The sequence below is a fragment of the Rhinatrema bivittatum genome, chromosome 2, assembly GCF_901001135.1.
Source record: "Rhinatrema bivittatum chromosome 2, aRhiBiv1.1, whole genome shotgun sequence".
NCBI lineage: Eukaryota > Metazoa > Chordata > Amphibia > Gymnophiona > Rhinatrematidae > Rhinatrema > Rhinatrema bivittatum.
The window spans coordinates 36,115,916-36,188,004 of record NC_042616.1 but is presented as its reverse complement, the minus strand read 5'-3'; the positions used below and the strand labels follow the sequence as shown (position 1 = coordinate 36,188,004).

At 42.9% G+C, this 72,089-nt stretch overlaps 2 protein-coding genes and 1 long non-coding RNA gene across 3 annotated transcripts in view; all 3 read left to right on the top strand.

The window, feature by feature from the left end:
• The window catches only part of LOC115083821 (zinc finger protein OZF-like), a 16,348-nt gene extending 12,163 nt beyond the window's left edge, over positions 1-4,185 (top strand). Inside the window, exon 3 of the mRNA XM_029587843.1 lies at positions 1,822-4,185. Within this exon, the coding sequence (XP_029443703.1) occupies positions 1,822-3,116 (1,295 nt within the window). The 3' untranslated portion in view covers positions 3,117-4,185. The remainder of the gene's footprint in view (positions 1-1,821) is intronic.
• Positions 4,186-16,658: 12,473 nt separating this feature from the next.
• Positions 16,659-34,695, top strand: LOC115083818 (zinc finger protein 260-like). The gene is made up of 3 exons (XM_029587841.1): positions 16,659-16,908; positions 17,281-17,407; positions 32,332-34,695. Exons 1-3 carry the CDS (start codon positions 16,885-16,887, stop codon positions 34,425-34,427), a joined length of 2,247 nt encoding a protein of 748 aa, XP_029443701.1. The 5' UTR covers positions 16,659-16,884; the 3' UTR covers positions 34,428-34,695.
• Positions 34,696-62,541: 27,846 nt separating this feature from the next.
• Positions 62,542-70,076, top strand: LOC115083817. Its single transcript, XR_003854410.1, has 3 exons — positions 62,542-63,278; positions 63,720-63,846; positions 67,495-70,076. It is a non-coding gene; the product is annotated as an uncharacterized LOC115083817 (long non-coding RNA).
• Positions 70,077-72,089: the final 2,013 nt, after the last annotated feature.

The following is a 72,089-nucleotide window of genomic DNA, read 5'->3' as shown; positions in this document are numbered from 1 at the left end:
CCAGGCACTTTTTTTCCTTACATTTTAGCATTTTGTATATTTGTTTTTTTTGGGGGGGGGGGGGAGATTTCCTTTTTTCCTTTCTTTGCTCTCCCTTTCTTCCAGCCTCTTTTCTTCTTCTTTCCTCCCTCCACCCTCTTCTGTTTGTTCTGTTCTTCCTCCTTCCCCCCCCCCCCCAGCCTCTTCATTAATATGTGAGCTGGTGGCAGAAGGCCGGCCGCTGGCCAGCTAAGGTGCATCCTCTTGGGCCCGGGCTACTGCCAGGCACCATTTCTAGGAAAACTGGCACCCGGGATATATCCATCCCTATGCTGGAGAATTTGTTCAGTATTAGACAGAACGATCTCAAAACGTTATATGCTGGGGTGCTGGGCAGTAGCAAATTAGAAGGAAAAGTCACTTCCATAACAATCTGGGGCATTAATTGTATGCAGATTATGAGAGAAGACTGTCTCTTATCTCCATACTCTAGGAATTGGTGCAGTATTCATACAGCTTGGTACCCTCTATGTTGTTATGAGAAAAAATGATCAAAAGCACAACAGCATACACGTAGACATGCAATTCTTTTTAGTTACCTCTTTATTTTGATGTGCAAGTGTGAACTTATTTTAAGCAGTAGTTAGCTTGCAGAAGAATAGTACGCCTCAATAGAGAGTAATGAAGCAGATAAATCACTGATATAAGACCTATAAGTTCTGGGAAAATATGCTGTTTTTCTTAGCCTGCTTGCAACAAAAAACAAGTCCTTAGATCAGATATACTGGAGAGCAGTTACTCAGAAGACTGACTTCAAAATGACATGGTGTGTGTGCAGGTTTTTAAATAGTTTCTTGACAATAGCAAGCAATTAATTTATGAAGTAATGCACATTCCTAATCTTCTCTGGGAAAGATACAGTAACTTTGAAAGTTTCCTCTGTGGGCAACAGGGAGGCCCAACACCTTGGCTTCGATGTAAGCCTTGTCAAGCAGTAACATGGGGAAAGGGGTATATTCATCTTGTGGGTTAGAGGTATAATTACCAGTACATCTGAGAATGTGCCCATAACCCGTGGAACATGTCTCTTGGATGGGATTTCCAGCCTCCGCAGGACACAACTGACAAATGGATTGTACTGAACTGTTGCCTCCCACCATAATCACAGTGAGGCAGAGTCCAGTTAAAACATGGAGGATAGGTGGGGCAGTTAGGTGAGTGGTCCCCACCATATGAGGATGTTCTCCAGGGAGGGCCACCATTTTATTGCCAACTTGATACAAATGAATAGTTATATTTAGTTTATGGTCAAAGCATTCATGTAAAACGTTCCGATGTGGAGACAGGAATGTCCATGCTGGTTCTGTGCTACCAGTGCAAAGAGAGAGTACCCAAACACCATGTTGGGATACTGGATCAGTACTGGTTCAGAGGGAAGAGTGTCCCTAACACCATGCTGGGACAATAGATCAGTAAAGAATGAAAGGGGGAAGTGTTCTTTAACATTGTGCTGAAGCACTGAATCATTACTTGAAGTGGTGCAGAGAAGAGGGGATGTTAGCTGTTATAACTTTTCTGTTCCCTTTAAGCAGGGATCCCTCAAAACCCGCAGACCTGCCTGGTATTTAGGGTAAGCAAGCTATGCATATAGATTGATCTTAGATCATGTGTAATGCAAGTAGCTCTGATGAATGTTCATTGGGGATGCCCTAAACAGCAGACCTATCGGCGGCCCTTGAGAACAGCTGCTCTAAGATCTGTCCATGCTGGGAAAACCCTGACCATTGTCACTGTGAGTCTCCCTCACATCAAGTAATATCTGTTCTTTATTTTCTTATCCAGAAATCACTGAGTCCAAGAGAAGGAATGAGGAGAGACATCCTGAGGAGCACAGTAAACATCTGGAATTGAGTAAAACTGTGTCAGAGAAAGATGGCGGGAACACCTGTCCATGTTGTGACTGGGAGAAAAACTGCTGGACCCAATATAAACCAGAGGAAGGACTAAGAAACCCAACAAGAGACTCCACTCAGAATGTGACCCCCTGTGAGCAAAGTGCCAGTGATATCCCTCACATGATGGGACAGCAGAGAAACCAGAGACCAGGAGAACAGTGTGTGTGTAATGAATGTGGAAACTGCTACATGGATCAGAGAACTCTAAAGTCACAAGATGGAGTTCATGGAGGAGAAAGACCACATACACGTACAGACTGTGACAAGAACCTCAGTCAGAAGGAGTCTCTTCCAGTACACCACACAATCCATACTAATCATGATAGACCATTTCTCTATGGTGACAATGGGAAATACTTCTTTCACAAACCAGACCAGGTAATCTCTAAGAGAAATCACCCAGGAAAGGGAGATTTTTCATGCAGTTTAATTCTGAAAGGACATCTTACACAACGTCCAAGAATGCACATTAGAGAGGGATCCTTTTCATGCACTGAATTTGGGAAAAGCTCCAAGGAGAAGGAATCTCTTTCAAAACACCTGAGAATTCACACTGGAGAGGGACCTTATTCATGCACTAAATGTGGAACAAACTTTATTAGGAATGAAGATCTTCAGATACACCAGAGAATTCATATAGGAGAAAGTTCCTTCCCAAACAGGAAATGTGGGAAAAGCTTCAATGAGAGAGGAAATCTTACAGAACACCCAAGAACTCATACTGAAGAGAGACCCTTTCCATGTGCTGAATGTGGGAAAAGCTTTCGTCAGAAGAGAACTCTTGTAGAGCACCTGAGAATTCACTCTGGAGAGAGACCATTTCCATGTACTGAATGTGGGAAAAGCTTCAGTCAGAAGGGAGCTCTTATACGGCACCTACAAATTCATTCTGGGAAAAGACCCTTTCCATGCAGTGAATGTGGGAAAAGCTTTAGTCTAAAGGGAAATCTTGTAGCGCACCTGAATATCCACTCTGGAAATAGACCCTTTCCATGCAGTGAATGTGGGAAAAGCTTTAGTTTAAAGGGAAATCTGGTAGCGCACCTGAAAATCCATTCTGGTGAAAGACCCTTTCCATGTGCTGAATGTGGGAAAAGCTTTATTAGGAAGAGAAATCTTGTAAAGCACGTGAGAATCCACTCTGGAGAGAGACCTTATTCTAAAGAGAGACCATTTCTATGAAATGAATGTGTGAAAAGCTTTATTCGGAAGGAAAGCCTTGTAAAGCACTAGGGAATCCAAACTGGAATGTGTCCCTTTCTATGCAAGGAATATGGAAAAAGCTTTAGTTTGAAGAAAGATATTCTAGATCACCTAAGAGAGCGTTGGTGGTCTGAGGGATGGAGAATATTTGAACAGTGTAAAATTTTCTCACTAAGTGTGGGTAGTGTTACTTGATGACCTCATTGTAAAACATCTAGACCAAGTCTCAGCAAGGTGACCACTACTATTTAAATATGTAAAGAAGAAAAAGATAAATCTATACTGGCTGCACATCACCCAGAATAAAACAGTGCCTATTTGGTCATGTGATACTCTATACAGGATGCATCTATACAGTATGTGTTCTAGCTCTTCTCAGAGTGTACACTCCCTCCATGCTTTTTTTTTTACCTTCTTAAAAATTGCACTCTGAGCCTTGCTTCTCTGTGCCATCTCGTTGATCGAGTGGAGAATATTATTGCAGCAGTCTAAGCACACGAAAACTCCGTGGGAGGAGAGGGAGCAGTCAAAGCAAACCGAGGCCAAGATGGCAGATCCCACAATGAAACAGCTGTTCTCCTTTCTCTTCATTGGTGGTAGCCATGGTAGTTACACAAGTTTTGGAAGAGAAATTTAACAAACATTTCACTCAAATAGAAGATATTAATATTTTAAACAGCAATTTGGTGAAGCACAGAATCATATATCTGATTTTAAAAATTGTGTTCAAACTCTTGAATCCACTCTCACCACAAATCAAGCTTCCAACCAAGTTTTGCTGGATAAGATCGAAGACTTGGAAAATTGATCGAGAAGAAACAATTTCAGACTAGTGGGGGTTCCAGAGTTGATTTTAGACCAGGAGCTGATACCGTTTTTAGAAACATGGCTACCTCGAAAATTGGGCCTAATACTTTTGCATGGCCTGCTGAGAATTGAACGCAGACATCTGTTGGGGCAAATGCGGCAAGCCAACTAGGTGCCTAGAGTGGTGATTTTCAAGATATTGAAATTTGTTCATAAGATAGAATTATATTGTGCATATTGGGAAAAAAAATGAATTACTATATGAGGGGAAAAACTTTTAATGTTCCAAGATTACTCTGCGTCAGTAGCAAAAACAATGCAAGGCCTCTGTGCCAGTTTGTGTACAATTAGCTAATTTGAAGATTCGAGGGACTCTACTTTTCCTAGTGAAATTGAAGGTCATATCAAGGAAAATCTTTTTTCGATAAGATGGATGATGCTCACCTTTTTCTGCAAACACTTGGTGACTCATGATTTTTTCTGATTCTGCATTCTCTCACTAAGAGCTCATAATGAAGCGAGTCTTCGCATGCTTAATGACGTTGAAGTTCTGGAAGCATTTCCTTCTTTCCGCTCTCCTTTTTCTTAGTTCTTTGACTTAGCAGTTAACTGATAATTATTATAATGTTCTTTTTTTTTTGTTTGTAACTTTTTATTTTTAAATGGTCAGAACATACACCAGGCATTAAAATAAAGAAAAGAAGGGTATCGGCACAACACATGATGGAATAAAGAATAAAAATAACAGGTCGAGAGCTCCTACTGAGAACTGTAAAACTTCCAGTGTGGGTCCCAAATCATATCGTATAGTTTAACATTATCGTGTAACATAAAGGTTAACTTTTCAAGCAAGACCACAGAGTGCAGCTGTGACTTCCAGTGGTTCAGAGTCGAAACAGATTTCCATTTCCATGCAATGATAAAATGGGCAACTTGTAACATTTGCTGTATGAGTAGCCTTTGAATACCTACTCACTCTATGATCCCTACACAAGCCCAAGACACAAAGTGCCAGGGAGAGAGAGAGCAATTAGCAATTTGCCCGATAAGACAGCCAACCTTCTGCCAGAAAGCAGAAATCAAGGGGCATCCCCACCATACATGAAAATAAGACCCAGGTAGGCCGTAGCCTTGCCAACACAGAGGCGAGGATGTAGAAGAAGATTTGGAAAAAAAGGGCATTGGTATGTATGCATAATCAGGTGGATCAAAAGCTTAGCCCGCTTAGCACAGACAGATGATTTATGTGCTCTGCGCCATATTCCCATCCACTCCTTTGAGGCAATCGGAATCTGTAAATCTGCTTCCCAATGCCTCTCAACCTTCAAGATGGGGCGGAGGTCCAGTCCAGTCTGACAAATTGCCCGGTATAAAATCGAGCAAGTGTTCCTTCTGGCAGGACCCTCTGCAAAAGCCAACTCCAGAGGTGTAGGAGGAGACCAATGCCCGTTCCCCCGCTCTCTCCCCGCTAACTCTTGCTTTAACTGGTCATAGCAGGACTGGGTGGAGTCAGGAATGTCAAATTCGTCTTGGAGGGCAGAGAAAGATAGCAAGCGTTCCCCATCATAAAGATTACCTAAGCAACATAAATCAGCCTCCCATCACTGCTTCACTGCCCTACTGAAGGAATGAATTGTGAGAGCAGGGTTTTTCCAGAGGGGACAGAAAGCATAGGGCCCACGCCTATTAATATATAACCCTTTACATGTAGCCCTCCATGTCTTAACAGTACAAGCTTTAAGGGGGCAGTTGTGACAAGTTCTCCTACTCCCTGCAGACAGGGGAGCCCGAGAGAGTAGAGCTACAAGGTCTGTGCCCTCCGCCAAATGTCTCTCAAGGGCAAACCACGGTATGATGAAAACCCTGTATATCCATGTGAATATGCCTGACAGATGGGCAGCCCAGAAATAGGCCCGTAGATCTGGGAGAGCCATCCTTCCCAGCTCCTTGGGTCTGCACAAGGTGTAGAAACTGACCCGTGCAACCTTCCCCCTTCATAAAAACTCCAGCAATGCAAAATTAAGAGAGGTGAAAAAACATTCAGGGGAAAACAAGGAATATGCTGGAATAGATAGGATAATCGGGGCAGTATATTCATTTTAATCGTATTGATCCTCCCACTCCAGGAGAGATAGTGACCCTTTCAGCCCTGCAAGTCCTGCTTTATCTAGGTAACCACCAGAACATAATTCAGTCTATAGAGGTCACCCGGATTGCCAGGAACATGAATACCTAAATATTTAATGGATGTTGCCGCACACCAGAAAGGAGCAAAACAAGTCGGAAGAACTCTAGACCCATATGGGCCAATCAGAAAACCCACAGATTTATGGTAGTTGACCTTGTATCCCGCCACCTTCCCAAAAGCCGCCAGCTCAGCCAACACTACTGGACCCTCTTTGTCTGGATTGGATAAAAATAAAAGAATGTCATCGGCATATAGGGAAATCAGGTGTCCCTGCTCGCCCGTCTGAATCCCCAATAAATCAGGATGTGCCCTCAAACATGTCACAAGGGGTTCAAATGCCAAGTCAAACAGCAGTGGTGAGACTGGGCCCTGTTGGGTGCCTTTCCCAATAGGAAAACAGCTAGAGAATGTAACATGAAATCTTAGTGAAGGCCTTGCAGATTCGGCTCGCTAATTGCATGGATTCCCTGGTAGGGGCTGAACAATCCAGTTTTATTACGGGTTGCATGTTGGTGAATAATACCCTCCAGCTTTTTGATGTTTTAGCATTGGCTAAGAAGGATAAGATTCCTGGACTGGTTGTAAGTCTCAACGTGGAGAAAGCCTTTGACCGGCTTCATTGTCCTTTTCTTTTTATGGTGCTGGAGAAACTCAGTCTTCCTGCCCAGTTCCAGGGGTGAATTCGGGCTTTATCCTGAAGGATAGAATCTATATATCCTTCAGGATTTCTTATGTGGATTCTATCCTGAAGGATAGAATCCACATAAGAAATTGCCATGCTGGGTCAGATCAAGGGTCCATCAAGCCCAGCATCCTGTTTCCAACAGAGGCCAAACCAGGCCACAAAAACCTGGCAATTACTCAAACACTAAGAAGATCCCATGCTACTGATTGTAATTGCCAGGTTCTTGTGGCCTGGTTTGGCCTCTGTTGGAAACTGGATGCTGGGCTTGATGGACCCTTGGTCTGACCCAGCATGGCAATTTCTTATGTTCTTATGAGGATTCTAGCGAGCTGAATCTGCAAGGCCTTCATTAAGACTCATTAAGATTCATTGAGAGGCCTTCATTAAGGCCTTCTCAAGCTTTCCCTGAGAGCTAAAATCTGGTGAAGCGACAGACGATATACCTACCTATGTACATATGTTCCTGATTTATGGTTCCCAGTTACATTTAATTGAGTTTATGAAAGTTCTCTTTAATAGTTTTCCTGTATACTTGTGTTAATGTATTCTGCCTTGAGGCAACTGTTTTAATGTATTTCCGCCCTGGAGGCGACTGTTCAGTTCCTTGTAAACCGGTGCGATATGTATTCTTTACAGGAACATCGGTATATAAAAATTTAAAAATAAAATAAATAAATAAATAAGATTTTCATGTCTACGTTCAATAATGAAATTGAGCAGTAGGCTTCTGACTCGTATTTATTGCACCCTGGTTTATGTAGCAATACTATAGAGGCATCAAATAAATTGCCCATATGCTTCGGGTGAGCCTGCAAGTAGAGGGTGTACAAAGAGAGCCCACTATAAATTAGAAAAGAAGATGAGATTAATGGGGAAAAGTTTCATAAGTAAATTTTGTATTAAAAAAGGCAGGCAATGAATACATAGTAGTGGTTTAAATTATGAATATAATTACTTACCTTTCCAACTCCAACCTCAAAGCAAGCTACCAATTCAGGCATAGGAGGTAGGTCCCCGCCCATAAGGTCTTAGTATCTGAGGGAGTCATTTACTAAAAGTTTTATACCATTTTGTGTTTAAGAAAAATGTGGGATTTAAATCCTGGTTTCTCTCATTCTCAGTCCTCCATGCCTGATGCTAATTTAAGATCCTAAATCGGACACTCAAAAATAGGTATTTAAATTATACCGTCTTAAAAACAACTGAGTGAATTCTGTTAAAATCAGGGGTCACCTCTGAGGTAAATGGCTGAAACTTCACATTACCTGATTGCGTTTCCATCTGCTGCAATGCACTCTGCAGAGGACAGTAACAACAGCGATAAGACAGAACACATAGGAGAACATCTGCAGATATGGTCATAGAAACATGGTCTAATGAGCAGAGAAAAATAATCGGTAAGACTATGTGACCCATGTCTAGGAGTGATGATAATTTGTGACTAAGCTGGGAGACCTACAAAACTGTCCTCAGGAGAAGGATTATCATTGATATTGTACAAACCTGTAAAACTAGTTGGCAGGTGCCTCAAAAACCCTTACATAAGTTTAGTCCTGGGAGAATTCTGCGCTACTGCGGAATGCAGAATTTACACAGAATTCCCCCAGGAGTAATAAGTTGGAGCTTTTACTCAAGCAGACCTGCTGTAGATCAGTACCGCCCAAATTTTCAGTGGCCTGCGCACATAAAATCCGGGGGTTACGGGCGTGGCCGGGCCTTGCGCACACCCAGCGCATTTTAGAAATTTCCCGGCCACGCAGGTATCCCCCGAAGTGCCGGGCCATCGAAAAGGTGGGGGGGAGGGGGGCACACCGAGTCAGCGGCCATTAGGCCATGTCCCAGGGAAGCATGCGCCGGCAGCTGGACGGCGCGTGGAAATTACTTCTGCTCCAAAGAAACAGTAAGTATAAAAACAAACATTTGTGGAATAGGTAGGGTTAGTTTAGGGGTCGTGGAGGAGAGGGGAAAAGGGAGTAAGGGCAGGTAGGGGTATAGGAAAGCTCCCAGTCCGCTCCTTAATTGGGAGGGAACTGGGGAAGGCCCTGTTGCGTCGCCGCACATTTCTTTCGAAAATTCCCCCCCCCCCCCACGTTGCGCGTGTTAGAGGATACCCACCCACACATGCGCACTCGGATATTAAAATCTGGCACGCCCATGCTCGTGGGAACTGGATTTTATAACATGCGCCCATTGACTCGCATATGTTAGAAATTGCCGCATCCATGTTCGCGCGCTGGGAACCGAACGTACATGGACACGCGCGCTTCTTTTAAAATCAACTCCTAAATTGGGAGTTGCTGTTAAAATATTTTTTATGCAATTTTTATAGTTTTTCTAAAAATAGTCCTCCATCCTCAAAGAATATTATATTAGAAGGTAGACTCTTTAGATGTAATCATTAAACAGCCTAACACGGCCTCAAGGGCATGCGAAGAGTATCTTTAACCTAAAAATAACAATAATATTCTTAGAAACATTCAATCAAAAAGAAGATGAAAGTATATTTATCTTGAAGTAGTAAGGCTACTCTTTAAAGAGGTCATTACGTCTCGACCATGTTCGCGCGCTGGGAACCGAACGTACATGGACACGCGCGCTTCTTTTAAAATCAACTCCTAAATTGGGAGTTGCTGTTAAAATATTTTTTATGCAATTTTTATAGTTTTTCTAAAAATAGTCCTCCATCCTCAAAGAATATTATATTAGAAGGTAGACTCTTTAGATGTAATCATTAAACAGCCTAACACGGCCTCAGGGGCATGCGAAGAGTATCTTTAACCTAAAAATAACAATAATATTCTTAGAAACATTCAATCAAAAAGAAGATGAAAGTATATTTATCTTGAAGAAGTAAGGCTACTCTTTAAAGAGGTCATTACGTCTCAACCATCTCATCATGGAAACGAAGGAGGAACTGAAGGAACTAATATTCTTTGAGGATGGAGGACTATTTTTAGAAAAACTATAAAAATTGCATTAAAAATATTTTTGAAGCATTAAAAAATGATGAAGGTGAATGATTAGAAGACCGGTTGGTGTCTTGATTTGAAGTCACACAACGTCAGGTTTGCTGACACCAAAGTTTAGATTTCAATTACCCCAATATTGACTGGGTAAATGTAACATCAGGACTTGCTAGAGACATAAAGTTCCTGGATGTAATAAATGACTGCTTCATGGAGCAATTGGTTCAGGAACCAACAAGAGAGGGAGCTATTTTAGATTTAATTCTTAGTGGAACGCAGGATTTGGTGAGAGAGGTAATGGTGGTGGGGCCACTTGGCAACAGTGATCATAACATGATCATATTTAAACTAATAACTGGAAGGGGGACAATAAGTAAATCTGCAGCTCTAAAACTAAACTTTCAAAAGGGAAACTTTAATAAAATGAGGAAAATAGAAAAAACTTAAAGGTGCAGCTGCAAAGGTTAAAAGTGTTCAACAGGCATGGACATTGTTTAAAAATACAATCCTAGAGGCGCAGTCCATATGTATTCCACACATTAAGAAAGGTGGAAGGAAGGCAAAACAATTACCGTCATGGTTAAAAGGTGAGGTGAAAGAGGCTATTTTAGCCAAAAAAACATCCTTCAAAAATTGGAAGAAGGAACCATCTGAAGAAAATAGGATAAAACATAAGCATTGTCAAGTTAAGTGTAAAACATCAAGTTGGCCATAGAGGCAAAAACTCATAATAAAAACTTTTAAAAATATATCCGAAGCAAGAAACCTGTGAGGGAGTTGGTTGGACCATTAGATGACTGAGGGGTTAAAGGGGCTCTTAGGGAAGATAAGGCCATTGCAGAAAGACTAAATTCATTCTTTGCTTTGGTGTTTACTAATGAGGATGTTGGGGGAGATACCAGTTCCAGAGATGGTTTTCAGGCTTGATGAGTCAGACGAACTGAATGAAATCACTGTGAACGTGGAAGATGTAGTAGGCCGGATTGACAAACTAAAGAGTAGCAAATCACCTGGACAGGATGGTATGCATCCTAGGGTACTGAAGGAACTAAAAAATGAAATTTCTGATCTATTAGTTAAAATGTGTAACCTAGCATTAAAATCATCCATTGTACCTGAAGACTGGAGGGTGGCCAATGTAACCCCAATATTTAAAAAAGGCTCCAGGGGCGATCCGGGTAACTATAGACCAGTGAGCCTGACTTCAGTGCCAGGAAAAATAGTGGAAACTATTCTCAAGATCAAAATCGTAGAGCGTATAGAAAGACATGGTTTAATGGAACACAGTCAACATGGATTTACCCAAGGGAAGTCTTGCCTAACAAATCTGCTTCATTTTTTTGAAGGGGTTAATAAACATGTGGATAAAGGTTATTTGGATTTTCAGAAGGCGTTTGACAAAGTCCCTCATGAGAGGCTTCTACGAAAACTAAAAAGTCATGGGATAGGAGGCGATGCCCTTTCGTGGATTACAAACTGGTTAAAAGACAGGAAACAGAGAGTAGGATTAAATGGTCAATTTTCTCAGTGGAAAAGGGTGAACAGTGGAGTGCCTCAGGGATCTGTACTTGGACCGGTGCTTTTCAATATATATATAAATGATCTGGAAAGGAATACGACGAGTGAGGTTATCAAATTTGCAGATGATATAAAATTATTCAGAGTAGTTAAATCACAAGCGAATTGTGATACATTACAGGAAGACCTTGCAAGACTGAGAGATTGGGCATCCAAAAGGCAGATGAAATTAAATATGTACAAGTGCAAGGTGTTGCATATAGGGAAAAATAACTCTTGCTGTAGTTACACGATGTTAGGTTCCATATTAGGAGCTACCACCCAGGAAAAAGATCTAGGCATCCTAGTGGATAATACTTTAAAATCGTCGACTCAGTGTGCTGCAGCAGTCAAAAAAACAAACAGAATGTTAGGAATTATTAGGGAGGGAATGGTTAATAAAACGGAAAATGTCATAATGCCTCTATATCACTCCATGGTGAAACCGCACCTTGAATACTATGTACAATTCTGGTCGCCGCATCTCAAAAAAGATATAGTTGCAATGGAGAAGGTACAGAGAAGGGCAACCAAAATGGTAAAGAGGATAGAACAGCTCCCCTATGAGGAAAGGCTGAAGAGGTTAGGGCTGTTCAGCTTGGAGAAGAGACAGCTGAGGGGGATATGATAGAGGTCTTTAAGATCATGAGAGGTCTTGAACGAGTAGATGTGACTTTGTTATTTACACTTTCGAATAATAGAAGGTCTAGGGGGCATTCCATGAAGTTAGCAAGTAGCACATTTAAGACTAATCGGAGAAAATTCTTTTTCACTCAACGCACAATAAAGCTTGGAATTTGTTGCCAGAGGATGTGGTTAGTGCAGTTAATGTAGCTGGGTTCAAAAAAGGTTTGGATAAGTTCTTGGAGGAGAAGTCCATTAATGGCTATTAATCAAGTTTACTTAGGGAATAGCCACTGCTATCAATTGCATCAGTAGCATGGGATCTTCTTATTGTTTGGGTAATTGCCAAGTTCTTGTGGCCTGGTTTGGCTGGTTTGGCCACTGTTGGAAACAGGATGCTGGGCTTGATGGCCCCTTGGTCTGACCCAGTATGGCAATTTCTTATGTTCTTATGGTCCTTGCCCATAGTATTGGTGCCAAAGCCAGATGGCAGCATAAAGTTCTGCATTGACTTAAAAAAAAAAGTCACTGAGGTCTCACAACTTGACGTATATCCGATGCCTTGAGTGGATGAGCTGACTGAGCATCTGGGATCATCTCAGTTCATCTGTAACCTGGACCTTACAAAAGTGTATTGGTAGGTGCCTCTTAAGTCAGTGACGAAGAAGAAGACTGCATTCTTGATGCCTAGGGGACTTTTCCAGTTCACCATCCTCCCTTTTGGACTCCATGGTGCCCCTGCAATGTTTCAGCGCTTGGTCAACCGCTTACTGTGCTCACATCAAGGATATGCAGCCACCTATTTGGATGACATCTTGGTATAGCGCCCAAATTGGAAGACACACCTAAGCTAACTCCAAGCCTTGCTAACCAGTCTGAGAAAAGCAGAACTGATAACCAACCCTAAGAAGTGCTTTCTAAGGGGGCAAAAGTCCAATATCTTGGCTACACCCTGGGGAAGGGGAAGGTTCATCCGCAAACCCGGAAGATCAAGGTGATCACACCTGGGTGCCAGTCCACAAACAGAAGTGAAATTGAGCGCATTTCTAGGCATCACAGGGTACTATAGAAGATTTATCCCCAATTATTCAAAGAAGGCGGAGCCTCTCACAAGGCTGTTAGTGAAAAAAGCACTGGAGAAAGTCCAGTGGTCAGCTGAAGCAGAGGAGGCCTTCTGGCTCTGAAAGAGGCATTATGCTCCGAACGGGTTCCTGATAAGTCCGAACTTTACTAAACCCTTCATGGTGCAGATCGATGGCTTAGAAATAGACCTGGGAACAGTCTTAGTCCAAGAGAAGGATGGCTAAGAACATCCTGTGGCATACATTAGCCAACAACTGATGCCGTGTGAAAGGCGTTCTTCAACAGCCGAGAAGGAAGCCTTAGCAGTCAAGTGGGCCTTAGAGGCCTTACACTACTACCTGCTGGGAAGGCAGTTCACGCTCATAATGGACCACCAATCACTCCTTTGGATAAACAGAAATAAGGAATCCAATGCGAGGGTGATGAGATGGTTCCTGGCCCCACAGTCCTTCAATTACAAAATACAACATAGGGCAGGAAAGGAAAAAAACCAATGCAGATTTCCTGTCCCGAGAGGTGTCCCTGGTACAGGTAGATGCTCTCCTGAATAAGTGAGAGTTGAGGGAGAGAGTATGTGAGGGAGTCTATAGGAAACTCCCTCAGACGACCTTTAGGGACAGGGCACAGCTTACTCACCCGGTCTTCCTTAAGATCCAGACCCACAAGAATCCTGGGTGAAGGGAGGAGCTCCTCACCAGTATATAAGAACTCAGGGCCTAGAAGGGTTAGAGAAGTCCCAGGGAGCAGGGAAGAAGCGAGCCTACGCTAAAACCTCCTGTGTTTGTGTATACTACCTGAACTTATGGTGAGCTGTATTTTTGATTTGTCTTGCAGTGTAAATAAATTGCACATAAAAGAAACAGCCAGCATCTGCCTCCTTTTTCATCCTGAATGTTTCCCAAGCTGCTATCGCTCAAGTTATCACAGTATCACTTACAGGCCGATACAGTAAAAATCGCAGGAGATCGGGCGAGCGCCCGCTCTCCCAGCACGCGCACAGGCCACTTTCCTGTGCGCATGATTCAGAAAAAAAAATTATTCAAATTAGGGCCCGCGGTAAAAAGAGGCGCGTCCCTAGCGCCTCTTTTTGGACAGAAGCGGGGCTGCCAGCGGGTTTGACAGTCGATGCTCAATTTTGCCGGCGTCGGTTCTCAAACCCGCTGACAGCCATGGGTTCGGAAACCCGAAGCCGGCAAAATTGAGCGTCCGGTTTTCAAGCCGCGGGCTGATTTTAAATTTTATTTTTGATTATTTTTAACTTTTGGGACATCCAACTTAATATCGCATTGATATTAAGTCGGAGGGTGTACAAAAAAGCAGTTTTTACTGCTTTTCTGTACACTTTCCCGGTGCTGAGAGAAATTAACACCTACCTTTGGGTAGGTGCTAATTTCTGAAAGTAAAATGTGTGGCTTGGCTGCACATTTTACTTAGTGAATCGCGCGGGAATATCTAATAGGGCCATCAACATTCATTTGCTGTTGCGGGCACTATTAGTTACGGGGGGGGGGGATTGGCCGCGCGTTTTTCGACGCACTATTACTCCTTACTGAATAAGGGGTAAAGCTAACGCATCAAAAATGCGCATCCAAACGCGGGTTAATAGTGCACTCCGCCGGAGCGCACTGTACTGTATCGGCCTGAATGTAACTTCACTGCACGTCCTCTAGTCTTTGTACTTTTTGAAAGTGTAAACAACCGATTCACGTTTACCCATTCCAGTCCACTCATTATTTTATAGACCTTTATCATATCTCCCATCAGTTGTTTCTTCTCTAAGCTAAATAGCTGTAACCTCTTTAGCCTTTCTTCTTAGGCGAATCATTCTATCCCCTTTATTATTTTGGTTGCTCTTCTCTGTACCTTTTTTAATTCTGCTAGGTCTTTTTTGAGATGCAGACCAGAACTGCACACATTATTCAAAGTGCAGTCATACCATGGAGTGATTCAGAGGCATTATGATATTCTCTGTTTTATTCTCCATTCCTTTTCTAATAATTCATAGCATTCTATTTGTTTTCTTGGTCACTGCTGCAGACTGAGCAGAGGATTTCAACATAGTATCCACAATGATGACATTATAGATCTTTTTCCTGAGTGGTGACTGCTAGTCTGGAACCTTACATTGTGTAGATATAATTTGGGTTCCTCTTCCCTATGTGAATTACTTTGCACTTGTCCATGTTAAATGCTATCTGCCATTTGGATGCCCAGTTTCCCTATTTCGCAAGGTCCTCTGGCAATTTCTCAGTCCTCTTGTGATTTAATAACTTTGAATAATTTTGTAATTTGTTCCTGGAAGATAAGTTCGTAAACTATTATTAACCAAGTAAGACTTAGAGAATCATCTCTACTTATCACTGTGTGATAGCAGCATGGGATCAATTTGCTGTTTGGGATCTTGCCAGGTACTTATGACCTGGATTGGCCACTGTTGGAAACAAGATATACTGGGCTTGATGGACCCTTGGCAAGATTCAGTACGGCATAAATAAATAAATGTTTATGTTCTTATATCAGGGCATCTGTAGCAGCTACTAATGTACACAGTGGGCCCTAGACTTACGAACTCAATTGGTTCCAGAGGGCTGGTTGTAAATCAAGACTATTTTTTCCATAGGAAATAATGGAAATACCCATAATGCGTTCCAAACCTCCCAAAAGCACCCCTTACCTAAACATTTCTATAATAAAAAATGGTTGTATGTCTGTAATTACCAGAAACACCAATAATTTCCTAGTGTACTCACCAAAAAGTTATAAAATGTGCTTAGCCTACCAGAAACAACAATTTCCATCAGTTCCTTTACGATATCTGCATATGGACTTTCTACCTGGGTACCATCAAGCTAGGTTGAGAGAGCATTGCACAAATCTCATCTTTGGGTGAGTTTTTCCTAACCCCTACACTAATACCTAAACCTCACCTTGATTTACTAGGTGGGCCTCCTATAGAGATATAAATACCTATCTAGCGTGAGAGAATTATGGTTAGTCTCTCTATGACATTTCCTATTTAATTTTAGAAAGAAAAATGAATGAATTCTTGTTTCATTTGATGTCACTGCCATATAAAAAACAAAACAAAATGTGACCATTTTTAAAGCCCCCTCTTGGGCTTTCTCTACCCCCTGTGGGCCATCCCTGGACTGTTGACACACCTCATGATTCCACGGGCTCTTCCTTTACATATTTTAAATGGATAGCCAGGTATAAAACTGCAGTATTAAACTATTTCCCAAGTACCAACTTAAGAAATATCCTCATCCAATCTCTTAAGCTTCTACAAACCCTATTTACCAATTTACAAGTTATCAGAACTTGCTCCACCAGATATATTTTTTTTTAATCTAGTCCCTTCTCCTTTCTTTTCCAGCTCGGTCAGCAATCAGTGCTGGGATCCTGGCCTCATGAGCTTTTTGATTTCTAACTATCAAGACCGATTCCCTCTATTTTAATAAACTCTCCCACTGTTCTAAGTCTGGTCATTGCAGCAAGGATCCTGCAGAGCCAGTGCTGAGTGAAGCTCCGCCCTCTGTTTGATGTCATCACTCTGTTACCACAATATACAGCTTCTCCTCTTGTGACGTCATCAGTCAATGCCCAGCAGAAAGCGGAAGTACCTTGTACTGAAGACAGAGACTCACAAAGAGTCTTTTCTTAAATTTGCAGATTCACAGCTGCAAGCCGGAAACCTTCAACCCCAAATCTCAGCTTCTGCTGTTCTGCAACAACCTCCGAGCTGCACTGCAAGAGGCAAATACTCCGCTGTTCCCCAGCCCGAGAAAGAGCCTCCAATTCATTCCTAAACCTGAAAGCAGCAAAAAAAAGAGGAAAATGCCTGCAGGAGCTTCTGCTCAGGTAGGAGATTGCCCCTGCTCGCTCTCTACAAAACCTGCTGCAGCTTTCTAACCTGGGACACTGCAGTCAGCCCTCACTTTGATAGGACCCCTAGCAGAACTGGGATGCAGGCAAGGCACTTTGGAATCCTCCTGAGTGAAAGGAGAAAGATCAAGAATCGCACAAAGTGAGACTTTGTGTCCTAGATTCTGTGTGTAACTGGTTTTCAGTTTATATAATCCTGCTTTGGGGACTGTGTGTTATGTGTGAATTATATACACACAGCAAACTCTCCTCCTGCCCTGCTGAACCCCAGCACTGTGAGGTCTAAAATATGATGCTACTCTGGGACTGTGCATTATGTGACTGGGAATTATATGCTTTGTGCTTCAGGTCCCAGTAACCTTTGAGGACATCACCATCTATTTTTCCCAGGAGGAATGGGAGTATTTAGAAAAATGGCAAAAGGAGCTTTACATGGATGTGATGAAGGAAAATTATCAGATGCTGAGCTCACTAGGTAAGACTTTTTTTTCCCAGAAAAGTATATTGAGGAGTAGGAAGAACAGAATATTATTTGGTTGTAATCTGAGTGAAAGCCTTTGTTATTGCAGTTTGCTACAAACAAGGTTTTTTCTGTGATATTTTCCAGTGCAAAAGCTTGAGAGAGAGAGGAATGAATGACAACATGACCAGAAAGAGAGAAAACAAGAGGGTGGGATTGAAAGAGAGAAGACATCAAACTGGGAATGATAAAGTTACAGAGAAAAGAAGAAAGGGCTAAAAGATAGTGAGGAATATGAAAAGATCATGCAGGTATAGGAGATGTGTAGAAGGGTGAGTATCTGAGGTTGAAAGAGGAGGGAGAGAAAAGGGTAAGAAGGATAGAACTATGGTAGAGGAGATGACAGAATGCATAGGAGGAAAATGGGAGAAATTCAGGAAAGTAGGGTAGAAAGTGAAGGGACAAGGAGAGAGCAGGAAGGAGAGAAATGAGCGATTATGAGAGGGCAGAAGGAAGAAAGCAGGAGGATGTACTAGAGGACACAGAATTGAGCATAAGAAATTTCCATACTGGGTCAGATCGAGGGTCCATCAAGCCCAGCATCCTGTTTCCAACAGTGGCCAATCCAAAATACAAGTACCTGGCAAGTACCCAAAAACTAAGTATATCATATGCTACTGATGCTGGCTATTTTCTAAGTCAGCTTGATTAATAGCAGGTATTTTAGGTTTAATAATGTTTTTAGGTTTAATAATGTATTTTAATATTTAGCTGCATGTTTTATTTTTGTTGTGAACCGTTATGATGGGTCCCTAGTGGCGGTATATAAAACTTAATAAATCTAAATCTAATCTAATGGACTTCTCCTCCAAGAACTTATCCAAACCTTTTTTAAACCCAGCTACACTAACTGCACTAACCACATCCCCTGTGCATTGAGTGAAAAATAATTTTCTTTGATTAGTTTTAAATGTGCTACATGCTAACTTTATGGAGTGCCCCCTAGTCCTGTTTTCCGAAAGGGTAAATAATCGATTCACATTTATCCGTTCTAGACCTCTCATCATTTTAAACACCTCTATCATTTCCCACCTCAGCCGTCTCTTCTCCAAGCTGAACAGTCCTAACCTCTTTAATTTCTCCTCATAGGGGAGCTGTTCCATCCCTTTTATTATTTTGGTCGCCCTTCTCTGTACCTTCTCCATCGTGACTATATCTTTTTTTGAGATGCGGCGACCAGAATTGTACACAGTATTCAAAGGTGCAGTCTCACCATGGAGCGATATAGAGGCATTATGACATATTCTGTTTTTATTTACCATTCCCTTCCTAATAAGAACATAAGAAATTGCCATGCTGGGTCAGACCATCAAGCCCAGAATCCTGTTTCCAGAGTTTTATTGTGCGTTGAGTGAAAAAGAATTTTCTCCAATTAGTCTTAAATGTGCTACTTGCTAACTTGCTAACATTCTGTTTCCTTTTTTGACTGCCGCAGAACACTGAACCAATGATTTTAATGTGTTATCCACTATGACTTCTAGATCTCTTTCCTGTGTGGTAGCTCCTAATATGGAACCTAATATTATGTAACCATAGCATCACCTTGCACTTATCTACATTAAATTTCATCTGCCATTTGGATGCCCAATTTTCCAGTCTCACAAGGTCCTCCTGCAATTTATCACAGTCTGCTTGTGATTTAACTACTCTGAATAATTTTGTATCATCTGCAAATTTCATAACCTCACTCGTCGTATTTCTTTCCAGATCATTTATAAATATACAAGCCGTTAAGCCCGTTAAAACGGGCTACATCCCTCTGTCTCTCACCTCCCCCTCTTTCTCTCTCCCCTCACTCTTCACCACCCCCTCCCTCACCCACTCCTCCCCACCCTCCCTCTCCTATCACTCAGTCCCTCCCTCCCACTCAGTCTCACTCACTCCCTCCCCCCTCTCTCCCTCCCTCTCACTCACTCAGTCCCACTCACTCTCACTCAGTCCCCACTCCCTCCGTCCTCTCCCTCAGTCCCACTCCCCTCCCTCAGTCCCTCCCCCTCACTCAATCCCTCCCTCCCACTCAGTCACTCCCTCCCCCCTCCCTCTCACTCACTCAGTCCCACTCACTCTCCCTCAGTCCCACTCCCTCTCCCTCAGTCCCACTCCCTCCCTCTCACTCAGTCCCTCCCCCTCACTCAATCCCTCCCCCTCACTCAATCCCTCCCTCTCACTCAGTCACTCCCTCCCACTCTCTCTCTCCGTCCCTCCCTCCCACTCAGTCCGTCCCTCCCTCTCTCTCTCTTCTCCCGCCGTCGCCGCTACCGCCGTCGCTCGCTACCGCCGTCGCCGCCCGCTGCCGGTACCGCCGCTGCTGCCACTGGACGCCGCCATTTTTTTTCTTTCTGAAGCTGCCTCAGAGCGACGTGCTCGCCCGCACATGCGCGGTAGAGCTGGTCTCTACTGCGCATTTGCGGGCCGTCGGTCACAGGCCATTTATAAGGTAGATTGAAAAGCACAGGTCCCAGTACAGATCCCTGAGGCACTCCACTGCCCACCCCCCTGCTCTGAGAAAATTCTCCATTTAATCCTATTCTGTCTTTTAACCAGTTTGTAATCCATGATAGAAGCCTCTCATGAGGAACTTTGTCAAATGCCTTCTGAAAATCCAAATACACTACATCTACCAGTTCATCTTTATCTTCAAATGTATTAACCCCTTCAAAAAAGTGAAGCAGATTTGTGAGGCAAGACTTGCCTTGGGTAAAGCCATGCTGACTTTCTTCCATTAAACCATGTCTTTCCATATGTTCTGTGATTTTGATATTTAGAACACTTTCCACTATTTTTCCTGGCACTGAAGTCAGGCTAACTGGTCTGTAGTTTCCGGGATCGCCCCTGGAGCCCTTTTTAAATATTGGGGTTAAATTAGCTATCCTCCAGTCGTCAAGTACAATGGATGATTTTAATGATATGTTACAAATTTTAACTAATAGATCTGAAATTTCATTTTAGAATTCCTTCAGAACCCTGGGGTGTATACCATCTGGTCCATGTGATTTACTACTCTTCAGTTTATCAATCAGGCCTACCACATCTTCTAGGTTCACCCTGATTTGCTCAGTCCATCTGAATCATTACCCATGAAAACCTTCTCCAGAATGGGTATCTCCCCAACATCCTCTTCAGTAAACACCGAAGCAAAGAAATCATTTAATCTTTCCGCGATGGCCTTATCTTCTCTAGGTGCCCCTTTAACACATCGATCATCTAACGGTCCAACTCACTCCCTCGCAGGCTTTCTGCTTCGGATATATTTTAAAATGTTTTTACTGTGAATTTTTGCCTCTACGGCCAACTTCTTTTCAAATTCTCTCTTAGCCTGTCTTATCAGTCTCTTACATTTAACTTGCCAACTCTGATGCTTTATCCTATTTTCTTATGATGGATCCTTCTTCCAATTTTTGAATGAAGATCTTTTGACTAAAAGGATCTCTTTCACATCACCTTTTAACCATGCCAATAATCGATTTGCCTTCCTTCCACCTTTCTTTTTTTTTTCCATCTTTATTTATAAGCTTTTATATTCAGTTAACAAGCATAAACGTGAGAAGAAATGATAAACAGAGATGGAAACCTCTTACATATTAATCTAGTAAATACTAATCAAAATGAATATCTCTAACATTAATTCTCTGTATTATCCTGACAGACCACATTATTGGGGGATATCCAATTGCAAATGTCTATCAATACAAAGTAAATAAACCACAAATAGCTAGTGTTCTATTTCTTTTCTATAGTTGGAACACATTTCTCAGAGCTTGTTCTAGCAACAGAAGAATCTGGATTGACTTTGCTATTCAAGAAGGGATTTAACTGTAAGGGGTCAAAGAAAACATATTTAACCCCACACTTGCACGGGAAATACAACCAAAAAGAAGCACCCAGTCCTAGAACAGCTGGACGCATCATTAGGAAACGCTTTCTTTTGGCTTGTGTTGATTTAGCAACATCTGGAAATATACGGATTTTTTTCCCTAGAAATAGTTCGTCTCTTTTCCTGAAAAACATTTTAAGAACGAACTTTCTATCAGAGTCCAGAGCTAGTGATACAATCAAAGTTGAAGTTTTCACTACTTCTTCCATTGAAGTCTCCAGAAATGAAGATAAATGTGAGGTATCTGTTATAGGAGATACTGCCGGCCTTATATTCAATTGTACGAAAGACTTAATCGATAGATAATAGGCTTTGGAGATAGGTGGTATCATTTCTTCTTTTATTAAAAGTATTTCAAGGAAATATTTGCGAAGCATCTCTGTTGGTGATACAAACTTTTTCTTAGGAAAGTTCAAAATCCTAAGATTACAGCAACATATGCTGTTTTCCTAATTTTCCAATTTGTTCTGTAAATATGAATGACCCGTTACAATTGTATCCACAGGTTTTTGCATTTTTATTTCCTTAATCTCGTGGGCCTCGTTTTGAACTTTTATTTCCAGAACTTGAGATTTTATGACATTAACTTGACCAGTCAACTCTTGTTGTTGGGGAAACAAAACGTGCAAGCTGACTTGTAAGATTAGTAATTGCTTCCCATATATTTTCTAGAGTTATTTGTGAAGGTTTTACAAGATTAACATTTATTACCTCCATTTCAGGTTGTAGAGACGATATTGAGTCCAATTTCAAATACAGCACTTTCTCCGTTTGCTGTCCGGCTAACGGCTCCACCCGACGCTGAAGCAGCCGACTGCCTGCGTTCTTCTCTGCGCGACGGGAGCGGGTTGATCATGTCAACCCTCTCCACGGCGGGGCCAGGTTGAGGAGGGGCCCGAGTTGGCTCTGGCGATAGCGATGACTCCAGGTCCGGACCAGGCTGCGTTGAAGCACCACACACCTCACTGTCCAAGGACTTCGCTTCAGAGCTAATTTCGGGGTTCCGAACAATGTGCTGGTCCATGGGGCCAGTTACAGGCAACATTTCGCTTGCTTCAGGGTAGGTTCTTGCCTTACCCTTCCTTTTTCCTTGCTGGTTTAAGGAAACTTCTTTAGCAAGCAATCCTTTATAGGAATTAGAGATCTGGAGCTCCCGACACTAGCGTGTGGCCATCTTGGAAATCCCCTCCCTTCCACCTTTCTTAATGTGTGGAATACATCTGGACTGTGCTTCTAGGATGGTATTTTTAACAATGTCCATGCCTCTTGCACACTTTTTACCTTTGTAGCTACTCCTTTTAGTTTTTTTCTAACTATTTTTCTCATTTTATCAAAGTTTCCCTTTTGAAAGTTTAGCACAAGAGCCGTGGATTTGCTTACTGTTCCCCTTCCAGTCACTAATTCAAATTTGATCATATTATGATCACAGCTGCTGAAACTAATGACTGCTTACATTCCCCTGGTCTTGCTCACGTTAAAAGGTCCATATGCGCAAGTATCTGGGCCAAGCACGAGCAACTCTTATTTTGAAATTGCTCAATTATATGCGTATATGCTTTTGTGTGAGCAACCCAACGCACAGAATAAAGGGGTGGAGTTAGGGGGTGTCAGGGGCATTCTGGGGCGGGGCCAACATTTAAGTGCGACATCACTTAAGTGTACCTATGCTTATATAATTCTGCTCTTCATGAGGTCTAAGTCTGTAGAAATCTCTTTTGAGGCCTAAAACGACTGGGTGAGGAATCTGCATAAACGGGTGGGGGGGATAGTGCAAGCTGAAGAACTAGAGGGATCTGGATGACCCTAGAGATAAACTGGACAAACTAGTAGACTAATTGGTCAAACTTGGAAGGACTTTCTTGCAAGAATGTTTTAAAATCTGCTTAGCTGCATGCCTTGACGATGGCAAATTTCTAAGGAAGATACGCGAATTACGTTTGCTTGTATAACCGCTTAAGATTAAGGGTACATGTACTTTACTTTAAATAGTATGCGTGCAATTGTGCGGCCGATTTAAAATGCTTGGGTATGTGCGCCCGCACGCTCGTTTTTAAAGTTACTGTCTCTGTGAAGAAATGTTATTCTCGTGCTGTAGTGGCTGTACGACCCAAAGGGCAGACTGTTTTCCACTTCCTTGCCTTGCGTGCATATTTTGAGAATTTTTGAGGATTAGTGCACTGGACCATCCGTGTGTACCTGGGCACGTGTAAGTTCCATTGATTATGGATTTTTTGCATGAAGGCCTTTCTAAGGTCTTGGCTCTTTAATACCCTAAAGCAGGGCTTCCCAAACCTGTCCTGTGGACCCTGGAGCCAATCTTTTAGGATATCCACAATGAATATGCATGAGATACATTTGCATACCATGGAGACTCCATGTATGCAAATGTATCTCATGCATATTCATTGTGGATATCCTGAAAACCTGACTGACTGTGAGGTCCCCAGGACAGGTTTGGGAAGTCCTGCCCTAAAAGTACAGGTGGCAGCTCTTGCTTGTTATAGAGGATGAATACAAAGAAGACCGCTGTCTTCTCATCCGGATGTCTCTTGGTTTCGAAGAGGTGTTAAGCATATTAGACCTCTGCTCCGGATTCTGGTTCTGCTTTGGATCTGAGCTTAGTTTTGGCGGGATCACATTTGCTCTTAAGGCAGAGAATTGTCTTTTGGGCATCTCAGTTCCCCATACAGCAGGAATTGTCAATGTAGCGGCTGATTTCCTGAGTTGCCAGAGGCTAGACGCAAGGAAATGAGAGCTGGCAGAAGTGGACTTCAATCAAATAGTGAAAAAATGGTACCAACCCCAATGGGATCTGATGGCCACACGTAAGAATGCGAAGGCGAAGCAATTCTTCAGCTAGAGAAGAGAATGGGGGAGCTAAGGAGGCAGATGCACTATCTCAAAGGCCAATGGTAGCAAAGGTGGCCCCTGAATGCGTTGTTGTACATATTTCCCCCATGGCCAGTAATAGCAAAGGTGTTGAGGAGGATCGCAGACCATTCCAGGGCCAGTGATCCTGGTCGCACCAAATTGGCTGAGAGATCCATGGTATGCGGGCCTGGGTTGGCTGTCATGGAAGATCCTGCCCAGTTCTGTCTTACAGCTTGGCTTTTGAGAGGAAGAGACTTAGGAGGGGATACTCAGCCCAGGTAGCCTCAACTCTCTTGAGGGTAAGAAAGAAGTCCATCTCTCTAACATACATCAAAATCTGTAGAATCTTTGAAAGATAGCGTAAACATAGGAAAGTGCTAACAACGCAAAGTGGACTCAGCCACTGTTCTGCAGTTTGTCCAGGATGGGCTGGGCAAGGGCCTAGTGGTAAATTCCTTAAGGGTCGAAGTATTAACTGTTGCCTGTTATAAGGGGCAAGTGAATGGGTCCTCTATAGCAGCACATCCAAATGTAGTTCGCTTCTTGAGGGGGGAGGAGGGGCAAAGCATGTGCGTCCTCCAGCAGAGCCATTAGTCCCACCATGGGACCTAAATTTGGTACTGAAGGCATTAGTTAGAGCTGCTTTTGAGCCCCTCGGGAAGATCTCTATAAAAGATTTGACACTGAAGATGGTTCTGGTAGTGGCACTTTGTTTAGCAATGGGAATCTTGGAATTGCAAGCCTCGTCTTGCAGAGATCCTTACCTATCCTTTTCAAGGGAGTAGGTAACTATTAGGCCATTAGCATCATTTTTACCAAAGGTAGTGTAAGAATTTCAACTTTATCAGGTGATTTCTTTGCTTGTATTTAAAAAGATGGAATGTGTGGAGAAGAAGGAGTTACAATGCCTGGATGTTCAAAGGACACTATTGAGATACTTGAAGGTTACAAATATGTTCTGGAAGTTGGATAAACTATTCATATTATTCACAGGAGGTTGCAAAGGAGAAGTGGCCTCTAAAGCATCATTGCTTGATGGATAAGGAAGCCGTAGTGACAGCCTACTTGATGAAAGGTAGGCCAATTCTGGAGGGACAAACAGCACATGCAACTAGGGCACAGGCAGCAACCTGGGCAGAATACAAGGCAGTAACACCAGTCAACATCTGCAAGCCAACCACATGGACATCATTGCACACCTTTATGAAGCACTATAGGTTGAATCTCCAAGAGAAGAAGACCGTTTGCCACAAGAGTCCTAGAAGCAGCCCTGGGTATCTCTCATACGGGATAGGTGCTACTTAGGTACATCCCTTTTGTCTGGACTGGTCTGCCAGGACGAAGAGGAAGGTACAATTATTTATTTTTTTTTATTTAAAAACTCTTCTATACCATCGTTAAGTTAGATAACCATCACAACGGTTTACAGAAAGGCACGATAATGAAAAATATGAGTGGTATAGATTACAAATTAATCATGTGCCATCATAGTACGGTAACAATTTAATACAATAAACTATGTGTGTAAGTTAAGCCTGTTTGTTAGGAACATATTAGGCAGTTTGAATTTAACGTTAATATGCATTTGTAGGTTACAAGTAATAACTTCTAGTTTGGTGTGTCCTTATCAATCAACTGTTTTTCTCCTTCTCTTTATCTTTATAAAAAGCTTGTTTAAAGAGCCAGGTTTTCAGATTGGTTTTGAATATTTTCAAATTTCTCTGCAGCCTTATTTCGAGTGGCATGGTGTTCCATAGCACAGAGCCAGCCAGTGACAGTACTCTTTCCCTTACTTGCGTGAGATGTGCTGATTTGACAGAGGGGACAGTTAATGTAGAGCCTTATTAGCAGATCTCAGGTTTCTTTGCGGGACATGTACGCGCAGTGCCAAGTTAAGCCAGTCGGCTTTTTCATCGTGGATTAGTTTATGAATTATACATAGTGCCTTATATTAGGTTCTTACCATCTAATTTTCTTTCCTTGAGTCCTGATAGACAGTCCAGAACCCATCCTGATGAGAGTTTGGAGTTATTTAAAAAAAAAAAAAAAAGGAAGGTTAGAAGAGCATATCTATATCTCTAAGAAAAAAATTATAAGAGAGAGTATCTTCTTAGTAATAGAGGTATGCAGCCGGGGAAAGGAGAAGCAGAGTGAATGCTCAACCTATTGTGTCCCTTTTAGTTACTGTGTGTTAATTTCTTTGCCTGTTTTTTTCTATTTGCTTATACAAAAAAAAAAAAGGGGGAGTGGAGCAACCAGTCTGTTATTGAGAGGAGACGAATCGCTACGAGAAACGCGTGATTGACATAGATATACATTTGATCTTATTTGGACCACCATCTGAATACTGCTCTGTGACCAACAAGCCCCTGAGGCAGCCACCATTGGTGGCGAAACTCGGCCAGAGTCGGGCATGTTTATAAGAATTTTACGTCTCCTTGATTAAACGTTGAAAAGGACTACCTTGTGGCATCCATTTCTTTGTTTTTTTCCTCACTGCTGTACTGGATCGCCTACCCTGCTGTTTTTTGGGCCCAAAACACTAATGATGCCTTCCCTCGGAACTATAAAATCATGATCACAAATCCAGCCACTAGGTGTCGCTATTGTGTGATGTCTGATACTCCCTTCCCTCCTAGCAACAGTATGAGTGCTGCTTCTGCACCATCCAAAGGGTGGCAACATTCATTGCCCATTGCTGCCCAGTCCTGGCTTTCCTTGAGAGCTGAAGACCCATGCTGGGAATAATCCACACACACTCTCTCTTCCAATCTTCCCTCTTCCAGGAATGATCCCAACACTCTCCTTCCCCTCCTATCCCTTTTAAATCTCAGCTCCCTCACTCTACCATTAGCTGAATCCCAAGTCCTAGAAACTCACATCTGAGGCAGCGCTGTGTCCTTTCCAGCCCCTCTCTCCAGCTTCTCCCCACATGCCACTTGCAGGGTCTGCTTCAGGCTCATGCCTCACCTCCTGTTCCTTGCAGGCTTTCTGAGGAAGGGGATGGGTCTGAGGTAGCAGCAGAAACCACAAAGCAGAATTCAGTGCTCTGCTCGCATCTCCGTCCCCTCCCCTCCTGTTCATTGTGAGCTTTATGAAGGGGAGCGGCTGGCTTGGAGCTTCCTAGTGTTTCCAGTGAGACTTGGCAAGTCGTATAATTTCCTGGGCTTTCCAGATGGAATCCAGAGAGTTTCCAGCTATGCCATGGCAGAGCACAGCACTAACACTGAGCCACTGGGCTGGCCCTGATTCCTTATGATTTACTACTTAAGAAGATCGGTCCCAACATAATCCTGGGGCAGGGTGAAAGAATATTTAGATAACTTAGTGCCAGCCAAAATCTTTTCAAGAGCCAGGCACTTTTTTTTTCCCTTATGATTTACTACTTAAGAAGACCGGTCACAACATAATCCTGTGTTGCTTCACGGACTTTGGGAAAGGGTAAGGGGGGGGAAGAAGGGGTAAAAGCGAAATGAAATGCTGTTTGTTGTTATTGTTGGTTGACATGTTATATTACCCTGCAAAACTAATAAATACAATTAAAAAAAAAACAAAAAACTACAGGACCCATCGTCTTCTGGGACTTTGTCAGCTTCTCAGGCGGCTCGTCTGGAGGTTGCGGTAGCATATATGCCGGATGCCTTATATGACTTGGTGCGTTCGGTGGCCTGGACTATGGTCTCCTCAGTGGCGGCTTGGTGACTCCTATGGCTCTGCAATTGGACAGCGGATGCTTCCTCCAAGTCGCAACTGTGCAGTCTGCCTTTTCGAGGGAAGTTGCTGTTTGGAGAGGATTTGGATCAGCTGATGAAATCTCTGGGGGATTCCAAGGGCAATAAACTGCTGGAAGATAGAAAGCCCTACAGGAAATAATTCGGTCCTCGATCCTGTTCTCGGGATTTCTGAAAAAGCAGGTCGGGGAGGGGTGTTCCACCCTCTGGTTCCAGACAAAACTCTTCCCGTACATAGCCCTTTCGTGGCTCCAGTCATCCTGCCAGAGGTGGTTTTGGTCCGGGAACCAGAACTGGGAAGCCTGCGTAATGAAATTAGGCCCGCCCACTCCTCGGACAGGATAATCGCGGGCAGGTTGTCCCAATTTTACGAGGAGTGTGCCAGGATCACCTCCGATCGCTGGGTGTTGGAGATGGTAAAAGAAGGTTACGCCTTAGAATTTTCTCGGCCTCTCATGCCAGCCATTGTGGAATCACGATGCATTTCTCGCAACAAGCAAGCCGCAGTAGAAGACACTCTACAAAGATTGCTGGCCCTGAAGGCGATCGTCCCCATGCCATCCGAGGAACAGGGGAGGTGACGGTACTCCATTTATTTCGTGGTTCCCAAAAAGGAGGACACTTTCTGACCCATACTGGACCTACAGAAGGTGAATCGCTGTTTGATGGTGCCCCGTTTTCGAATTGAACTTCGAACAGTCATCGCAGCAGTTCGAAAGGGAGAATTCCTCGCCTCCTTGGATCTCACTGAACTTCCCGATTCACAGTTCTCACCAGAGATTCCTACGATTCAAGATCCTGGGTCAGCATTTTCAGTTCTGGGTGCTGCTGTTCAGACTGGTGACGGCCCCGCGCACCTTTACCAAGGTGATGGTCGTGGTGGCGGAGACCCTCCGGAAGGAAGGGATAATGGTCCATCCTTACCTCGACGATTGGCTGATTCGAGCCAAGTGGAAGAGGAAGGCGAGCGGACGGTTCTTCATGTGATCCTTTTGTCTCCAGTCCCTAAGCTGGGTAATCAATGAAGTGAAAAGTCATCTGACTCTGTCACAGTGTCTGGAGTATTTGGGAGCTCATTTCGACACACTCCAGGGCATGGTGTTTCTCATGAACGACAGGATGTACAAATTGCAGCAACAAGTGCGTCTCTTGTTACAGCTTCCAATCTCCAGAGTGTGGGATTACCTACAGGTTCTGGGGTTCATGGCTTCGATGTTGGAATTGGTGCCTTGGGCCTTCGCTCACCTGAGACCGATGCAGAGAGATCTACTGTTGTGGAGTGTCAGAGCAATACCAGTTGCCCCTGCCTTTGTAGCAGCGAATCAGGTCCAGCCTGCAATGGTGGCTGTCGGAAGACAACTTACAGAAGGGGATGCCCCTTGAAGTCCCAGTTTGGGTGATCGTGACAATGGATGCGAGCCTTCAAGGCTGGGGAGCAATGTGCCTCGGTCATGCGGCGCAGGGAACCTGGTCCTTACCCGACTGGTCGTGGTCTATCAATCGCCTAGAGACAAGGGCAGTCCACAAAGCGTTGTTAGCATTCCAGTCTCTGGTGCAGGGGAGAATGGTTCGAGTCTTCTCGGACAACGCCACCACGGTGGCATATCTTAATCGCCAGGGAGGAACGAGGAGTCTGGCAGTGGCACAGGAAGCACAATTCCTCTTTGCTTGGGCCAGCGTGGACAATGTGCAGGTGGATTTCCTCAGTCGTCAACAGCTGGATCCCGGGGAGTGGGAATATCCCGGGAGGGTTGGAATCACATTTGTGCCCGATGGGGAGTTCCCCAACTGGACCTCATGGCGACCCATGTCAATGCCATGGCGGACCGGTTCTTCAGCCGAAAGAAGGAAATCGGGGCAGTAGAAGTAGATGCACTAGTCTGCAAGTGGCCAACAGGAATCCTCCTGTATACCTTTCCTCCATGGCCCCTGATCGGGCGCGTTCTCCGGCGCATAGAGGACCATCCCGGTTCGGTAACTCTGGTGGCACTGGAGTGGCTGTGGTGGCCGTGGTTTGCGGACCTGGTACGGTTGGCGACAGACTGTCCGCTACGCCTAGCTCATCTGCTGAACCTCCTGCGACAAGGGCCCATTTTTCCGGATCAGGAGGATAACTTCTCTCTCGGAACAGGTGATTTCCACCCTGCTTCAGTCCAGGTGGCCCTCGACGTCTATGGCATACGCTCAAGTGTGGAAGGTGTTTGAAATCTGGTGTGACCAGCAGGGTGTAGTGCCGTTGTCGGTGATAATTTCTCAGGTCTTCAGGTTTTTGGAGCAGGGATTATCTAAAGGTTTGGCTTATAGTTTCCTGCGTGTTCAGGTTTCGGCCCTGGGATGTCTACTAGGATGGGTAGGTGGCAGCCCTCTAGCCAGCCACTCGGACATTGTCCTTTTCCTGAAAGAGGTGACACACTTTCATCCTCCTCTTCGTGCCCAGAGTGGAATCTCAATCTGGTGTTGAGGGCGCTTCGTGATCCCCCTTTTGAGCCTCTGGGACACACTTCCTTAAAGGACCTCACCTTGAAGACAGTATTGTTGGTGGACATTTGTTCTGCGAGGCGTATTTCAGAATTGCAGGCTCCTTCCTGTAGGGATCGCTTCCTTCTCATCTACGCCGATAGGGTGTCCCTGCGCACGGACCCTTCCTTTTTGCCGAAAATGGTGGCTGCATTTCATGTTAATCAGTCCGTGGAGTTACCCGGATTCCCTGATTGGGCTCATGACCCCCTATGGGAAGAGATCTTCATCTGTTAGATTTTCGCCGGGTTCTCCTCCGGTATTTGAAGGTCACTAACTCTTTTAAAAAATCGGATCACCTTTTTGTGCTCTTTGGAGGTCTGAAGAAGGGTGTAAAGGCATCTAAGGCGACCAAAATGATAAGGGGAATGGAATAGCTCCCCTATGAGGAAAGACTAAAGAGGTTAGACCTTTTCAGCTTGGAGACGAGACGGCTGAGGGGGGATTTGATAGAGGTGTTTAAAATCATGAGAGGTCTAGAACGGGTAGATTGAATCGGTTATTTACTCTTTCAGATAATAGACTAAGGGGCACTCCATGAAATTAGCATGTGGCACATTTAAAACTAATCGGAGAAAGTTCTTTTTCACTCAGCGCACAATTAAACTCTAGAATTTGTTGCCAGAGGATGTGGTTAGTGCAGTTAGTATAGCTATGTTTAAAAAAAGGATTGGATAAGTTCTTGGAGGAGAAGTCCATTACCTGCTATTAAGTTGACAGCCACTGCTATTACTAGCAACAAGTAACATGGAATAGACTTAGTTTTTGGGTACTTTCCAGGTTCTTATGGCCTGGATTGGCCACTGTTGGAAACAGGATGCTGGGCTTGATGGACCCTTGGTCTAACCCAGTATGGCATTTTCTTATCTTCTTATGTTCTTAGCTCACTGGCTGAAGGAAACAATTTGCTTTGCCTACATCAGGAAGGTTCACCCCGTCCTGACTGGTTTGAAAGCCGACTCAATGACAGTGCAAGTGGCTTCTTGGGCGGAGTGTCAGTTGTTGCCGACTGAGAAGATTTGTAGAGCCACAGTCTGGTCTTCCCTGCATACCTTCACAAGGCATTATTGTCTGGATGTTAGGGATCCGGACCAAGTGCTTTTGGGGAGATCGTCTTGTGAGCGGGTCTTTCGGGTTCCCGCCCGGTGTAATATGGCTTTGGTACATCCCTCTGGTCTGGACTGATCTGGGTATGTACAGGAAAGGAAAATTGGTTCTTACCTGCTAATTTTCGTTCCTGTAATACCACAGATCAGTCCAGGTTCCTGCCCGGGTGCTACTGCCGAAAGAGTGATTTACCTAATGGTTAGCTGCTGTACATAGGCAATCTATCAGAATGATTCTATAATATTTTGTTTTTTGTTATAAACTGTGGTTCAAACCTGATTTTCAGGTATTGGGGTCGTTTGTTTCGAACCCTTGAGGGAAATTTTTTCCTATTCATCCTCGTTTCGGGAATTAGATGAGTTTTTTGTCAATTATACTTTGCTTGGGTATCGATAAATACTGATGAGCTGCAGGTGGCACACTTGGGATACCAGTGCCTCGAAGTTTGCTCTCTGACTCTTATCTGCTGGTGGGAGTGCGTAACCCTACTGATCTGTGGTATTACAGGGACGAAAATTAGCAGGTAAGAACTAATTTTCCTTTCCTCAAAAGTTGCAAATCTGCCTGGTGTTCATGGTAAGCAAGCTATGTAAACTAGCTTGTTCTTAGATCATGTGTATGTATATACCTCTGATAAATATTCATTGGGAATTCCCTGAATACCAGACCTGTTTGTGGCCCTTTAGAACAGCTGCTCAAATAGCTGGGAAAATGCTGACCATTGTCACGGCGAGTCTCTCTCACATCAAGTAATGTCTGTTCTTTATTTTCTTATCCAGAAATCACTGAGTCCAAGAGAAGGAATGAGGAGACACATCCTGAGGAACCCACTAAACATCTGGAATTGACTAAAGCTGTATCAGAGAGAAATGGAGGGGATACCTGCCCTTGCTGTGATTGGGAGAAAAACAGCTGGACTCAGTATAAACCAGAGGAGAGGCTGAGAAACCCAGCAGGAGACTCCACTGGGAATTTGACTCCCTGTGAGCAAAGTGCCAGTGATATCTCCCACACTTTGGACCATCAAAGAAACCTGACAATAGAAGAGTCCATATGTAATGAATGTGGAAACTTCTACATAGATCAGGGAACTCTAAAGCCAGAAGATGGTTTTCATGGAGAAGAGAGACCTTATAAATGTAAAGACTGTGACAAGAACTTCAGTCTGAAGGAGCCTCTCCCAGTACTCCAGAAAATGCATATAAACCATGGTAGACCATTTCTCTATGATGAAGATGAGAAATGCTTCCTTCACAAACCAGACTGGATAATGGCTAAGAGAAGCCACCCAGAAAAGGGAGATTTTTCATGCAGTTTAATTCTGAAAGGACATCTTACACAACGTCCAAGAATGCACATTAGAGAGGGATCCTTTTCATGCACAGAATTTGGGAAAAGCTCCAAGGAGAAGGAAACTCTTTCAAATCGCCTGAGAATTCACACTGGAGAGAGAACTTATACATGCACTGAATGTGGAAAAAACTTTATTAGGAATGAAGATCTTGAGATGCACCAGAGAATTCATACAGGAGAGAGTCCCTTCCCAAGCAAGAAATGTGTGAAAAGCTTCAGTGAGAAAGGAAACCTTACACAGCACCAACAAATTCATAGTGGGGAAAAATCCTTTCTCTGCAATAAATGTGGGAAAAGCTTCAGTCAGAAAGGAAATCTTACAGAACACCTGAGAACTCATGCTGAAGAGAGACCCTTTCCATGCACTGATTGTGGGAAAAGCTTTAACTGGAAGGGAAGTCTTGTAGAGCACCTGAGAATCCACTCTGGAGAGAGACCTTTTCCATGCAATGAATGTGGAAAAACCTTTATTCACAAGAGGAATCTTGGAAAGCACCTTAGAATCCACTCTGGAGAGAGACCTTTTCCATGCACTGAATGTGGGAAAAGCTTTATTCTGAAAAGAAATCTTGTAGAGCATCTGAGAATCCATTCTGGAGAGAGACCCTTTTCATGCAAGGAATGTGGAAAAAGCTTTATTAAGAAAGGAAATCTTACAGAACACCTAAGAATTCATGCTGAAGTAAGACCATTTTCATGCACTGAATGTGGGAAAAGCTTCAGACAGAAAGGAAGTCTTTCATGTCACCTGAGAATTCATGCTGGAGAGAGACCCTTTCCATGCACTGAATGTGGGAAAAGTTTCCGTATGAAGACATCTCTTATACAGCACCTAGAAATTCATTCTGGGAAAATACCCTTTCCATGCACTGAATGTGGGAAAAGTTTTTTTCAGAAGGAAAACCTTGTAAAGCATCAGAGAATTCACTCTGGAGATAAACCATTTTTATGCAGTGATTGTGGGAAAAGCTTTAGTCAGAAAGGAAATCTTACAGAACACCTGAAAATTCATGCTGGAGTAAGACCCTTTTCATGCACTGAATGTGGGAAAAGCTTTACTAAGAGAGGAATTCTTACAGAACACCTGAGAATTCACACTGGAGTACGACCCTTTCCATGCACTGAATGTGGGAAAAGCTTCTGTACAAAGAGCTCTTTAATACAGCACCTAGAAATTCATTCTGGGAAAAGACCCTTTCCATGCAATGAATGTGGGAAGAGTTTTATTCACAAGAGAAATCTTGTAAAGCACCAGAGAACCCACTCTGTAGAGAGATCATTTCCGTGCAGTGAATGTGGGAAAAGCTTTGGTCAGAAAGAAAGCCTCGTAAAGCATCAGAGAATCCACTCTGGAGAGAGACCATATCTATGCAATGAATGTGGGAGAAGCTTTATTCGGAAGGAGAAGCTTATAAAGCATCAGAGAATCCACCCTGGAGCATGTCCCTTTTTATGCAAGGAGTGTGGGAAAAGCTTTAGTCTGAAGGAAGATATTCTAGATCACCTAAGAGAGCACTGGTGATCTGAGGGCTGCAGAATAAATGAACAGAGTAAAATTCTCTTGATAAGTCTAGATGAGTAGCATCACATGGACCAAATCTCAGCAAGGTGATCGCTACTATTTAAATATGTAAAGAAGGAAAAGATAAATCCATACTGGCTGCACATCACCTAGAACAAAATGGTGCTCACCTGGACCGGATGGTATGCATCCTAGGGTACTGAAGGAACTAAAAAATGAAATTTCTGATCTATTAGTTAAAATGTGTAACCTATCATTAAAATCATCCATTGTACCTGAAGACTGGAGGGTGACCAATGTAACCCCAATATTTAAAAAGGGCTCCAGGGGCGATCCGAGAAACTACAGACCAGTGAGCCTGACTTCAGTGCCGGGAAAAATAGTGTAAACTATTATAAAGATCAAAATCGTAGAGCATATAGAACACAGTCAACATGGATTTACTCAAGGGAAGTCTTGCCTAACAAATCTGCTTCATTTTTTTGAAGGGTTTAATAAACATGTGGATAAAGGTGAACCGGTAGATGTAGTGTATTTGGATTTTCAGAAGGCATTTGACAAAGTCCTTCATGAGAGACTTCTAAGATAACTAAAAAGTCATGGGATAGGAGGCAATGTCCTTTCGTGGATTACAAACTGGTTAAAAGACAGGAAACAGAGAGTAGGATTAAATTTGCTAACTTAAAGACCTCTATTATATCCCCCCTCAGCAGTCTCTTCTCCAAGCTGACAGCCCTAACCTCTTCAGCCTTTCCTCATAGGGGAGCTGTTCCATCCTCTTTATCATTTTGGGTGCCCTTCTCTGTATTTTCTCTATCGCAACTATATATTTTTTGAGATACGGCAACAAGAATTGTATACAGTATTCAAGGTGCAGTCTCACCATGGAGCGATGTAGAAGCATTATGACATTTTCCGTTTTATTAACCATTCCCTTCATAATAATTCCTAACATTGTTTGCTTTTTTGACTGCTGCAGCACACTGAGCTGACGATTTCAAAGTATTATCCGCTATGATGCCTAGATCTTTTTCCTGCGTGGTAGCTCCTAATATGGAACCTAACATCGTGTAACTACAGCAAAGGTTATTTTTCCCAGTGGAAAAGGGTAAACAGTGGAGTGCCTCAGGGATCTGTACTTGGACCGGTGCTTTTCCTGGAAAGGAATATGACAAGTGAGGTTATCAAATTTGTGAATGATACAAAACTATTCAGAGTAGTTAAATCACAAGAGGATTGTGATACATTACAGGAGGACCTTACAAGACTGGAAGATTGGGCATCCAAATGGCAGATGAAATTTAATGTGGATAAGTGCAAGGTGATGCGATTCGGCTTGTTGCTATTTGCAAGCTGAGGTCATGAAGGTCCTACAAATTACCTGTTAAAAGATTTTAAAAAATTACACTACTGGGGTGTTCTGGTATATATGTGATTGATTGGTATTTCCTCAGATTTCTGAGATTTTTTGGGCTTATTTGTTGATAGCAAAATAGCTAGCATAGGCCCTGTGCAGCAGCACCCAGTGGTTATGCGCTAGAGCGGTTTCCATCTGTCCCCGGTGAGAAGAGACCCCACATGGTGGTGAGTGGGAGGGAGAGGTTGAGTGACTGTTAGGTAAGAGGGGATGAATGAGCAAGAGGAAAGGAGAGTAGTGTAATGGATACACTGTCATTCAGAATTTTTATCTGCTAATCAGTGTTCACTTTCTCTCTGATTCCCACCCACTCTTGCCCCAAACTTTGCCCATGCCCCTCCCATCCCCATAGAAATGAATAGGTGTAACCATGCCCAAACCTCACCCCAAACCATACCCCGCCCTGCCCATAACTCTGCCCACACCCCTCCTACACCATAGAAGTGAATTGAGTAGTGCCTCCCATGCTCTACCTTAAACCACATCACTTCCCACTCCCAAAACACTCCCCCATCCCCAAATCACACCTTTTATGATGTCATCGGAAACTATCCTTGCCCGCCTTTTGATGACATCGCCGGAAGACCAACCCACCCCCAAAAATTACACCCCCTAGAACGTATTCCCAATATAATACAAAAAGTCAAGGGTAAAGAGTTATTAAATAGCTCTGTGAAGAATTTGTTAAAACACAGAGGTGTTCATCAATTTGTGACCAATAATGATGTTAAGGCAGCAGTTGAGGAGAGATTTAACGTGACCTTAAAATCCAAAATGTGGTGATACTTTAATTCGCACAACACTTTTCGATATGAAGATATGCTGCAGGCTTTTGTGAATAGCTATAACCACAGCTTTCACAGAACAATTCAGGCCAGCCCCGTCGATGTAACAGCCTCAAACTCTCTGTAGTTCTGGAATGTAATCTATGGTGATAATAGCAAACATGAACTTGCCAAGCTCTCTCTTGGATCATGTTAGACTGTCAAAAACTAAAGGGAAATTCTGAAAAAAGTTACAAATAAATATCCAACGATGAGATATTTATAACAATGGGCGTTTTAAACAGGGGGCAGAAAAGAATGTACAAGATACAAGATTATGGTGAGGAAGCCATTCAAGGTTCTTTTTATCTTGAAGAATTACTGAAAGTCAACCCTCGAAACAATAGAATATTCCACATTGATAAGGTTCTAAAGGTAAAAGGAAGAGGTAAGAACAAGCAGTGCTTTGTGAAATGGCGAGGGTGGCCTGAAAATTTTAACAGTTGGATAAAGGCATTAGAGATTCAAGATGTTTGATTTGAAAAGGCCTTATATTATAAAAAAGAAAAATTAATGAAGGGGGATGTTACATAACTCTGCCTAGTAACGCCTCTGTGAAGATATTTCCACAAAATACAGTTAGCTAGGCCATTGGACCTACAGGGACCATGGGAAATGGGACTGGTGGAAATATAATACTCGCACACATGGGCTAATATTAAAGAAGATCATAAAGTACATTGTCATCTTGGGAGAAGGAAGCATGGAGCATCACTTTGTTGTACAAAGAGGGTATTATGCAACCATTCAAAGTTTAGTGGACCAAATGAATCATGATATGAATAGTCTCTTTAAGCCCATACCATCACGAATCATTTATGACCCCAATACCCAAAGAATCAAATTAAAATCAGAGGACAATGCAGTAATTTCCACAGAGGGTGATTTCGGGTCTAGAAGCTAAAACGAATACTCGTCGCTCACTATTTCCAACAGATAGCACAAGTGGGTTTAATACTCTATACCTGTACACAGATTTTGTAGAGCACCAACTAGTGGGAGACCATTTTGTGCAGCTACTTCGCTATGTTTCTGCTAAAGGGGTTAAGGACGAGTTTATCACCTTCACTTATGATAAGTCGCATTATGACCCTGTGAACAAGCAAGTACATTGACACCGTAACATTTGAAATAAAGACAGACCAAAACCAACACATCTCATTTCGTTATGGGAAGGTGATGCTTAAGTTACACCTGTAACCCTGGAAAGGTGTTTTTTAAAATGGTTGTGGGTAAAGACTATGGTGACCCCAGTGCATACAGAAATTAATATATAGCACAGGCCGGCCATGGACTTTTGGGGTATTATGGGGCTCTGGTCATGTATGGTGCGGGGATAGGGGAGGTGTTTCGTAGTCTGTTTAGAAAAGCAATACCGCTTTTGAGAAGGGGTTTTGAGATTGTTAAACCTCATGTAAAAAGTGCAGCAAAAAACATTGCCAAAGATGTTATGGGCCATATCACAGCCATCGTTCTGAATAAAATGAATAACAACACTGCGCAATCAGGGTCAGGATTAGTGATGATGAGAAGAGCTGTTAAAAGAAAGAGAACCCATCAACAGGGGCTTCCTGAACCTTTTAAAAGAAGCCCAAATGTGCCAAGTCTCAGAAGCCTAACCGCAAGTCTAAGAAGAAAAACCTCTCCACCAGGAAGCAAGATATATTCTAAAGTACTATGGCATTGGTTCATCAGGGATCTGAAGAATGCTTGAAATTGGAATTGGATCTGTTTCAACTGGCCCCCATTCAAACCAGCATTGAAAAAAAAGTATCTATGTGGAAATTCCCCATTATCTGCCTTGCAGAAACAGCCCCTTTAGATTTTTATATAGCCAGACATGGCAAGGATTACCTGGATTTAAAGAACTCGTTGTTGTACCTGACCTGTAAAATTGTGAAAGAAGATGGGGCCGATCTTGACGTAGGGGCCAAAGTGGTGTTCGTTATACGATGGCTTCTGTTTTTAGCCAGCTGGATGTCACTCTCAGAGACTCATTAGTCAGAGCAACAACTGCTACCCTTATAGAGCCCTCATAGAGTTGCTTTTTAATTATGGTGAAGAACCCCTCAAAACACAGTTTCCAAGTGGTCTGTTTTATAAAGACACAGCAGGAAACCATGAAGTGAGAGGATTAGGGCCCCGCAATATGGGTTTTACTGAAAGAACTTATTTTACAGCAGCTAGCAGTAAGTAGAGTTACTGGGGCAATTACATAATCTGTTTTTTTCAAGAAAAGATGCTCATAAATGGCATGGATGTGACAATTAAACTAACGCAGAAGAAAGATACATTCTGTTTAAAGAGAGGCGATGCCAATGAACACTACAAACTCCCTTATTTTATCCGCAGCCCTCTTTGTAAGGAGAGTGAAAGTGTCCCCATGAATGCATTTGGGGTATGCAGAAGCTCTGCTGAAAGCTAATGCCAAATACGCAGTGGACCACATAGGGTAAAAAGTCTTTAGCATACCTGCTGGAGCTCGTGTGTCAGAGAATACATGTAACTAGTTCAAGCGATGGGTAAACATTTGAAAGACAGTGTGCTATTGATTGATCGTCTCGAGTTTTACAAAGGTTATACTTTACTGGCATTGACCTATCATCCAACCAGGAGTGCATGGACCACTACTTGTTGATTAAAACTGGTAATCTGCGGGCTGAAATCTGTTTGGCCAAAGCTTTGCCCCATACGGTGAATATGATTGTTTCTTTGACAACATGATAGAAATTCAAACCAAGATGACCGCCTCGGATAGAGACAATGTTTGCAGATCCATGCAGCTGGAGGTTTCGGTGAGGAGCAGACGCTAAGCCACAAGGCAAATGAAACATCGCTCAGCCCTGGCGCACCGATGACTCCTGAACCGCCATTCGGATTCCTAGGAAAATTGGAGGATTTGTCAGCTATATTGCTGGAGAGACAATCGACCTCATTAAATTTTGGTGTCCAGAGAAGAGTCGATGAAATTCTGGCATCTTCGGAGAACCCGGAATTACAGGGTTCCATGGGCCCAATAGTAGAGGCACAACACCGAGACAACGCTGGAGGTGGTCCGATGGAGGTAGGAAAAGGAGACTATGATATACGAGTTATTTGCAATCCTCCCCTGATTAGGCCTCAAAAAATTACATTGGAAGAAATCTGGAATGCGTTATCGTCATTGGACAAATCAATAAACACACTAACAGTTGTGATGAAAGAAAGTATAAGTAAAACTCAGAGTTTGGATACTAGTCATAAAATTAGACATCATTGAAAGAAATTGAGGAAAAAATAGTGGGAGTGCAAGCAGTTCAAGGCAATCTTATAAGATCAGAGAATTTTCATTTAAATAAAATAGAAAGTATAAAGATCCAGCTGAGAAGATCAAATCTGAGGATACTGAACTTTCCTAAGATTAGAATGATCTCCCCTCATGATTTATTTAAAAGTTACATGGTGAACATTCTGAAATTTCCTGAGCAGGCAACCCTGCGAATTAAAAAATGTATTACTTCCCCAGTCTAGAGGAGAAGAAGGAAAAAATCAATTGCAAGAGCAATCACCAGATTCTTCTGTGGATTTAACTGCAATTTTGGAGATGTCTCAGGAGATGGTCATAGAAACTAGAGCTATTTTACTAGTTCAGTTTGCGTTTACCTCTGAAAGAGATTCAGTACTAAGAATGGTTTTTTCGAAAGCAATCGCAGAATTTTTATGGTCAGCAGGTTCGGGTATTCTTGGACATTACAAAAAGCACACAAGAAAGGAGGAAAAAATTTATCGCAATGAGAAATGAGGCCATATCTAGGGGGGGCTAGATTTATCCTACGTTTTCCGTGTAAATCTTTAACAGAACTCGTTCAATTGCATTTATATCTAAATATATATATAAAGAACTATATATAAAGAACTCATCTGGAGTAAAAACCCAACTTTAGAAAACAACTCAGCCTTCAAAACCATCATGCACCAATACAGGATCTCCATCTTACAGAAAAAAAAAGATTTCCACTCTCGAAAAATCCACCACTTCATCTATGATCCAAAAGCTCTCTTCTCCCTGGTCTCATCCCTCATTAAACCACCCACATTCATCATACCAGATGAAAAATCTGCAAGCAAAGTCGAAGAACTTGCTATCTTCTTCAAGGAGAAAATTTCCAACCTACTCAAACCTCTCCTGGATCAGAAAAAAACTTCCCCCCAATCTCCTCTCTCAACTTCCAATCCTCTTCAGACTTCAAACCTCGAAGCCTTCGAGCCAGCATCCACAATTGAGATAGAAAATATTCTAAAAAAACTTAAACCTGCATCCCACCCGCTTGATTCGATTCCTGCTAATATGCTTATTGCTGGTGCCAAAACTATTGCGAAGCCCATTGCTCAAATCATCAATGCCTCCCTTACGCAGGGCTTAGTGCCAACCCCACTCAAACTCGCTATACTAAAACCTCTTCTAAAAAAACCTAACCTCTCTCCGGAAAATCCAGCCAACTTTCGGCCAATAGCCAATCTCTCATTTATAGCTAAAATCCTAGAAAGATTAGTCAACCATCAACTCTGCGAATTCCTGGATAATAACAACATTCTCGCCACAACACAATTTGGATTCCGCAAATCTCGAAGCACTGAATCCCTTCTCATTTCTCTAACCGACAATATTCTTTTAAACCAAGAGAAAAATCACCCCTGTCTATTGATCCTCCTTGATCTATCAGCGGCTTTTGATACTGTAAACCACAAGATCCTCTTAGACCGACTAACAGAGATTGGTATCAAAAACACAGCACTCAACTGGTTTAAATCCTTCCTACAAGACAGGTACTATAAAGTTAAGATAAACAACTATGTATCTCAACCGATCAGTTCTAACCTTGGCGTCCCTCAGGGATCTTCTTTATCCCCGACCTTGTTCAACATTTACCTGCTCCCACTCTGTAACCTACTTTCTAAGCTAAATCTAACCCACTACCTTTATGCGGACGATGTCCAAATACTTATTCCTATCACCAAATCCTTGCAAGAAACTCTTCACTTTTGGAATTCATGCTTCCTCTCCATATCCAATCTCCTTGCTGATCTCTGTCTAGTTCTGAATACCAACAAAACGGAATACCTCCTAATCACCCAAGAAGGCAACTACCAACTCTCCAACACTTATCCTTCGGCACCACCTCCTCTATCCACCCAGGTCAGAAACCTAGGAGTCACTATGGATAACCTACTGAACTACAAAAGTTTTATCAGTAATACAGTGAAAGAATGCTTCTTCAAACTCCAGGTTCTAAAAAGACTCAGACCTTTATTATACCCCCAGGATTTCAGATCAGTTCTGCAAGCAATCATATTTTCTAAAATTGATTACTGCAACTCCCTTTTACTTGGTCTCCCAGATATCTCTCTAAAACCACTACAAATGCTCCAAAATGCCACTGCCAGGATCTTAACTAAAGCAAAAAAAAGGGATCACATATCACCAATTTTGAAAAATCTTCATTGGCTCCCTATAAAATACAGAATCATCTACAAAACCCTTTCTTCTATCCATAAATCCATTTACAAAGCCTCATACCTAGACCTCAGGATCCCATTCCAGCTACATACTTCCTCTCGTCCACTGAGAACTGCGCAAAAAGGCTCTCTGAAAACCCCTCCACTCAAAATTTCTTCAAACAAAAGAGCCTTCTCCACTGCAGGTCCGTTCCTCTGGAACTCACTATCATCAGATCTCAGGCTTGAACAATGCCCCCTCACTTTAAAAAAAAAGACTTAAAACTTGGCTTTTCTCTAAAGCCTTCGATTGAGCACCATTCACAAATCGATCCTCCAGTTCTATGCCATATAATACCTCTTGCTCGACATCTAAGAATTAATTTTCCAATCCCTCCTATCTATTTTGCAGATACCTTATCCTTAATTGATTTTTAATCGCCTGTATATAACATTTCTATTACTACTGTTTTTATTTAATCTTATTTGTTATTAGTATTTATTCAATTTTCTCCAAGTTCATGTTCCTGTTCCATGTAAGACACACTTGTTAAGTCACTACAATGTTATATGTAAACCGAAGTGATTAGCAACATTGTTGCTAGAACTTCGGTATATAAGAATGTTAAATAAATGAAATAAATATCTGGACTCACATTCCTAAGTATAATCCATCAAGGGTTTGGAATTGAAAATATATACATGGGTTAACTATACTGTATATGTATAATATGAATTGTTTTCCTTGTATAACTGCTTCTTATATATATCTTGGTCTCCGATTATTTCTTATAATGTTTAGACATGTTTGCAGAATTGGAAAGGATTTCCTACTATTGTTTGAATCTTATATATTTTGTCTAATAATCATGAGAACATTGTGTTCTATTGTAATTGTGAAAATTCAATAAAAAGAAAAAAGAAATTAACCACAGGAGGAACGTCCTTTTTGATTATCTGTGAGAATGAACACCGTACAGATCTTCAGTATTTTAAAGGAGAGACCCATATGTTACAAAATCTTTTTTAGATGCCTGTCCAGCGATTGCTGCCAGATTTACAAATAGAAAGGAAACCTGCAAGCTTGGTAGTAAATACCCACCCCCACGTCCTTCCTGGAGGCAGCTCAGAGAGTTGGTCACATGAGGCAGCAAATTTTCTGATACACCACCAACTTCAGCAGACATCCTATGCCCCTGAAGGCGACTACATTAGAAGCTCAATAACAGGAGATTCTGTTTCTGCTACAAATGCAGACCCTGCAAGCACAGTTTGAGAAGTTTACCAAATTTTGGCAGCAAAAATAACAGCTGCTGGAAAGGATGCACACGCTTTCAGGCCAATAGAATACAGTGCGCTCAACTGAGAGCACTGTTTAACCCGTGGTTGGATGCTCATTTTGGACACGTGTCCACAACCCCTTATACCATAAAGGGTTTAGCGCATTCAAAACATGCGTTCAACCCTCCTCCCAAAAAATCTAATAGTGATTATCACATGCAAATGCATATTGATGAGGCTATTAGCTATTCACCCCAGATACAAAAACCAATATGCACCCAGTCCGCCCATTTTAACGCTCAGAAGTTAACACCTGGCCCAGAGCAGGCGTTAATTTCTGAGCGCCCAAAAAAGTGTACAGAAAAGCAGAAAATACTGCTTTTCTGTACATCCTCCAACTTAATATCGTGGTAATATTAAGTTGGAGGAACCAAAAGGTTTAAAAAAAAAAAAAAAAAAAAAAAAAGGGTGCTGGCGGTCAGGTTAGGGAAACGCTCAATTAACGTGCGTCCATTTTCCTAACCCGTGGCTGTGCATAGGTTAGGAAAATGGACGCTCATAAACTTGAGCGTCCGTCTTCCTAACCCACTGGCAACCACCTCTCCTAGGCGTCCGCTGCCAAGGAGGCACCAGGAGTGCGTAACTGTCCCTAGCGCCTCCTTTTTAGCACAACCCCTCATTTAAATATTGTATCGCGCGCCCAGGAGAGGCGACTGAGTGCGTGTTAGAAAAGTGGGCTCTCAACACTTTATTATATCGGCCTGTTTATGAGCAAAAGTATCAATGGTTAGAGGCAGCACCAAGGAAAAATGGCCCAAGTCCTAACCTGCTGCCTCCTAAATGATTTGACAGTGATAAGGTGCACCTTATAGGTTTCCTCCATCAGTGCAATCTCCATTTTATGTGAGATGAGAGTGGAAGGCGGCGCCAGGAAGCGGAGCCATTCCCCTGTCTGCCCACAGCAAAAGGCCTGCCCACCACCATCCCCGGCATCCTTGTGGGAGTGGCAGCTACTCCAGTGAGGCACAACAAAAGAGCTTGCCTCTTTGTGTGCTCCTTCATGCGTGCCTGAGCAGACACCTGAAGAATTATTTAACTACAGGCCCTACCAAACAGATCTCATAATGGAGCAAGCCCACCGCATTGAAATTATCACAGGACGTGGAAGAAATGAAAATCTTCAAAGAACCTCAGAACAAAAGCAAAGAGAGAGCACAAACCTGATCTATCCCAAGATGACAACTCTCCAGTAATCTCCTCCTGCCTAATGCCCTCACTTCTTTTATTAAATATTCATTCACTATCGAAGAAAATCCCACTTATAAATGATCTACTAGAGGATCTAAATCCCACTATCTTCTGCATTACAAACAGGGCTGAAAGAAAACGATAACATCCAATTAAATCAAATTGATCACCCCAATTATGATATCTTCCACTTCCCCAGACAAAAACGTAAAGGCGGAGGTCTATTAATAATCTGTAAAAAAGAACTTAAACTTAAATCCTACAAAGCAAAGATCAACCCTCCATATGACGTGGCAATTCTAAAATCACCACAAACATTGGCTTAGTCTACTGCCCAAAAGCAGGACGAACAATGGTGATCGGTGTAAACAGGGATTCTTTATTGTTTACACCGATCACCATTGTTTGACCTGCTTTTCAGCATAATTGACCGGCTTCCGATTTGTTTTCTGGGTCTTAGTCTACTGCCCACCAGGAACACTCCAAAAAGACTGCTCATCTCTAATTGAAATTTTCACTAAAGCGTTTCCAACCCCTGAATCAACTCTAATAGAAGGTGATTTCAACCTACATGCACACGGCATACCGAAAATCACAACATGAAAATATTTTTAGACACCAAAGAAGCAATGGGATGGTCACAATATGTAACCAACCCAACTCACAAAGCAGGACACATCCTTGACCTAATTTTCGCCAAACACAATAACTGCATAATCAATACTACACACAACATAATACCCTGGCCAGATCACCAACTCATTAAAGCAGAAATAATTCTCACCACATAAACAAACCCGCATAATAATCAATCTTTCACATACAGAAATAAGGTGGAACCGGAAATACTAGAGGAAACAAAATAATTGAGTTCGAACACGATAATGCCTCACTATCCTTTGATTCCTGGGATAAAATCATCAATGAAATAGCGGATACACCATGCTCAATCCAGAAAAAATGTTCCAAAAGGAAAACAACATAACTAAACAAAAGAAACCTTGGTATAGCAAGGAGCTAAGACACAATAAACATACCCTGAGAAAATCTGAAAAGCAATGGCGGAAATGTAACCTACGATATCTCTAGAAAAATACAATTCCCTATTAACAAAATACCGTGAACAAATCAATAAAGCAAAAAAAGGAATTCTACACAAAACAGATTTATGGTGTAATATTTAATTCCATATTGTTCTTCAAAACAGTTAAAAAACTTAATCAAGGACCCATCCTCCTCCATCTCAAATAACTATGACTTTTCAAAAAACTCATGCAACGAATATGCTACCTTACTATTAAACAAAATAAATACACTAAAATCACAATTCTCCACCTGCTTACCAACAAAAGAGCCTGAAGATAAATTTAGTCAAGTGAAATGAAACACGTTTGACCCGGTTTCTAAATTTGAAATAAATCAAATCCTCACAAAAATGAGGTCTGCTTCCCATCCACTTCACCCCATCCCTGCAATCACCCTGAAAACAGTAAACAGCAACAGTAATTCTGATATTTAAAACCATAATAAACCACTCGTTAGCTGAGGGATTTAGTCCCTGATAAGGCCAAACAAGCAGTGATTAAACCAATCCTAAAAAATAAATATGGCAGAATTGATGATTGGGACAACTACCAACCTGCCTTTCATTGCTAAAGTCCTAGAAAAAGCAGCATTATCACAATTTGGATTCATTCAACAGAAACCCTACTCATCTCCTTAGCTGACCCTGTACTACAAGGGTTTGACAACAATGAATCATATATCCTGGTCCTAATTGATCTAACTGCAGCATTTGATACAGTTGACCATTCCCTGCTATGCCACCAGCTCAGAGAAATTGGAATAGATGGGAAAAGTTAACAAATGGTTCTCTTCCTTCCTAAAATTCAGGACATTCCAAGTGAAACTGGGTAATTAAATTTCTGACACCTTCCAAATCGATACAGGTGTCCCCCAAGGTTCAGCACTCTCGGCCACACTAGTCAACATCTCTCTGCTGCCCATATGCACACTATTAGCAAATCTAGGAATCAACTTCTTCCTATGTGCAGACGACATACAATTCTACATCCCATTTGACAAAACATTTGAAAAAACTGCATCGTCTCTGACAACATACATGAAGGCCATACAACAAAAACTCTCTCAACTCAAACTAACTCTAAACCCTAAAAAAAACTGAAATTGTGTGGGGTTAAGGAGAGATAACACATTAATCAAACCGCCAAACCTAGACCTAGCAATTATTAATATTACTCCCTCAGATCAATGAGAACTTCACTATGAAAAATCATATAAGCAAATGAATCAAAACAGGATACGCCAAGCTGAGAATATTACATTGGCTGAAACCACTACTTTCAATACAGGACTTCCGTACTGTCTTACAAACACTAATATTCTCGAACTTAGACTATTGCAACTCCCTATTACTAGGCCTACCCACAGGACTACTAAAACCACTACAGTTACTTTAGAATGCCTATGCTACACTATTACTAGGGACAAGGAAATTCAAACATATCACCCAATAAACTGATAGCACTGCACTGGCTTCCTGTACATTCCAGAATTCATTATAAAAGTATTAACTCTAATGTTCAATATCATCAGCAATATTAACCCATGATTATTAGGAGTTACACTTCAACTTTACACACCACAGAGAGCCCTAGGATCACAAAACAAAGGACTTCTAATAGGTGTTGTTCTGAGTAGAATGAACTAACGCAAATAAGAGAATGTTTTCCATAGTAGGCCCCAAGTTGTGGAAATCTATTCCAGAATCATTAATCCAGATAACAGTTTCAAGCGATAACTGAAAAAGTGGCTCTTTAGAAAAGCATAAAAGGAGCACAAAGAAGAATATCTGGTAGAACTGAGGGAGACGAAGAAAGTAATCAAGACAGCAAAAACTCAAGAGGAAGAGAGGATTGCCAAAGAGGTAAAGAGAGGTGACAAAACATTTTTCAGAATCATCAGTGAAAAGAGAAAAGTTCAAAGTGGTATAGTGAAATTGAAAGGTGGAGAGGATCAATGTGTGGAGAGAGACGAAGAAATGACAGAAATATTAAATGAATACTTCAGTTCTGTGTTCACTAAAGAGGACCCTGGAGAAGGACCGTCACTAGTTAACAAGAACTGGAGGGGAATGGATTAGAAGACTAGAAGTAACTCCATTTACAGTAGAAAATGTATGGGAAGAGCTGGGGAAACTGAAAGTGGACAAAGCCATGGGGCCTGATGAGGTTCATCCCAGGATACTGAGGGAGCTCAGAGATGTGTGCCCTGTTCAATAGATCCCTAGAAATGGGATCCCGCTTCACAAGAGTGGGAACAGAGAAGAGGCTGGTAACTACAGACCAGTTAGCCTCACCTCGGTGGTGGGAAAAGTAATGGAGTCACTGTTGAAAGAGAGAATAGTGAACTATCTACAGTCGGAAGAATTGCTGGACCAGAGGCAGCATGGATTCACCAGGGGAAGATCCTGTCAGACAAATCTGATTGACTTTTTTGACTGGGTAACCAAGGAATTAGATCAAGGAAGAGCGCTGAATGTCATCTGCTTGGATTTTAGCAAAGCTTTTGATACGGTGCCGCAAAGGAGACTGGTGAATAAAATGAGAAGCTTAGGAGTGAGTGCCGAGGTGATGGCCTGGATTGCAAACTGGTTGACAGACAGAAGACAATGTGTGATGGTAAATGGAACTCTCTCTGAAGAGAGAGCGGTTTTAAGTGGTGTACCGCAAGGATCGGTGTTGGGACTGGTCCTGTTCAATATAATTGTGAGCGACATTGCGGATGGGATAGAAGGTAAGGTTTGTCTTTTTGTGGATGACACTAAGATCTGCAACAGAGTGGACATGCCAGGAGTGGAGAGAATGAGATGGGATTTAAGGAAGCTGGAAGAGTGGTCGAAGATATGTCAGCTGAGATTCAATGCCAAGAAGTGCAGAGTCATGCAATTGGGGAGTGGAAATCCGAATGAACTGTATTCGATGGGGGGAGAAGGGCTAATGTGCACGGAGCATGAGAGAGACCTTGGGGTGATAGTGTCTAATGATCTGAAGTCGGCGAAACAATGTGACAAGGCGATAGCTAAAGCCAGAAGAATGCTGGGCTGCATATAGAGAGGAATATCAAGTAAGGAAAGGGAAGTGATTATCCCCTTGTACAGGTCCTTGGTGAGGCCTCACCTGGAGTAGTGTTCAGTTCTGGAGACCGTATCTCCGAAGAGACAGAGACAAGATGGAGGCGGTCCAGAGAAGAGTGACCAAAAAGGTGGATGGTTCTCATTGAATGACTTAGGAGGAGAGATTGAAGAATCTAAATATGTACACCCTGGAGGAAAGGATGAGCAGAGGTGATATGATACAGACTTTCAGATACTTGAAAGGTTTTAATGATCCAAAGACAATGACAAACGTTTTCGGTCAGAAAAAAATCAGCAGAACCAGGGGTCACGATTTGAAGCTCCAGTAAGGAAGATTCAGAACAAATGTCAGGAAGTATTTCTTCACGAAGAGGGTTGTGGATGCCTGGAACGCCCTTCCGGAGGAAGTGGTGAAGACCAAAACTGTGAAGGATTTCAAAGGGGCGTGGGATAAACACTGTGGATCCATAAAGTCTAGAGGATGTGAATGACGAAAGAGGCATGGGGGTGGCTTGCGGGATTGACGGCTACTACCTGGAGGTTAATATCCTTAGGGGCGTATTTTAAGAGCCCTGCTCACGTAAATCCGCCCGGATTTACGCGAGAAGGGCCTTGCGCGCCGGTGCGCCTATTTTACATAGGCCTACCGGCGCGCGCAGAGCCCCAGGACTCGCGTAAGTCCCGGGGTTTTTCGAGGGGGGCGTGTCGGGGGCGTGTCCGATCGACGCAGCGTTTTCGGGGCGGGACGCGGCGTTTCGGGGGCGGGCCCGGGGGCATGGTTTCGGGCCGGGGCGGTCCGGGGGCGTGGCTGCGCCCTCCGGAACCGCCCCCAGGTCCCGTCTCGGCGCGCTAGAGGCCCGCTGGCGCGCGGGGATTTACGCCTCCCAGAGGGAGGCGTAAATCCCCCGACAAAGGTAAGGGGGGGGTCTAGATAGGGCCGGGGGGGGTGGGTTAGATAGAGGAAGGGAGGGGAAGGTGAGGGGAGGGCGAAAGCAAGTTCCCTCCGAGGCTGCTCCGATTTCGGAGCGGCCTCGGAGGGAACGGCGGCAGGCTGCGCGGCTCGGCGCGCGCCGGCTACACGAAATCAGCAGCCTTGGCGCGCCGATTCAGGATTTTAGCGGATACGCGCAGCTACGCGCGTATCTACTAAAATCCAGCGTACTTTTGTTTGCGCCTGATGCGCCAATAAAAGTACGCTAAGGCGCGCTTTGTGAAAATCTACCCCTTATTCAATAAACATACACACGGTTAATGCGACACCAACATTGCTCTATGCTTCAACAGCAAGAGGAAATGTGGAAAAAAGGATTTGCTTCCACAAAAAAGCAGGGGAATAGCTTGCTTGTTATGGCGGTTACTACCCCAAACCAAATAAGCCTGATACTTCACTTTCAATGCATATCCAATATAGCTTTCTGCTTCAACGGCAGGGGGAATGAAGAAAAGAGGATTTATATTCAGACAACAACCAACAAGGACTGAATTGCACAGGCTGGGTAAACAAGCGTGGGAGTAGCTTGCTTATTACGGCGGTTACTACCCCCTAAACAATTAGTTAGATACTTCACTTAGATGCAGCACCAGCACTGCTATCTATATCGATGGTGGGGGTGGAAGGGAAATAGAACCAAAAAGTTACTTATAAGGGCCAAGAGTAACACCTAAGTATGAAAAAAAATAAGTGTGAAAGCTTGCTGGGCAGACTGGATGGGCCGTTTGGTCTTCTTCTGTCGTCATTTATTTATTTATTTATTTATTGTTTTTGTTATACCGAGTTTCATGATAGGCATCACATCAACCCGGTTTACAAATAACAAGGAGTGTAAAGCATAACGTAAGGTAAAAAACAATATTTTCAATAAGAGCCTTGAACTTTAAATACAGTGAATCAGAAAAAGGGAGAGGGAAAGTTACAAAAAACAAGGAAAATAAACTTGGGATGGAAGGGGAGAAATTGAACAGCACAATATTTACATTTCAGCCTATTGATACATTAGAATAGCAAGTGAAAAAATAAGACTATGAAACGGTACATAGGTAATCAAATGAATAAATATGACAGTTGTGAATGGTAATAGTATGATAAATATTCAGCAGGAATTAGTGAGAGAGGGTTTGAGGTTGGTTGATTCGTGTTTACATTCCATTATTGCATACGAGTTAGTGCTAGTGAGAGGAGGTTTTATTCAAGGCTTGGAAATGCTTTTTTGAAAAGCCAAGTTTTTAGTCTTTTCCTAAATGTTAAAGAGCATGGCTCTTGTCTCAAATCAGGTGGGATCGAGTTCCAGAGAGCTGGACCTGCTGATGAGAAGGCTCTGAGACTCAAGGATTTATGTTGGTAGGTTTTGGCCTTTGGAATTTGGAGTGACTCTTTGTAGTGTTCCCTGATAGGCCTGGCGGAGGTGAATTTTTTAAGTGGTATTTGTAGGTCAAGTTGCGTGTGTTGGTTGATAGTTTTGTATATGATGTTAATGGTTTTGTACATGATTCTATAGTGGATCGGAAGCCAATGGAGGTTTTTGAGAATAGGTGAAATGTGGTCAATTTTCCTGGAATTTGTAAGGACTCTGGCTGCAGAGTTCTGAACCATTTGTAAAGGTTTGGTGTAAGAAGCTGGGAGGCCTAATAGTAATGAGTTGCAATAATCTAGTTTGGAAAAGATTATTGCTTGCAAGATTGTTCTGAAGTCCTGAGTGTGAAACAGCGGTTTTATTCTTTTCAGGATATGTAATTTGTAGAAGCAATCTTTGGTGGTTTGGTTAATGAATGTTTTGAGGTTGAGACGATTGTCTAGGATGGCTCCTAAGTCTCTTACGTGGGTTGTTTGAAGGAGTGTGGGTGGTTTAGGAAGTGTGTTATTGTTTTCCGGTGATATGAGCAGGAATTCTGTTTTCGAAGCATTGAGTACAAGGTTTAGACTGTTGAGGAGAAGTTTAATTTCTAATAGGCAACTGTCCCAGTATTCCATTGTTTTTGAGATTGATTCTTTTATAGGGATTACGATCTGTACGTCGTCTGCAAAAAGGAAATGTTTCAGGCTTAATTTTGTTAGCAGTTGGCAGAGTGGTAGCAGGTAGACATTGAAAAGGGTGGGTGAAAGTGATGAACCATATAGAAACATTTCTGTTTCTATATGGTTCAACTTAACATAAAATACCAATATGCTGATGATCTCAACGTCAATACCAAAGATAATGTTAGTAGAGAGAGCAATAAGTAATGCACAATGTAAAGTACTTTGTAAGTAGAATTAGAATCTGTAATTAACTAAAAATGTACAAATATGAACTAGATTATATGCTTACTATTGTGATGTCCTAGCATATACATGAATATGAACTAGAACATAAGAAATTGCCATGCTGGGTCAGACCAAGGATCCATCAAGCCCAGCATCCTGTTTCCAACAGAGGCCAAACCAGGCCACAAGAACCTGGCAATTACCCAAACACTAAGAAGATCCCATGCTACTGATGCAATTAATAGCAGTGGCTATTCCCTAAGTAAACTTGATTAATAGCCGTTAATGGACTTCTCCTCCAAAAACTTATCCAAACCTTTTTTGAACCCAGCTACACTAACTGCACTAACCACATCCTATGGCAACAAATTCCAGAGCTTTATTGTGCGTTGAGTGAAAAAGAATTTTCTCCGATTAGTCTTAAATATGTTACTTGCTAACTTCATGGAATGCCTCCTAGTCCTTCTATTATTCGAAAGTGTAAATAACCGATTCACATCTACTCGTTCAAGACGTCTCATGATCTTAAAGACCTCTATCATATCCCCCCTCAACTGTCTCTTCTCCAAGCTGAACAGCCCTAACCTCTTCAGCCTTTCCTCATAGGGGAGCTGTTCCATCCCCTTTATCATTTTGGTTGTCCTTCTCTGTACCTTCTCCATCGCAACTATATCTTTTTTGAGATGCGGCGACCAGAATTGTACACAGTATTCAAGGTGTGGTCCCACCATGGAGCGATATAGAGGCATTATGACATTTTCCGTTTTATTAACCATTCCCTTCCTAATAATTCCTAACATTCTGTTTGCTTTTTTGACTGCTGCAGCGCACTGAGCTGACTATTTTAAAGTATTATCCACTATGATGCCTAGATTTTTTTCCTGGATGGTAGTTCCTAATATGGAATCTAATATCGTGTAACTACAGCAAGGGTTATTTTTCCCTATATGCAACACCTTGCACTTGTCCACATTAAATTTCATCTGCCATTTGGATGCCCAATCTAGAATGTGAACACACTATGCAATTGTTGACCAAGAATATGAATACTGATATTGTAAACCGTTGTGATATTCATTTGGAGTTCCTAAATAAATACAAATAAATACAATTTTACAGATAAAACCTATTGAATGACAACATTATTTTCAGGAGATGCCTTAAAATGAGTTACTACTCTGATGGAGTGGAACCCAAGCACCACATGAAATTCCTTTCCACTGGAATTTGAAAAGATGTTTTCTTATCCCAACTGAAACATATGGCAGAGAGTGGCCTAATACGCCTACAACAAGGGACGGACTCCGTCCTATCCTATGTGGCTCGCTTTCACCATTTACAGTTGGATGTGAAGAACCTCTATGGCAGTGGGTCCCAACCCTGTCCTGGGGACCCCCCCAGCCAGTCGGGTTTTCAGGATATCCAGAATGAATATGCATGAGAGAAAGTTTGCATGCACTGCTTCCATTACATGATAATTTTTTCTCATGCATATTCCTTGTGGATATCCTGAAAGCCTGACTAGCTGGGGGGTCCCCAGGACCAGGTAGGGAACCACTGCTCTATGGCATCAGTTCCAACTGGGCCAGAAGAAAAGATGAACGACGAACTGGCCCAGATAGAACCCCCTTCCTTCTTGGAAGAATTAATTAACATGTGTATTCAAGTTGATACCCGTTTGGGAGAATACCAAGGAGAAGGAGAAGGGGCCTAAGGTTCTCTCGCCCCTTCTTACAGAATTCTCCTCCAGGATTTGAAGAGCAGCATACCACCAGAGCCCATGCAAATTTGTTCCACTTTTTCTTGGGAACCAGCCTCAGAAAATGGCAGTCAACAGCTGCAACCATGACCCGGGTCCCATTGCCTGTGGTGTGGGGGCTTGCAGCACTTTATGGGGACTGGCCCCCAAAAGGCAACTTGCCACCTCAAGCAAACAGGAGAAGGGTTGGGGGCCTGATGTACCTGCAAAACAGCAGCTCAGGAGACAGACTAGAACAAATTGCCTATGCAATACAGTGTCAGATGGCAAAAGCCAGGCAGCAAGAGCACCTTAAACAGTCTGAACTCATGGAGCAAGTCCAAAAAGCCTGTATCAGAAAAATGGAGTGAAGTGGTGACACCTGTCATTCACTTCTAGATAAGCTGGACACTGTAGTCCTGCCTGCCATATCTAATCTAGGTGAGGCAGTCCAATATATGCAGAAAGACTTGTGGGCAGTGACTTAAGTCCTTCAGGAGGGACTGGTAACAGCCAGAGCAGGGCCCAGCAGAAGAGTTCCCTGCTGGCACAACATCTTCGTTTCTCTATAGAGGACAAGGTCTGAACTGGGTCACGCATAACATGCAGGACTGCTGGATCTTTCCCCTTCCCTATCCAGTAAGAAAATCCACATTGCTGGGCTACCTTCTTTGTTTTCTACAACCTGTAAGTCAGGAAACCCATGTTATGCTTTGAACTTTTGTTGTTTTTCATTGAACCTTACTGAAAAGTTTTACTGATGCGTGTTATTTAAACCAGACCCTGACACTATCCAGCTGAACAAGCTAGCTGAATAAACATATCTGGCTAAGTTGACTGAGATATCAAGTGATGCGGCTGCACCGCTGAATATACAAAGATAACTAATAGTTAGCCGGATAAGTTTATCCGGCCAACTTTAGACCTGCTCAATAGCATGGATAACGCCCGTGGTAAGAAAAAGGGGTATGTTTATGGTAATTTTAGAATTACCGCACTGTGCGCTAACAGAATCGCAGGGGTGCGATAAAGTTTTCACACTCCGTGATACTTCTATTTCACAGCTTGCTATTACTATTGGGAGAGAGAGAGTATTGTTAAGGCCTTTATAGTAGTCAACTCTTTATATCTCCATAGGAGGCCCAGCTAATAGCTGTAGCTGAGGTGTTGGTGGTAGCTTAGGGTTTAGGGGCCAGTTGTACATGCAAAATGAGATGCACGAACTGCATAGTACACGTCGGTGAAGATTTGACATCATTTGGAGTGAGGAAAGTCTCACAAAGATGATATTTCTACAATGTTCTTTCGCCCTAGCTTGATGGACTCTATAACAGGGTACTATCAAGCTAGGGTGAGATAACATAGTAGAAATCTCATCTTTCTGAGACTTTCCTCACTCCAAATGATGTCAAATCTTCACTGAAAGGTACTGTGCAGTTTGTACATCTCACCCTGCATGTCAAACTGGCCCCTAAACCACCACCAATACCTCACCTTGAGCTATTAGCTGGCCCTCCTATAGAGATATAAATAGTTGAATACTGTAAAGGCTTCCCCAGAGGCTTCCTTTTTCTCTACTCTACTTTTCTCTCCTCACCTCTCCCTTCCCAAGCCCAGAAATGGCCAAAATGCAATTTGCAATCTTTAACGCAAATTGCACTACGGCTGTTTCGGGCATATCGCACAGCTTAATGCCAGGAAAAAAGGTGTACTTATTTTCAGCATTAAAAATGTGCAATAGCATGTGTTATGCTTTCGTTTGGTGTGATATTGACCCTTATTTTAATTGATCCCGCCCCTTCAAAACATTTGCATTCACGCTGTGCGGTAACACGATCATTGCATGCGTTATGGCATTAACGCATGCGTTATGATGTTGTTGAGTGCATTAACGCCATAAAGCATTTTGATGAATGACTCTCTAAGTTAGCTGGATAATTAACCATGCCCTGGAATGCCCCCATCCTACCCACCACTTAGCCAAATAACTATTTATCCATCTAAATAGTTATCTGGCTAAGTGATGGCCACTAAATGTGGTTGAATATCCAAACAGCATCACTTAAGACCGATAATTCCAATCTTTTCCAGCTAAGTGGCACTATCTGGCCCCATGACTTTTAGACTTGTAAGATGCAAAATAGTTCTCTCCAGCCCAGTCCTTTCCAAGCTTGGCATATTCAGCTTTAGAAAGAGGAGTCTCTAAAAGGAAGGTAATTTGGGTTCTCTGTTTTTTTTAAAGAATTGCATAATCCTGTACCTTTTAATCAGGGAGGAAATGCAAGTTTGCTGACCGTAAACTATGTTTTCCATTATTAGTAGGATGACGTGGGGGACGTCATCGATCAGCACTGAATGGATTCATCTCTCTAAGCTAGTAGAGCTTTGAGCTCTATTGAGCATGTGCGGGAGTTGCCTTAAAAACCAAAACTCTCCACTAGAAGGTGTAGCCCCAAACACAATTATGTCAAAAAATAAAAAACAAAAACCACCCGCTTAAAACATTCCAAAAATATACCAAATTCTACATACAGACAGATTATTACAAAAAGTTATCAACAAATCCCAATACAGAAAGGGTTGGTAGTTTCATATCAGGCTATATGCTGATTCCCCTTAGGTGATCAGAACCATTCTCTCTGAATAATCAACTGCCAACCTCCTTCCAAAACTATAAATTAAAAAAAAAAAAAGTTTTAGAGCAGTTAAAAACAGTATATGTTGCACATCAAAAAACCTAGAAATAAATATCTTTTTATAGAATAGTCTCTCATCAATTCTAAATCTTGCCTTTAACTTTTATATTTGTAAATCCATGGCATCAAACAACACTTTTAAATTGTCTTACTGGGAGGGCACTGCATGGCATCATCCCAAGTGGCACAAGCTCTCTTTAAGCCCTATGCCTTCGGAGAAAGGGGAAAGGAATAGAGGGGATGAGTATCATGCCGGGCTGGAAGGGTTCAAGAGAAAAGAGGGGGTGACCACACTTCTACGCTACATGTGGTACTGAAGGGGTCTGAAGGCTTCAACCTGACAGAGGACAACCTGAAACTCCTGCCAAACAGGACTTCATGTACCAGAATTCCCTGCTTCATGACGGGTTTACTTACAGTCTGCAATACAGCTGTAATTAGGACATTGAGAAACTCTCTGTCAGCACATTGCACGTTTTCATTTTTTTTGGCTTCGCTGTTCTTATTCTCTGATAAGCTTTCACTGTAACCTAGGATAGAACAATGGATGTATTATGTGAAGGGCTGTATTACTATAGACTCGTGAATTCCTTTCCAGAACTGCAAGTCCCGGCAGCCTCTCCTGCAGAACATGGGTGAAGTTTCACGAAAGTTCCAGGGTGTCTAGGGAGGGGGTCAGTAGCCCCTTCAGCCGGAATATGCTTGCTCAGCAATGCTTAGAACGCATGTGTAAAAGATAAGAACTGTAAAGTGCATAAGAGTCTGCTCCTGAAGGGGAGGGGCATGCAGTTGTACTAAGCCTCTGTCTTAGCTGCATCTTGCTGGCAATAAAAGTCTATCTTTACGGATCAGTTGTCTGGGCCTCCTTTCTGAGATTAGAGACGGTTACATTTGGCGAGCCTCAGCCAGCCAGGAGGTACCGGGGACGCTATTTTAGCCCCCCAGTTGGTCCGGTAGTTTGGTAGCGGAGCGATCCCCCAGACTTACCTGGTGAGTGGCCACCGCTGAGTTCAGCGATCAGGTTTCTGAGGGGACCATTCCGCAGGAAATCTCTCGAGACCTCTGGGCTGGTGATTCGGGAAGAAGGCAGTAAGTGTAGCAGCATCAGAGCCGTGGTAGGCCAGGGTGGGGGCTGGTGGTGGTCATACCTGGGAACTCTCCGGATTTGGTCCGGAGACTCCGGAATTCTAAAAGAATTACCGGGTCTCCGGGCCAATACCGCAAATCTCCGGGTGCTGCAGCAAAACCAATCTACTTGGACCCGGAAAGAAGAAAGAAACGTCATTGGTCTTGCGCGGCTGAAAAAGGAGGAACTTGACAGTGATTTCTACCATCTCCGGACCTTTCTAACTCTTAACTTCACTTCCTCGTGACACCACCTGCTCCTGCACAGCCTGTTTCCTGTATCCAGCCACTTGCCCACCCTAACCTGTTTATCTTGGCCAATCGACATTGCGATTTCCTGCCCGTGCATCAAACGAGGAGTAAGAAATAGTCAGCGTCCACTTCCGCAGCACAGGAGGAGAAGGAAGAAGCTGCTGTTGCTCCAGGTGCCTACGTTAGAGTCTGCTGTTGCTAATGTGTTTTGAAAGGGGGGCAGAGAGAATGAATGAGTATGTCTGAGAGAGTGAGTGAGTGTGTATTTGTGTAGGAAGAAGAGATCTGAGTGTATGTAGGTGAGTAGGAGAGAGCTGAGTGCAAGTGAGCATGGGTGTGAAAGTGAGGGGGCATGTGTGTATGGAAGAGGGAGAGAAGTGAGTGTGTGTGTGTTGATGGGAGAATGGCAGAAGTATAGGTGTAAATGGACATGAGGATGTGAGAGAATGAGCCGTGAAACTAAGTGTGAACATGTAAGAGTGTTTATGAGAGCAAATATGTGAGCATCCGGTCCCACTGTGCACCCCCCCCCGTTCCCTCCCCCTGCTCATCCATGGTAATCTCAGGGTGACTGGAAGTCAAAGGTTTCCAGGTTTGGTGGTGGTGCAAGGTCGAGAAATCCAAGATGACAGCCAACGAGCTGGGACTGCACTCAGCAATCAAAGTACACACAAGGACAAGTGCAGAAAGAATTTTGACTGGTCCAGAAGTTATCATTCACAGTAATTTTAATAATGTTCATAAGCGGCAACCCCACTGTTTAACAAATACTTGTTTAAAGGGTCCCCCGACATGGACCCCATGTTTTGCCGACAGGCTACGTCGGGAGGGACAACACTTTGAAGATATCATTCTGAAAAATAAAATAAAAACATTAAGGAACCAGAAAAAGAGTAGGGCAGGCCGAGCATTTAGACAATATGCTATTTCAATTAGTAAGGAACAGACGGTAAAGACTCCTGAGTGTCCAATATAGCAGGAATTTACACGCTCAGTTAAATATGAAGAGATCCGCCTTTTCTAGACACAGAGAAAATAATTATCAAAAGCAAGAACAGTGCACATGAAATCATCCAAGAATATAGAAAAACATACCAATTCAGTCGGTATTTGGTGCGAAAAGAAGCACCAATCATGAAGGCAGGAAAGGACAGCCAATCAAATCACAGCATGGACACGTTAGGTGAAAAAACTCCATTCAAGTTCGCGATTCAACCCCTTTGGTGCTACTGTATCTAGTATATATATTCATTTTTGTTCCTTCTTAATCAAAAATTCAGAATAATTGCCCCTCCCCCCACGGGGGAGGACAAACCACATCAAGAATGAAAAATTTTAAATCTGAAACAGAGTGGGAGCATTGAATCCAGTGGTCCACCAAGGGGGCATTCTCACGGTGATTTTTGATATTTGAGCGATGTTCAATCGTCCGAGTTTTTACCATACGGGATGTTTTACCAACATAAAGTTTTTGGCAGGGGCGGATGATGACATAGACCACCCATACAACGCATGAGTTTTCTTTGTGGTCGGATGCATAAAGGCTGATGTAACAAATGTCAAGGGACACACACAACACTGGCCACAAGGCCTGTGTCCCATTCCAGTTTGAGATTGTGTAATTTCAGATTGAAAACCAGAGTATACCAACATGTCCCGGAGGTTTTTACCTCGGCGGCCAGTAAAGCGGAGTGAACTCTTGAAAATAGTATTGAGAGAGAGGGCACTCCAATGTTTACGTATTATATTTGTAATTGTACTACTCATGGTAGAAAAAGGAAGGATACAATTCACAGACTTGTCCCTAGACTGATTCTGCGGCAAAAGTAGCAAATCACGATTTACATAAAGGGCTCGTTTGTAAGCTTTCTTCAGAACTTTATGAGGGTACCCCCTCGCACTAAGCCGAGCAATCATCTGATCGCTTGTGCTATAAATTCATTCTTAGAAGAGCACAGCTGGCATAGTCTAAGGAACTGACCGGTGGGGATATTGTTTTTGAGAATCTGCGGATGACAACTGTCAAAATTCAAAAGAGTATTCCGATCAGTTTCTTTACGGAAGATTGAGGTAGAGAAAACTGCATCATCTAAAGTGATAGAAATATCAAGAAATGAGATTTGATCAGTATGGATATTGAAGTTAAATTGGAAGTTGGTACTGCAGTTGTTGAACCAATCTAAAAATACAAAAAATTGAATATCAGATCCACGCCAAATTAAAAAAACGTCATCTATGTATCTTAGCCATAAATGCATGAATGTGGTCCAATTTGAGGGGTAAATGTGTTCTTCTTCAAAAGCTGTTACATAGAGACAGGCCAGGCTAGGGGCCATGGTGGCACCCATAGCCGTGCCATTGACGTGTTGATAAAATTTCAGATTGAAAGTGAAATAGTTCTGTCAAGGCAATGCGGGCTAAGTCTAATAAGATTGAAGTGGGAATTCGAATATGGCCAGTACGTAAATTTAGTGTCTGTTCAATTACCTTTAAGGCATCCTCCTGAGGGATATTAGAATATAATGACACGATATCTAATGTCACCAAATAACACGGATTAGGTGGGTTGGTCAAGTCATTTAGAATTGAGATGTGTGGTGTCCCTTACATAAGATTTACTTAAGGGTACAAAAGGTCTGAGAAAGATGCCCACAAAAATGGATAATGGCTCTAAGAGTGACCCATTCCCAGATACAATGGGATGGCCAGGAGGATTTTGTAGGGTTTTATGTATCTTGGGCAAAGTGTAGAATACCGGGATCACTGGAAATTCATTCATTAAGAACTGAGCTTCACGAGTAGTGATGAAATTGCGATCAACTGCCTCCTGTACCAAAACTTTACTAGATGCCTTTAGTGTGGCTGTAGGGTTGTGAATTAAAGGGTGAGAAAAGGAAGAATCACTAAGCTGACGTATGGCTTCAGCCTCATAATCAGATTTAACCAGGATCATAATGCCCCTACCCTTGTCCGCAGGCTTGATTACAATGCTCAGATCATCTGCTAGTGATTTTATGGCTGTCCTTTCTTCCTTAGACAAGTTATAGAAAACATACCCATGTGTGGATTTTAATTCATTGATTTCAGAGCAAACCAGTCTTTCAAAAAAAAAAACAAAACTATGGAAGGGTCCATAGGGCCCGGAGGGATCCATCTAGATTTAGTGTATACCACTGAGTGGGCCTGAGATGCCGGGGCATCGGAGAAGAAAGCCTTGAGTTTAAGTGACCTAAAAAACCTATAAAGATGAACTTGTACATCAAAGTCATCGTGCTTAACCGTTGGAACAAAGGAGAGTCCTTTTTCCAGCACCCTGATTTCAGTAACTGATAAGGGGCGGGATGACAGGTTAAATACCACATTGGATTTAGTTACACTTATTGCCAGGGATCTTCTTGTTGGCGTGTAGCCCGTGTCACTCGTTGAGATTGTTGGGGGGGCAGATTACCCTCGAAACCGAGGGTTTCGGAAGTTCCGATGTGGCGGGGCTGGTTCTAAAAAAGAAGATGAGAAAGATGGCATCACTCATGGTAAAGTTGTACTCGCAGTTCGTTCTTCCTGATTCACAAGAGATCCTCCTTCCTCTCCCGACAAATCGTCTGAAGATGATTGTGTAAAGGTTACTGACGTCTTCTATATACAATTGGTGGCCATCCATGGATAAATGTAGCCCTTTTTGTAATCGTATTAGTCTCTCTGAAATTTCTTATATTTAGCTGCTTTTAAGTCGTTCTTGAACTTCTCCAAGTTCTCTTGGAACTCCGCCAACTGATGATCAAATTGTTCCAAGGATGAATAGCTCTTAATAGATTCTATGTGTACAGATAATTTGTCGTGGAGAGACCTGGTCAAATTTTTAGTAGTTTCTATAATCAGAAGCATTAAGTCAAATGAACACTTGTTCAATATCTGGTTCCAGCATGTAAGGAACTCTTTATTATCCACATGTAACCGGGGTTCCTTTTGAATCCTCAGGCCCCGTGGGATACGTCTAACGCGGCAGTATTCAATGAGTGTGGAAGCGTGTAGTTCAGCACACGTTAAACATTTCTGTAAATTTATAGCGTCCAACCATGAAATTGAGGGATATGTAGATGTAGATGAGTCTGAAAAGAAGGGAACGTCTGTCAAGACTGCCTTGAAGGCTTCTTCAGAGTAGCTGAAGGTAAGGTCGTCGGCCGAAGTGCCCATTACATGAGCTCCAAGTAGTAGGAGAAATCCAAAATGACAGCCAACGAGCTGGGACTGCTCTCAGCAATCAAAGTACACACAAGGACAAGTGCAGAAAGAATTTTGACTGGTGGTGCAAGGTCACCATGTCCATGAAAGTCCCATAACTGAGACGGTGGAGGGATTGCGAGAGCACTAGGAAGAAGGCAGGCAAGGTGGCAGCAAGGCAACTTTACCTGGAGGCTGGTCTCGTTCTGGAGAGGAGAACTGCAGCCATGGGTAGCCTAGCCTGAGACAGTAGTCAGAGAAATGCAGCATACACAGGCACAGGCTGCTGTAGCAGGAGCAACTATTTTGGAAAGCCCCTACTGCCGGCAACGGCTCAGAGGAGGGGTATCTCTCACAGTCTCTGGTCCCAGCCGTGTGTGACAGTATGCCCCAGGCGGACATAAAAATAAGGCGAGCCATGGCCGGGCCATGTAGTGATTGGAGTCTGGCGATCCAGAGTATTCCAACTGCGGCAGGGCGATGGTGCATGCACCTTGCAGTCCAGCAGGCAAGTTTCAGTGATGGTGAAGGCAGGGCCTGCCATCCTCCATTGTCATCGGGGCTGCTGCTGCTTCATTGACCCACCCTGCGCCCCTTGCTCTGAACGAGTCGGTACTCTGCGTGCGGCCATGGCGGCAGCCGGTCTGAGCTGTGGCAAGGGAAAAGCGGAGGCCTGGACTTGGAGGGAGGCTAGAAACTGGGAAGCAGAGTGAAGCTGCGGCTGCAGAGTTGGCAACGAGGCACGATGAAAGAAGATTTGAAAAGCACGTGTTGAGGGCAGGCAAGGAGTGTTTCTCCCTTCCATCATGGCTACGCTGCCAGGTCATCCTGCAGTGCCAGAGCTGCATGAAGCTCCGCCCTCTGTGTGATGTCATCACTCACCGCAATTACTGCTTCTCCTCTAGTGATGTCATCAGTCAGTGCCCAGCAGGAAGAGGAATCCTCTGTGTTGAGACAAACATACAAAGAGTCTTCATTTGCAGACTATCAGAAAGCAGAAACTTGCAGCCCCGAATTTTAGCTTCTGTCCTCTCCCCCTCCTCCTGTAACAGCCCCCGAACTGCACTGCAGGAGGCAAACACTCAGCTCTTCCCCAGCCTGAGCAAGAGCCACCAATTCATTTCAAATTCTGAAAGCATCAAAAGTAAGCAGAGAAATGCCTGCAGGAACTTCTGCTCAGGTAGGAGATTGCCCCCAACCTCTGTACAAGCCCTGCTGCAGTTTTCTAACCTGGGACATTGCAGAGTCCGCCCTGTTTAATTGGACCCTGAGCAGATCCGAGGCACAGAAAAGGCACTTTGGGACTCTCCTAAATGTAAGCAGAGAGATCAGGAGTTCACAAAGTGATATTTTGTGTCTAAGGTTCTGTGTGTAACTGGTTTCCAGTTGCTAAAACTCTTTCCTGATGTGCAGAAAAAACACTTTGGGACCTTCCTGAGTGTAAGCAGCGAAAGGCAGGAATCCAGAAAACCATATTTTGTGTCCCTGATTGTGTGCATAACTGATTTCCATTTAATATTATTCTGGTCTGAGACTTTATATACACACAGAAAATCATTGCCATGCCCTACTGAGTCTCAGCAACATTATGTGATTGGGAATTATATGCTTTGTGTTTCAGGTCCTAGTCACCTTTGAGGATATCACTGTCTATTTCTCCCAGGAGGAATGGGAAGATTTAAAAGAATGGCAAAAAGAGCTTTACAAGGATGTGATGAAGGAGAATTATCAGATGCTCAGCTCACTAAGTAAGAAATGCTATTTAATCATTTTTTCAGACAAATATTTTGGAGAAGGGGAAAAACAGAATATTATTTGATTATAAACTGAATGAAAACCTTTGTTATTGCAGCTCACCATAAACCAGGCTTTTTCCATGATATTTTTTCCATATAAATACTTGAGAAAGAGTAATGAATGACATCCTGGCCACAAAGAGGGTAAAGAAGAGGGCAGGGGTAGAAAGAGAATGATAAAACTGGGAATGGTAAAGTCATAGGTAAGATAGAGGGTCTGAAAGATATGGAGGAAGGAGAGAAGAACCCAGGAGATGTGTGGGAGAGTGAGTGACAAGGCTGGAGGAGAAAGAAGGGGCTGAAAAGTACTGAGGGAAAAAGAAAAACATGAGGGAGCAGGAGATATGGAGGAAGGTGAATGATAAGGACCACAGGAGGAGGGAAAGACAAGAGTGAGCAGGAGAGAACTATGGTGTCACGGTTGAGAGCTTATTTGCTGTGGCACAATTGATACAGTCTAGCAGGTGAACCCACTAGGGCCATTCTGACGGCAGGAGGACATGCCCTTGGCTGAGATCAAGTTGGACTTTCATCTATACCAGCCCTGTTCCCTGCAGGTTGAGCTCTGGAGTTCCAGGGACCAACAGGACTCAGGTGAATGTCTGAGTCAGGGCAGGCAGCGATCAGACAGATACCAGGTTCAGGGCCAGGGCAGGCAGAGATCAAGAGATTCAGGGTCCATAGTAATAGTCAGTGACAGGTTGCAGACAAGAGAGAGGTCCAGGTCTGTAGCAATGGTCAGTAGCAGGTGGCAGGGTAAGTGAGGCTGCTCACGGAGCCATCCTGTGAGTGGCCAAATGTTACATATGGTAAGGAAGAAGAATAATAGGAGGGAGATGAGAAAAACGCAGGAAGAACATATAGAAACATGACGGCAGAAAAAGACCATATGACCCATCCAGTCTGCCCATCTGTCCAATTAATTTAGCATTATAATTCCCATCACTTCTTTAGAGATTGCCTGTATTTATTGCATGCTTTCTTGAATTCAGATACTGTTTTTGTCTCGACCACTTCCACTAGGAGGCTGTTTCCACACATCAACACTTTCTCTGTAGAGAAATATTTCCTAAGATTACTTTTGAGTGTATCCCTTTTCAACCTCATTTCATGACCCCTTGTTCTAGAGCTTCCTTTCTGTTGAAAGAGGCTCACCTCCTGTGCATGGAAATCTTTGAGATATTTGAATGTCTCTGTCATATCCTCCCTTTCTCACCTTTCCTCTAGGTACACATGTTTAGATCTTTGTCCCCATATTCTTGAGAACAAAGACCACTGATCATTTTAGTAGCCACCCTCTAGACCGACTCCATACTGTTTATATCCTTTTGAAGCTGCGGTCTCCAGAATTGTATACAGTATTCCAAGTGAGGTCTCACCAGGGAGCTAAACAGGAGAGAATGAAGGGAATGTGAGAGAGGGCAGGAGGGAGATGGATGAATGGAAAAGGGTATGTTAGAGCAGTGGTTCTCAATCTTTCTTCTGTCAGGACACACCTGACAGATGGTTCTCACATGCGTGACACACTGAACACATGTCCATCATAGGGCTAAATGCAAACATACATGCTGCATCCACAGGAACCCCGCTGACCCACAATTATGGATGTAAAGCAGAATTATGTCATTCCCCGTATAACTCACCCTACAAAAAAGATATTCTGGTTCTACTGCCATCTCTACCAGCAACAGAAAGCCTTACTACCCGGCTCAATAGCCCTACTTATGAAAAGACAGCAGTTTACCACCAATGCATGTCCTCTTGAGAAAATACAACAAATAAGACTGATAAAGTAAAATACCTCACCTTGGTCACATACACAGAACCGACCTAACATACTACCAGGATATGCAGTTATGTACATAAACTAATCCGCACACAGTTACACCTGTATTATGGAATACACTCAAACAGGAACAACCCTATCTATGAAAAGGCAACACAACAAATATTAAATCAGGCCCTAAACACCAATACACCTCCTATTAGGAAAACAGAACTAACAAGCAGCTATAGATCCCAACCCAGAAATAATTGTATAACTATACTAATAAGCAGAATAAGTGTTTCACAACAACTATGAACAGAATAACATCCAACAATTAAAAACTCATAAAATGTATTTAAAATTCTCCAAACACCAATAAAATATTTCAAAACAGCAGACACTTCACATAATATTCAATAATTAAAATGGCAGTCAATGAAGAAAAATAAACTTAAAAAGCCACCTATGCTTACCCCCTCCGGCATCTCTCCTACTCCTCTTCCATGCAGGCCAGTAGCACACACCAGAAGCAACACTAGTGGCTGAAGCTCTATACTCATGGTCCTCTTCCTTAGGGCCCACAACCAGTCTCTGTCTCTCACACACACATATACCAGTCACACCTCCATGACCAGTTTCTGTCTCTCACTCTATGTTTCTATATTTATATGTAGTCCATAAACGTCCAAAGGAGCGAGTGCTGCTCTCCACAATCAATATTTAAGTCACCACGGAGATGCAGGAAAATTAAATCAGTCCCAGAGCTTCCAAATTTTAAATATGCAAATATTTTTATTCATCAAATCGGCAACTCCATTGCTCAAAAGGTACAGAATTTATTCAACACCGGGTCCCCCGACACGGACCCGTGTTTCGCCAAACGCGGCTGCGTCGGGGGGGGAACAGTATATTCTTTGTGGCATTCAAACTCCTTGCCGAAACTGCCGTCCAAGACGCTAAAAATTTAAAGTTTGAATGCCACAAAGAATATACTGTTCCCCCCCGACGCAGCCGCGTTTGGCGAAACACGGGTCCGTGTCGGGGGACCCGGTGTTGAATAAATTCTGTACCTTTTGAGCAATGGAGTTGCCGATTTGATGAATAAAAATATTTGCATATTTAAAATTTGGAAGCTCTGGGACTGATTTAATTTTCCTGCATCTCCGTGGTGACTTATATATTTATATGTAACCACCTCTTGATGTGCTGTATCTATAGTTAATCCAAGCTAGGTTGCTTGTGTTTAGTTTCTGTTGTTGTTTACTGTACTCTTTTGTATTATAAAACAATAACCAGATTTAATTACATAAAAATTCCCAGGGTGCTCCTGCTTAGGCTATCTTTAGCAAGTCTAGGGAATTAGTTGGACAAGAGGAGGAGATGGGGAGGCCACTTGAGAGAGGAGCTATGACTTATAATTACAGGGCATGACCTCTTAGAGTTCTTGGATGAGCAAGGAGAGGCAGTAATTGATAGGAGGAGCACCCATATTCATGGAAAATGGTAGGCTTCCCCCTTCAAGAGCTCCTAGCTACTGCCGATGGTTGGCGAATGGATTTCCTTGACACTTGAGTCCAGCCTTAAAGTGCCCAAGACAATGAGGGAGCTATATCCCCTTTATAGGGAGGAGAAGCATATGGTAGTGGATCACCTGGGGGGGGGGGGGGGGGTGTCTTTCTTTTTTAAGATCACAGTTGGAGGGATTTCCAGTAATGGCGGAGGTTTGAGCAGACACGTGGAGGAGAGCTCCAGGGACCCCCATCCCCTCATAGAGTTAGTTGATTGGCAGGATACTTGGGGAAACTGTTGTAATTTTCTGTTATCGATTGCAGCAGTTGTGAATAGACCTTTTACAATCAGAAACGAGAGGGAATGAGTGTGAAAAGTACAAGAGAAACTCGTGACAAGGGATGTGTGCTTGAGGCAAAAATGGCGTCTGAGTCACCGCGGCCTGTATCTGAGAAAGCACTTGCAGTGGTATCGGATGAAGAGATTCTTAGCATCTCTAAAAGTGTCTCAGCGGCGTTAGAGGATCGCTTGTCCAAACTGCAGTCTTACTATTGATGAGATGAAAGAGGGCTTGGACTCTCAAGGCTCCTGGAAGTGGAATATCGAGTCTCGTAACGGGAGGACCTCACAGTGCAAGTAGATTTGCAAATGGGAAGACTACAGAAGGAAAATGCGGAGCTAATGTGCAAAGCTGATGATTTAGAGAACTGGAATCGCCTCAACAGCATCAGATTGATTGGGGCTGGATCCAGACTAGTTCAAGATGAGACCGCAGTGTTCACAATGTGCATCTCAGGAATTCCACCACAGTGTGACAGCCATTGCAATCTCCACCTTTTTGTACTGTTTTACTGTCTAAGAAATAACTGTGCTGGGAAGTAGTCCTGTAAGTTTTTAGGATCCTAAGTTCAGAAGCCACCTAGAATTGAATTCAGAAGCCCCTCTTACCTCTCCTGCCACTGCGAGTCCTGATTGCTTCTGAAACAATCCCCCAGTTTACTCAGCAAGCCCTCTTCCTTCTGTGTGGAAGTGCCCCTGAATGGGGGTTTTGTGGGACTGGATCCTTCCTAGTATGGCCTGCTGTCTTCTTGTCGGGCTACTTCTTGGTGTCTCTTAGAGTCTTCTGTTCGCTCTGGTCGGACATTATTCAGGGACTAGGCAGTCATGGGTTTTGGGATTTTCTTTCCCTTGGAAAGAGGTCAGGGACATAATTCTATTGCCTTTGTCTTCTAGAAATAGGCTGTAAATTCTCCTGAGCTTTGTGTCTCCATGCAAAAATGACATACCTCTTCTTAGGCTGTTTCCCCCACATGGATACACAAGGATATTCCTCCTTATTGTCTCCAGGAGCATTATTTTGGATTCTGTACTGACAGCTATCAGGCTGCCCCCAGATTGCTAATCATGGCCCCAAATATCTGCAGGTCAAGGGGTGGGTAAAAGCCACGTTATGCAGTGAGGGATGCAGGTTCCTCTTTTAGCCGTCTGTCTACTTGAGCCACAGCAGGAAAGTCATTCAACCGCAGCCAGAGATATGCAGGGGTGGATCCCTTCAGCTGACAGGATTATCTTGAACAGCATTTAGGCCTTCCCGGTCTCTGGGGTAGAAAGTAGCCCTCTCTTATCCAAAGAAAGAAAGTCGTCTTATGGCCTTGAGCATCAAGGACTGAAGGCCTCACGTCTTGTGTCCAGATCCTTTCTTTGCACATCTGCCCCCATTAGGGTGCCTTGAAAAGATTTTTCCTCTAAAGCTATTATTACTGCACTGTGAATTTACACTGATTATAATTGTAGCATTGTTGAAAGGCTGCTGACATGCCAGAGTATGCTGAAATGTTGAATGTAGGCCAGAAATCAGAAAGTATGTCGCGTTCAGCCTTCAGTTTGTTCCTGCCTTCTGGGCTCAATTTACGAGAAATCACATGATTTCCAAAAATCCCAGCCTCATTAATATATATGAGATAAAATTATAATACCATCTTATTAAAAAGATGTTATGATGATGCCAACCAATTAGAAAAATGTTATGAAAACAAATAAGACCAAAGAAATGTGTGGCACTAAAATATAACTGTTCAAAATATATATATATATTCATCTTTATTTGTTTTAGGCCAACAGGAAGAACACTTGTTTTACAATATACATTGGTTATTACGTGAAGAAACCCCGACACGGCTGTGTTTCACACCAACGGTGCATCAAGGGGACCAGTGGGTGTTCACATCAAGCAATAGTAGGACACCGTACGTAAATCCTGGGCCACTGTAGCTGCTTAGTGCTGCATTCAAATTCTCATATGGAATGACTGTGGAGAGGACCTTCCACAGGGGGAGGGTCATAATTTGGTATTCAGCAATTGAATGGAGCTTTTCGAAATAGGCTTATGCTGCAGTTTCTGGCATTTGTCCACAGTGAAATCTCCGTAACAGGGAGACTTTTATATGTCCGGCGTTTGTCCGCAGAGACTGGCCTGTCCAGAGGTTCTCTTTACAATAGAGGACTCAGAATGCTTTGGAGGGGTGGGAACCAACGGTTCATATTGAAGAAGCTCTCACTGGCAGCATTTCCTGCAGTGATAATTTGAGCAGTGTCAGGGTTTCTTCCTTTAATAACAAATGTATATTGTAAAACAAGTGTTTTTCTTGCTGGCCTAAAACAAATAAAACTGAAGATATATATATATTCAACAGTTACATTTTAATGCCACACATTTCTTTGGTCTTGACATTTATCTGAATGTGTGTGCTATTCACTCTGCATTTTTTTTGTGTGAAAAATAAAACAGCTCATTGGTGTGTACACTGGATTTAATCTATTGTGTAAACCATGCATTCCAAGACAGCTTTTGCATTGCCTCTCCTGGAATATTCCAGTACTTTATCTAAATAAAGATCTTTCTTAAGCTGCTGGTACGAAGTGTTTATTTGATAACCCACAACACCCCAAGCACAATTCGTTCAGCAAGTCCTTGGCTCCAGGGCAGTGGACCTGAAGATAGTAAATTGGGTGCAGACCCGAATGCAACTCACTCATTTTGTACTCCTCTGATGGTGATATTAAGTAGTCCAGTGTAGTAAAGCTACTTCCTTTTCTCCTTCATGGTTTATTTCCATTGAAGGCAAAAGACTTATAGGATAAGACGAGCATTAGGACCTTGACGTGGCTGAAGCAGATACAGGAGTTCTAGTGGAGAAGAATGGGTCCGGGTCTAGGTGAAGGGCCAGAGCCAGCCATCTAGTGCTCCAGAAATCCTGGCCTCTAGGTTGGGAGAAGGTAGTCTGGGTGGTGGCACTCGAGGTAAGACCATTAGCTGATGTGAACTAGTGAGAAGAATCTAGTAACCCTCAGATAACCAGGTAAGTGAGTCAGATTTTGTGTGGGACAGAGGTCCCCAGCAGGATCTAGCAACATCTCATATGGCTGACCCTGTTATTGTACCGACAAATGTGTTGAGCTGATGCTCTTGAGACTCCAAAGGATGAGGACTGGCAGAAGCAACTTTTGGCAGGGTATATTTCAGAGTGGATCATTGCGGTGAAGCTCCAAGACAAATTATTTGGTCAAAAAATAAAAAAGAAGCCTAGGGAGTTTCAATATTCTGGTAGAAGCATGACTAACATCTAGTCTCGCTGGAAGCCTAAGGTTGAAAGTGCAAGCAGTGGTGCTCCTTCTTTTCTCTTGATCAGACAGTTCTTCCCCAGATGATCCTTTTCATTTGCTTTTAACATCTTGACTGTTGAAAATGCCAGGCTACATAATCCAGATTCTTAGTATCAGAGTTTGCAGCTCTTGGTAGCGCAAAAGGAGGAGCACATGGTGGACCGAGTTTAGAAGCTCTGCAAGGTCAGTTTAAGGAGGACACAATATTTCCCATTGAGGGACCTATTCAATCTTGCCGTTCCACCAGAGGGCATCGGAATGAAGGCAGAACCTGCAAATCTCATAGAGGGCATTGACTTGTTCTGGCTTGCTGCAAGGAACATAGTCTTTGGAGATCTCTTGCTTCTCTCTCAGGATACTTTCCTCCATGGAGTCAAGAACAAAAATCCTCTGCTATGGGAGGGCTCCTCAACTTGGAATCTGAATTTAGCTTTGGACGGATCTGGTCTTTCTTCCCTGCAAGCCTCGTTGGGTAGCCTGTCTTTCAGTTGGGTTGTTGAAATCACTCTGATTAGTGGCCTTTGCTAATTTGAAAGGAAAGAGTATTTCTGTGCTCAATATTCTTAGAATTTCACTTCTGTCGGAACTGGGCTTTTCTCACTTATGACAGTACAAAAGTCAGGTGATTTAAGCCAGGACAGGAATGACCATTCTCAAGTCCATTTTAAGTCACCTTTAAGATGTTTGTAGGTGACCAGTTTTCTTTTTAGATAGCTCTTTGATTATACCCTATGAAACACCATGGTTTCTAAGGCATTTATTTCAGGAAGAATCAAGTAGAAATACTGCTTCAGCCTGCTCCAGCCAGAGTTTGCATGTCCTGAAGGTTGGCAAGCCTGCTTGATTAGGGGGCAAGAGTCCACATGGGCAGAGATTTCTCCTCCTAAAGATTCTGTTGTGCATTTAGTCTCATGCAGGATCTTTAGCCTGTTGGATTCTATGCCATCCCGGACATAAAGCGCCACCCCCCCCCCCCCCCCGCCCCACCAAGTTGCTCCTCCTTATCATCGCAATATAATTTGTACCCTGGTATAGCACTATCCCATTGGTTATCCTCCTTCATGTCTCTGAGATGCCAAATTAAGTCTATCTCATTATTCACTGCTATACACTCTAACTCTCCCATCTTACTTATTAGACTTCTGGCATTGGCATACACACATTTCAAAGTGTGTTTTTTGTTTATATTAAAAACCTGCTTTCCAGTTGATAGGGATAATTTGAACCCTTTTAGCTCAGGTGACTCTTTACTTAT

What these genes read in the sequence shown, in the direction of transcription:
- LOC115083818 (XM_029587841.1), top strand. Translation starts at nt 16,885, where the DNA reads ATGCCTGCAGGAGCTTCTGCTCAG. An exon ending in CTGCAGGAGCTTCTGCTCAG is followed by an intron (nt 16,909 to 17,280) that starts GTAGGAGATTGC and finishes TTTGTGCTTCAG; the next exon opens with GTCCCAGTAACCTTTGAGGA. An exon ending in TCAGATGCTGAGCTCACTAG is followed by an intron (nt 17,408 to 32,331) that starts GTAAGACTTTTT and finishes TTTCTTATCCAG; the next exon opens with AAATCACTGAGTCCAAGAGA.